This window comes from Phyllobates terribilis, unplaced genomic scaffold (assembly GCF_046119375.1).
Source record: "Phyllobates terribilis strain yellow unplaced genomic scaffold, ASM4611937v1 Scaffold_13__5_contigs__length_258822181, whole genome shotgun sequence".
Taxonomy (NCBI): Eukaryota; Metazoa; Chordata; class Amphibia; order Anura; family Dendrobatidae; genus Phyllobates; species Phyllobates terribilis.
The window spans coordinates 125,479,676-125,551,764 of record NW_027362773.1 but is presented as its reverse complement, the minus strand read 5'-3'; the positions used below and the strand labels follow the sequence as shown (position 1 = coordinate 125,551,764).

The 72,089-nt window shown below is 44.1% G+C and overlaps 1 long non-coding RNA gene across 1 annotated transcript; it reads left to right on the top strand.

The window, feature by feature from the left end:
• Positions 1 to 33,259: 33,259 nt before the first annotated feature.
• Positions 33,260 to 71,005, top strand: LOC141174017 (uncharacterized). Its single transcript, XR_012252743.1, has 2 exons — positions 33,260 to 36,881; positions 37,315 to 71,005. It is a non-coding gene; the product is annotated as an uncharacterized lncRNA (long non-coding RNA).
• Positions 71,006 to 72,089: the final 1,084 nt, after the last annotated feature.

Genomic DNA, 72,089 nt, shown 5'->3' with positions numbered 1-72,089 from the left:
TAAAAATACGGTAATATTTTAATACAACACCACTAAGTGAGAGAATTATAATTAATAACTGAGAAGTGCTCCCATAAAGTGAAGGGAGGGAATATAAGGGTGCTGTCCTGGTCTCCGAAAAATCCCGTTACCGGTAAGTAACTTATGACTTTATCGGTCGACCATGACAGCACCACGAGAGAATTGCAGAGATGAAGAAGTTTAGGGAGGGACCACAGCCTGGAGCACCCTTCTTCCAAATGTGAGATGAGATGAAACACCCAAATCCAGTCTATAGTGCCTATAGAAGGTAGATGGAGAAGACCAGGTAGTAGCCTTACATATGTCTTCCATCGAGACACCCGTCTTCTCCGCCCACGAGGTCGTCACTGCCCGGGTAGAGTGAGCCTTCAACCTCTGTGGCGCTTCCTCCCCGCTGGAGACATAAGCTACAGTAATAGATTCCCTGATCCACCTAGCTATGGTGGACTTAGCAACCTTAAGCCCTTTTGTAGCCCCTTGGTAGGAGATAAACAAGGAACTATCTTTCCTGAAAGCCTGAGTGACCGACAGGTACTTAATCACACATCTTCTAACATCTAAGGTATGGAATTCTGCCTCTTTTTGGTTACTTGGATTAGGACAGAACGAGGTTAGGACTATTTCTTGGAGTCTATGCAAACGGGAAGCTACTTTAGGGAGATATGCTGGGCCAGTTTTAAGAATTATTCTGTCGTCCAGGATCTGAGTGAAAGGTGAAGCTGAAGACAGAGCCTGGATGTCACTAATCCTTCTAGCTGATGTTAGAGCTATTAGAAGCGCTGTTTTAAGGGAGATGGACTTAAGGGATGCTGAATCCATTGGTTCAAAGGGTGAACCAGTTAATGCTTTTAGAACTAAATTTAAATTTAGATCCCAGGGTGCTAAATTGTTTTTGATAACAGGCCTGGATCTAAACGCAGCTTTGATAAAGCGAGAAATCCAATAATTTCCTGCCAGGTCACAGTTATATAGGGCACCTAAGGCAGAGACTTGGACTTTAAGGGTGCTTGTTGCCAACCCCAACTCGAGGCCTTTCTGTAAAAATTCCAACTGTAGAACTAGAGAAAGATAAAAAAAAATTCCAAGTTCTAGCGTAAATCCTGGTAGTGACAGGTTTTCTACTACGCATTAGTGTAGTCACTAGATCTCTGGAGAATCCTTTGCGTTCTAACAGGGACCTCTCAAGTTCCACACCGTCAAGTGGAGGCCGGGAGCTTGAGGATGGACAATTGGACCCTGGCTGAGGATATCCGGAATTTCGGGTAGGACCCAAGGATCGGAGATGGACATGTTCCTCAGGCATGAGAACCAGGGTCTCCTGGGCCAAAAGGGGGTGATCAGGAGGACCCTCGCCTTGTCCTCTCTGATCTTTCTTAGAACCATAGGAAGGAGATTCAATGGTGGGAAGGCATAGGCCAGACTGAAATTCCAAGTTATTTGGAGAGCGTCTACTGCCAGGGGGTGTTCTCTGGGATTTAGGAAGCAAAAGAGCTTTGTCTTTTGATTTAGCCTTGTGGCAAAGAGATCTACCACCGGAAGACCCCATTTTCGGACTGTTTGGGAAAAAATATCCTGCTTTAGTTCCCATTCGCCCTGCCTCAGAGAAAAACGGCTTAAGTAGTCTGCTTTTACGTTTTCTTTTCCTTTGATGTAGAGGGCCGTTAAGGAGATGACATTCCGAAATCTGAAAAAGATGATCCGTCACTTTCATCATTGATTCAGCACGTGTACCCCCCTGATGGTTCACGTAAGCTACAGCTATCCTATTATCTGAAAGGATTTTAACATTCTTATCATGAAGGAAAGGCAAGAAATGATTAATCGCCTTATCCACTGCTAGCAGTTCCTTAGTGTTGGAGGAAAGACTTTTTTCGGCATCTGACCAGGACCCCTGGGCAACCATATCCCCCAGATGAGCCCACCATGCATGGAAGCATCGGTTGTAATTATTTTAGTGACTCTAAACACCCAGGGAACACCTCGTGACAGGTTCGCCATGTTCACCCACCACTGCAAGGACTCAACAGATCGGGGAGACAAGGACATTCGTCCTTCTAAGTGCCCATTTAACAAATCCTCATTATGTAGAACGTCCCATTGTAGAACCCTGGAGTGGTATTGTGCCCACAGAACCCCAGGAAGGCAAGATGACAGGGTACCCAACAAGGACATCGCAGCTCTAACGGACATGACCAGGTTTGATAATGCTTTCTCTACTAGAATTTTAACCTTTTGTTTTTTGGCTTCCGGGAGGAAACATATTTGAAGGTCTGAATCCAGCATGATACCCAAGAACTGTTGTATTTTTGAAGGCACTACCCTGGACTTCTCTAGATTTAGGATCCAACCCAGACTTTCCAAGATGGAGGATACTAATTTAAGATGATTATCACATTGGGAGGCTGAGTCTCCAACTATCAAGAAATCATCCAGGTAAGGGATAATCAAAATATTATGTTCCCCAACATGAGCCATGACTTCCGCTATAACCTTAGTAAATACCCTGGGGGCTATGGCCAGACCGAACGGTAAGGCTCTAAACTGGAAATGTTTAATTTCATCATCTATGATCAAAGCCACCCTAAGGTATTTCTGGAAGTCCATATGTATAGGTACATGGTAATAGGCATCTTTTAGGTCTAACACTACCATGTAACAGCCTGAAAAAGTAACTTTATTGTAGATTTAATGGATTCCATCTTAAAGGTGGGAACTAACAAAAACTTATTAAGGGCTTTAAGGTTAATGATGCACCTAAAAGACCAGTCAGGCTTAAAAACCAAAAAGAGAGGCGAGTAGAATCCTAGTCCCCTTTCTGCTGTAGGTACTTCTACTAGGACTGCTTTATGGACCAAGTTCAGGACTTCCACTTGTAGGGCTGTTCGCTCGAAGGCTGAGGAACGGTTTGGGGTCAAGATGAATCTCCCACGAGGAATCTGCCGAAACTCGAACCTCAGACCGGAACCTACCAGATCAAGGATCCAGTTACTAGAAGCAATTTTTGTCCAGGCAGGTAAGAAGCCCAACAGCCTCCCCCCTACCTGGGCTGCGAGTCATTGACTCGGTTTCCGGGGGCCTTGGTTAGAAGAAGAGCCGAATAGGAGCCCTCTACATTTCGGTCTGCGGTCTTCCCATTTCTCCTGACCCTTCTGTGGTCTTTTTCGTAGAAACCTTCTTCTATGGAAAGGACGTTTATAAGTGGGGATAGACAAGCTAGGGAAACCCTACTTTTTGTCACTAGCTTTATCCAGAAGTTCGTCCAGAACAGGCCCAAAAAGATGCTCTCCTTCACATGGAATAGTACGGAGTCTCGTTCTTGCTTGAATATCACCTGGCCAACATTTCAGCCACAAGGCTCTACGGGCTGAGTTGGACATGGCGGCTGACCTTGCTGCCAATCTGACTGAATCCGCAGAGGCATCTGCCAGGAAGGCTGCTGCTCCCTGTAGGAGTGACATATCTGATAAAATCTCCTTCCTGGGGGTGTTATTTCTCAGATGGGATTCAAGTTGGTCCAGCCATATCATTAGGGACCTGGTGGTACAAGTAGCGGCAACCGCTGGTTTTAAGGCCCCCGCAGATGTTTCGCAGGTCCCTTTGAGAAAAGTGTCAGCTTTCCTATCCAAAGGGTCCTTAAGAGCCCCCATATCGTCAAAGGGGAGAGAGGATCGTTAGATGCCTTAGCTATAGCCACATCTATTCTGGGGGCTTTCTCCCAGGAGGAAGAAGCTGAGTCTTCAAAGGGATATTGTCTTTTAAAGAACGGAGGAAGAATACCCTTTCTCTCTGGCCTTTTCCATTCTCTACGTATCAAGTCCTGAATTTTATCGTTAAAGGGAAAACTTCTTCTTTTCCTTTGTCCCAGCCCCCTGAACATAACATCCTGGACTGATTTTTCTGGTCTGGCATCTGTAATACCCATGGTTGACCGAATTGCTTTAATTACACCTGAGGAAGTGGATGATGAAGAGGCTGCGTCGTCAGAGTCCAACTCATAAGCCGACGACAGGGAGTCATCAGGGGCTGGGGAGATCTCACGGTCTGTATCCACCTTTCCTTTAGTTTTTTTTGGCAAGGATTTTACTGATTTCAGACTTGACCAAGGTTCTTAATCCCGAGGTCATGCTAGGGGTCTCCTCTGCCAGCATTTGATTTATACAGGACTGACACAATTTTTTGGGATATGAGTCGGGAAGGACAGAGTTACACAATGCACACTGAATATGCCTGGTCTTGGAGGTACACTTCTTCCCCTATTAAAATTAGAAGGGGAGAAGGGATACTCCATTACTAAGTGAACTTTCTCGAAGATCACTTACCCAGGTGGCTCGAAAAGGCTGGTACCGATTTGGAGGAAGGACCCTTCTCAGCCGGGGGATCATCCCTGGAGGTTGCAGATTCGTCCATCCTGCTGGAGCCATGATGACTGGACTTAGACGCCGAACCTCGTTTTCCTGAGGACCGGGCATTACCAGAAACACGAGGGCGATGCACTTTTTGGGGCTCCCCAAACAGCCGCTGAGATGGTGGAGATGGCGGCTGCTTAACTTGCTGCTGCAGTAGCTGCTGCTGCTGTTGCTGCTTATTATCGAACTCCATGATTAGGAGAACAAGCTGGGAAGCCCTGAACAGTGGTGCTTGGGCCAGTTAAGTAGCACCTGTTCCACCCCTCAGCCACCTGATTTCAATTGAATAAGTTTCCCCATTTCCTTTTTTTTTTTTTTTTTTTTCACAGGGACACTTGGCGCCCCATCGCTGCGGTTAATACCGCACTTACAATTAGGTGGACGTGACCGGACTTCAGGGTCCCGGTCACGTAATCGCCCCGAGGCGCGGTGATGTCATCGGGCCACGTCTTACAGGAGGAGGCGGGAAGTGCGCGCCTGCACAAGCCTCGCGCCGGGAAGCTCCAGTCGCCGCCGCTCCAGGTAGGCTCTGCCTAGATCCACGGGCCTGCTACCCCGGATCGGGGCGCAGCGTCGCATATCCAGCGTGCCGACCTCCGCTTATCCAGTGCAAAATATGCTGTGCCACTCCCAGATAGGGGTGCACCCACAAAGCAGACGCTGGAGCTGCAGATCCCAGATAGGGGCGCTGCTCGACAGAAGTCGCCATCCGGTTCTTTCCACGAGCCTGAAATAGGTTCCCTCCATCAAGGACAGGAAACCAAACTGAGGCGAGAGAGAGGGCCGCCCATTTTAAGCCTGTAGGTTTCCTGTCCTTGGTGGGCGGATTCTCTCTGGTGGTGCTGTCATGGTCGACCGATAAAATACAGAGATATTTCTTACAGGGGTGTCAGCCAGGAACGATAAGCAGAGCAAAAGAAAACAATATGAAGGTATGTTAAAAAAAGAAAATTATTTTTGGTTTCTTTACAGGGGACAATGACTTCAGAGAATTAGGTATAAAGGTAACAATAATGTGATTTTTATTTTATCCTTACTTTTACACTTGTTGTAGACAGCGGGGGCGGAATACAACTCTCAACATTGTCCTTGCCAAATTTGATGAAAGCTGCCTCCAGCACCCAGCACAGGGGAACAGTGCAAACTGTACCGCTGTTTACAAGGCGCCTGTGCGTGTCACACTGATAACACACAGATGTCATCAATGTGCGCGTGTGTGGAACGTTTTGTGTCCCATGTGTCCATGGGCTAAACATGTTGACATGTCTGATTTTGGCAGGTCCAGAGACCCATTCATTTGAATCAAAGGCATAGATAGGGGTTCAGCTCAGGGGGGAGAACATCTGAATGGGTTCCTAACCGGTAACCCTGATTACAACTATGGTGGTGGACCTTAAAGGGGTTTTCCCTCAAACAAAAGTTGTTTGTAATCAATAGATCTTGGAATAATAATAACTTCCACAATTGGATGTGATTAAATAAAATGTTCCTGTGCTGAGATAATCTTATAAATGTGCCCCTGCTGTGTACTGTGTAATGGCTGTGTCTGACCGTGCAGGAACATGGTCTGATCATACCACATCTCCTGGGCAGGGGTTGAAGCAAAAGAGTATACAGACATTACAGCAGGGGATCACAGCTGATTCTTTTGTGAGGTAAGGCATTTCCCAGCCTGTTCTTAAACAATTTTTTACTTCAAAGAAAGAATCAGCTGTGATCCCCTGCTGTAATGTCTGTATACTCTTTTGCTTTCTCCCCTGCCCAGGAGATGTGGTATGATCAGACCATGTTCCTGTACGGTCAGACACAGCCATTACACAATATACATAAGGGGGCCTTCATTTTAAATGATCGTGGCAAAAACGCCAATTAAAGAATGCATGGCTAGTAGTTACCACAAGTTACCACTCAGCATTAAATATAATAATAGGAGAAACAGAGTACATATGGGCATAAAAACAGTATAGCTTTATTAGATATCAAATATAAAAAGGGCCACGACAAGTGGCGACATGAAGTAGTAATAGATTACAAAATGCAGCACATAGTCATATGAATACAGGATATATATACTTTGAAAAAAAATTTCCTCAGGAAAAAAAGAGGAAAAGGGGGCAAGTACAAAAGGATATAAGACACACCATGCAAGTGCACCGCTCCATACAAGTGTACGGGTAAATATGCAGTGTCAATGTAAATATCAGATGTCGCTTACCAAACGCAATAATAGATAAAAATAAGAGACAGGCCAAGGACCAGGAGAGACAGAGATACCAGGTGGCCCTAATTGGAGCCTCGACGCGCGTTTCGCCCCTGGATAGAGGGCTTTCTCAAGAGGCATAGATGGGTAAAAGATCAGGACCTTTTTAAAGTTTGGTAACAGGTCACGTGACCGCATCGTAGGCCACGTGACCGGAAGTCCAGAAGTGATCAGCGCCGAGCGGCGCATGCGCCGGACGCCAGGCATCGTCGGCGCTGGCAGCGTCCGTCACCAGGCAAAGCCAATAACCTTGGTGACATGTTGACACGGAGTCATTACATTCCCCCACCAACTAATCCATTCGGGTCCCGTGGACCTAGACTTGGTTTTTTTCCCTGCGGCCGCTGTCTGGCCTGCGCCAATGCCGTGCGCTTTGTTTCCTTCTCCTCATCCGATGGCTCCCGTGACTACCAAATCCGTCACTTTATATCTTGTGCTTCAACTAATGTAATCTATTACGCAACTTGTGCTTGCAATTTAATTTATATTGGACTCACTACGAGGGAGCTACGGGTGAGGATACGGGAACATGTGCGCGACATTGGTGCCGCTAAGACGGTGGCCGATCTACGGGAATTAAAAACTATCCCACGTCACTTTCATCAAAAACATAATTGTGACCCTAAATCTTTAAAGGTGCGTGGAATTGATGTTCTACACCTCGGCTCTCGTGGCGGTGATTGGACTAAAATCCTTGGCCAAAAAGAAACTAAATGGATTATACGTCTGAAAACCATGTCTCCTTTAGGTCTTAACGAGACACTCAGTTTCGCTCCTTTTTTGTGATATGAATTTTCTATGGATCGTTCTCCGCCTCAGATGTTATGCTATTATACTTTATTTTATTATTATTTTTGTGGCCCTCCTTTTCTTTGTTTCTAATAATTGTTGTTTTTTGCTTTTAACATCACTTGGTGTGTGCTTTTCACCCTATTTACTTTATTTTCTTCTTTTTTTTTTTTTTTTTATTTTCGCCAAGATACAATCCATAAAAGAAAACAATTTGTGACCCACGTGTTGACCAAGCTGGATCTTATGGGACTGATGTCATGCATCGGAATTTGGATGCCTGCCATATATGTGACAGCACTGTTTGTTCTAATACAACTTCTACATTGGATTGAATCATTTTATGTTGTATTTTGTTGCACTATACTCGTGATGTATGATGCCTCTCCCCTTCTGCTCTGGTCCCTGTTTATTTCCCGTGGTTCGCTTTCTCTTTGCTAGTGGCAATCTCCATTTTTGTGCTCAGTTTGCGGTGCGCATGCGCCGGAGGCACGCCGTTCTCGGCCCGGGCACGGCCGTCTTGCTCCTCGCCACGTACTTCCGGGGCACATACCAGGTGCTTCCGCTATGTGCGTTGCCAGGTGACGGACGCTGCCCGCGCCGACGATGCCTGGCGTCCGGCGCATGCGCCGCTCGGCGCTGATCACTTCCGGACTTCCGGTCACGTGGCCTACGATGCGGTCACGTGACCTGTTACCAACCTTTAAAAAGGTCCTGATCTTTTACCCATCTATGCCTCTTGAGAAAGCCCTCTATCCAGGGGCGAAACGCGCGTCGAGGCTCCAATTAGGGCCACCTGGTATCTCTGTCTCTCCTGGTCCTTGGCCTGTCTCTTATTTTTATCTATTATTGCGTTTGGTAAGCGACATCTGATATTTACATTGACACTGCATATTTACCCGTACACTTGTATGGAGCGGTGCACTTGCATGGTGTGTCTTATATCCTTTTGTACTTGCCCCCTTTTCCTCTTTTTTTCCTGAGGAAATTTTTTTCAAAGTATATATATCCTGTATTCATATGACTATGTGCTGCATTTTGTAATCTATTACTACTTCATGTCGCCACTTGTCGTGGCCCTTTTTATATTTGATATCTAATAAAGCTATACTGTTTTTATGCCCATATGTACTCTGTTTCTCCTATTATTATATTTAATGCTGAGTAGGCTTGTGGTAACTACTAGCCATGCATTCTTTAATTGGCGTTTTTGCCACGATCATTTAAAATGAAGGCCCCCTTATGTATATTGACTTGTCTCTGTTTTATTACAGTCTATTTTTGGCCTATGATGGATTTTAGAGCCCGGGATAATTCGTGGCTCGCACAACTTCATGACATCTCTAGTAGCACTGGTACCATGATACAGGCCAAGGACCCTGGATTACAGGAGAACATTACTAAACTAAAGGCAACTCTGAGGCGGAGAACGAGAATATGGTGGAATCATGCTTTTCTTTCAAAATATATAGAGGGGGAACTAATCCCCAGAGGTCTCAGGGTTCAGATATTCCCGTCCTTTGATGTGGAGGAGGAGGCATTTAAGAGTAATTGGGAAACCCTGGCTAACAATTGTTCCCTTGGTTTTCTCAAACTCCTGAAGGAATATAGTGAAACCTCCCTCAAAGGAATAGAAACTGAATTAGAAAATTTGCAGACCCTGGTGCAAAAGGACCTGACAACAGAGGAACTTAGGCGGCTTAATGAGGACGTAGACTTAGAATTACAGAAATGGGTGAAAGAGATTTGTGCTAATAAATCTAAGAAATTTGCACGTGATGTCAAGGACAAACAACTTGGATATTTATACAAATGGAGACTCCCACCCAATCGGGGCAGACAGGACATGAAGCGCACCCCTTCTCATTCTAGGTCCTCATCGGCCGCCTCCTCTATTACTGTGGATGAGAGAAAACCCAGTGGTAATATATCTGGATCCCTCTCCATCCCCCAGACTTCGTCAGGCATCCAGACGAGACCTAGTCACAGGCGAAGGCGACATGTGCCATTTCAGGTTGGTAATGCCTGGGGGGGGCGCCGCATCATTAATCTTTCCACACACGTACTAACTAGAGCACAGGTGGAGGTCCTCGAGTTGGGTTTGACATTTGCACCCACCAATTCTTTTGACTTCTTTACTGCACTCAAGGACCTCCACCTTTTTGCTCGCAAATTAATTCTGCACAAATTGCATTCTAGGCCCGGTGGTGACGATGACCCGACGACGGTGGCGGAGAGGGAGGCGGTACAGACCTTGGAAACACTTCTACTGGAGCAGGAGAACTCACAAAGAGGTGGGTCTCTAGAAAAAATGAGATCTAGATCTGCAAGGTTCCCCCCCTTGTCGATAAGCCCAGCTGTCGATATTTTTGTGCGGCTTGTGACAGAAGACTTGAAAGGTCTGTCTACTCGCAGAAAATTCGACAACTTGACACATCTACAGCGGCAAGCGATTAGCCAACTTCAGTCTTTAACAGACGTCGTAATAAAACCAGCCGACAAGGGGGGCAACATTGTAATTTGGCCCTGCTCACAGTATGAAAAAGAAGCCCTGAAACAACTACGGGATAGTAATACATACTCCAAATTACCATTTAATCCTACCGCCTCCTTCTCCTCCACCCTCCAAGGCATCCTAGCTCGGGCATGTGAAATGGATATTATTGACAAAAAAACGGTAGAGGCGCTAACAGTACGCTTCCCTCGTACAGCTACATTTTATTTGCTCCCTAAAATCCACAAGGACCCCCTCCACCCACCGGGACGTCCGATTGTGTCTGGTATAGGTGGACTGGTGGGCCCCATTTGTACTTACATTGACAATCACCTTCGCCCACTAGTGGAGACTCTACCCTCCTATGTCAAAGACACATCGGAGGTCCTAAGACGGGTCGACGGGGTCCTTGTGGACGATCAGACCCTATTAGTCACGGCGGATGTGGAAAGCCTCTATACGTGTATCCAACATGAACTGGGTCTGGAGGCTGTGCGCCTCTTCCTCCGGGGTTCCGACCTGGACGGCCCCTCCGGTGACTTTTTGCTCGAGCTCCTGCGTTTTGTCCTGCACCATAATTATTTTTTATTTAAGGACACTGTTTATCTCCAGCGACGTGGCATGGCCATGGGAGCGGCCTGTGCACCCTCATACGCCAATCTCTTCCTGGGTGCTTGGGAAAGAGATATTTTTGGCGATGGGGGTGTCCAGGGTAGCGACCTGGCCGTGACATGGCTGAGATATATAGATGACATTTTTCTTTTGTGGCGGGGCACGGCGCAGGAGCTGGAGGCATTCATGAGCAGGTTAAATAAAAATGAGTGGGGAATTAGGCTTACTTATACCCATCACCAATCCAAAATGTCTTTTTTAGACATTGATCTGGAAGTTGATGAAGGAGGTTTTATACAGACCAATGTCTTTTGTAAATCGACATCCACAAATTCCCTCATCCATGCGTCCTCTGCTCATTCTGCCTCTACCATTGGTGCCGTCCCGGTGGGACAATTCCTGAGGATGAGGCGCATATGCTCGACTGACTCTCAATTTGAGATTCAGTCAGCTGATCTCACTCGACGGTTTCAAGAACGGGGATACAGTAATAGATGCATCCGCCGTGGCTATAGGAGGGCAAGGGTCACCTCTCGCAATCAATTACTGTATTCAGCTTCCCTTGGTAGGAAGAGAGACACGGGGAGGATCCGCTACATTTCCACCTTCAATCATGAGTGGGGGGAGATGCGGTGGATCCTCTCCAAACATTGGGGTGTTCTTGGTGCGGAGCCCTCCCTACGCAATCTTCTGGGGGAATATCCACTCATGACACCCAGGAAAGCCAATAACCTTGGTGACATGTTGACACGGAGTCATTACATTCCCCCACCAACTAATCCATTCGGGTCCCGTGGACCTAGACTTGGTTTTTTTCCCTGCGGCACGCTGTCTGGCCTGCGCCAATGCCGTGCGCTTTGTTTCCTTCTCCTCATCCGATGGCTCCCGTGACTACCAAATCCGTCACTTTATATCTTGTGCTTCAACTAATGTAATCCATTACGCAACTTGTGCTTGCAATTTAATTTATATTGGACTCACTACGAGGGAGCTACGGGTGAGGATACGGGAACATGTGCGCGACATTGGTGCCGCTAAGACGGTGGCCGATCTACGGGAATTAAAAACTATCCCACGTCACTTTCATCAAAAACATAATTGTGACCCTAAATCTTTGAAGGTGCGTGGAATTGATGTTCTACACCTCGGCTCTCGTGGCGGTGATTGGACTAAAATCCTTGGCCAAAAAGAAACTAAATGGATTATACGTCTGAAAACCATGTCTCCTTTAGGTCTTAACGAGGCACTCAGTTTCGCTCCTTTTTTGTGATATGAATTTTCTATGGATCGTTCTCCGCCTCAGATGTTATGCTATTATACTTTATTTTATTATTATTTTTGTGGCCCTCCTTTTCTTTGTTTCTAATAATTGTTGTTTTTTGCTTTTAACATCACTTGGTGTGTGCTTTTCACCCTATTTACTTTATTTTCTTCTTTTTTTTTTTTTTTTTTATTTTCGCCAAGATACAATCCATAAAAGAAAACAATTTGTGACCCACGTGTTGACCAAGCTGGATCTTATGGGACTGATGTCATGCATCGGAATTTGGATGCCTGCCATATATGTGACAGCACTGTTTGTTCTAATACAACTTCTACATTGGATTGAATCATTTTATGTTGTATTTTGTTGCACTATACTCGTGATGTATGATGCCTCTCCCCTTCTGCTCTGGTCCCTGTTTATTTCCCGTGGTTCGCTTTCTCTTTGCTAGTGGCAATCTCCATTTTTGTGCTCAGTTTGCGGTGCGCATGCGCCGGAGGCACGCCGTTCTCGGCCCGGGCACGGCCGTCTTGCTCCTCGCCACGTACTTCCGGGGCACATACCAGGTGCTTCCGCTATGTGCGTTGCCAGGTGATGGACGCTGCCCGCGCCGACGATGCCTGGCGTCCGGCGCATGCGCCGCTCGGCGCTGATCACTTCCGGACTTCCGGTCACGTGGCCTACGATGCGGTCACGTGACCTGTTACCAACCTTTAAAAAGGTCCTGATCTTTTACCCATCTATGCCTCTTGAGAAAGCCCTCTATCCAGGGGCGAAACGCGCGTCGAGGCTCCAATTAGGGCCACCTGGTATCTCTGTCTCTCCTGGTCCTTGGCCTGTCTCTTATTTTTATCTATTATTGCGTTTGGTAAGCGACATCTGATATTTACATTGACACTGCATATTTACCCGTACACTTGTATGGAGCGGTGCACTTGCATGGTGTGTCTTATATCCTTTTGTACTTGCCCCCTTTTCCTCTTTTTTCCTGAGGAAATTTTTTTTCAAAGTATATATATCCTGTATTCATATGACTATGTGCTGCATTTTGTAATCTATTACTACTTCACGTCGCCACTTGTCGTGGCCCTTTTTATATTTGATATCTAATAAAGCTATACTGTTTTTATGCCCATATGTACTCTGTTTCTCCTATTATTACAGCCATTACACAGTACACAGCAGGGGCATATTTATAAGATTATCTCAGCACAGGAACATTTTATTTAATCACATCCAATTGTGGAAATTATTATTATTCCAAGATGTATTTAATAAAATTTACTTTTATTCTAGGGAAAACCCCTTTAATAATACGTATAGGGGAACCTCAGCAGATGACTGCGCTGTTACTAAAAACAAATCTCTATACAAAGACCAACACTGATATTACCGCCATATGGTGACATATAGTGGGAGATATCAGTCCTGCAGAACATGTAGGAGATCAGAGTACAGTTACAGATATTGACTTACAGATGACGTTCTTTCTGATGAAGTCATTCACTTTTCCCATCTTCTCCATCTGTGACAACTTCTCCAACCAAGACTCGGCTGCAGAGATTACAACAAAGACACATTTGACTTCTCACATTTCCAGCACATCTATTTGCAACCTACACAAACTTCTTATCCTGCTGTCATTACAATACTGAGCCGCTGCTGCCGTTACAGTGGGTACGGAAAGTATTCAGACCCCATTAAATGTTTCACTCTTTGTTTCATTGCTGCCATTTGGTAAATTCTAAAAAGTTCATTTTTTTCTCATTAAAGTACATTCTGCACCTCATCTTGACTGAAAAAACAGAAATGTAGAAATTTTTGCAAATTTATAAAAAAGAAAAACTGAAATATCACATGGTCATAAGTATTCAGAACCTTTGCTCAGACCCTCATATTTAAGTCACATGCTGTCCATTTCCTTGTGATCCTCCTTGAGATGGTTCTACTCCTTCATTGAAGTCCAGCTGTGTTTAAGTAATCTGATAGGACTTGATTTGGAAAGGCACACACCTGTCTATATAAGACCTCACAGTGCATGTCAGACTAAATGAGAATCATGAGCTCAAAGGAACTGCCCAAGGAGCTCAGAGACAGAATTGTGGCAAGGCACAGATCTGGCCAAGGTTACAAAAGAATTTCTGCATTACTTAAGGTTCCTAAGAGCACAATGGCCTCCATAATCTTTAAATAGAAGAAGTTTGGGACCACCAGAATTCTTCCTAGACCTGGCCGTCCAGTCAAACTGAGCAATCGTGGGAGAAGAGCCTTGGTGAGAGAGGTAAAGAAGAACCCCAAGATCACTGTGGCTGAGCTCTAGAGATGCAGAAGGGAGATGGGAGAAAGTTCCACAAAGTCAACTATCACTGCAGCCCTCCACCAGTCGGGCCTTCATGGCAGAATGGCCCGACGGAAGACTCTCCTCAGTGCAAGACATATGAAAGCCCTCATAGAGTTTCCTTAAAAACACATGAAGGACTCCCAGACTATGAGAAATAAGATTCTCTGGTCTGATGAGACGAAGATAGAACTTTTTGGTGATAATTCTAAGCGGTATGTGTGGAGAAAACCAGGCACTGCTCGTCACCTGCCCAATACAATCCCAACAGTGAAACATGGTGGTGGCAGCATCATGCTATGGGGGTGTTTTTCAGCTGCAGGGACATGATGACTGGTTGTGTGGCGCCCCTGCTGCGCACTGGTGCCACAGTTCCCAGAGGGGTGCATGGATGGAATTCTCCCCAGTGGCCTCAATACATACAGACACCTCCACCCAAGTCCACTAGATGGAGCCCTGTCAGGTATATAAATACTGGGGGGTGGAGTTCAGGAAGTCAGTCAGTGGGAAGCAGACAGTGTGACACCATGCTGCAGCCCCAGACAAGCTGAAGTCTGTGTGGCTGAGGCCAGGCTAGGCCCAAGCTGCGGGCTAGTCTGGCCAGTGAGAGCCTGGAGCGGGCTAGAAGGCAAGTGAGAGTTCCTATCAGGCACAGACAGGGACAGAACTCAGAGTCTGCTCAGCGAGTCTGCAGACTGAGGAGAAGAAAGAGAAACGCATAGGGGGCAGAGGAGCATAACAGGCTCACCCCGAACCATATACCGGACACCGGTCCGCGCCTACAGGGATCTTTATGACCAGTAGGAACAACCGGAATCCCTGGAGAACTACAAGTCCCAGGTCAACCAACCGCTGACCACAGCAACAGGGTTAGGTACCACTAAGGCTCCAGCGACCAGGAATAGTGGGAACCAGGAGAAAACCCTACCGCCAGGTCAGTAGGTACAAGAAGGAAGCAGTAGGCAAGCCAGGCCTAGCTCCAGGCATGCCCGAAGCTTAAAGAGTAAAAGACACAGATCAGGAGGCCTTACACCCGCTCACTGGGGAGAGTCCAGAAATGTACCCTTCACCCTGAGTGCCCTGGACCGTACCTGCATCACTACCAGTAAAGGTATTGAAGTTTGCCCTTGTGTGTGTGCCTGTACTTCCTCTGGGACCATACTGCCATCTCTCTCCTGCTTCCACCATCTTTCTACACTTCTACACTGCCCTGAGGCCTGCTCCACCTGTGGGGAGCCGTCCCATCATAGCAGCCCCTAACATCAGCCTCAGTGGACTGCCGCAGCGCTGGTAACCTCTTACCAGAATCCACAGGTGGCGTCACGACAAATCCCCTATAAACATTCCCCCCTTTTAAGTGACCACCCTGGGCCACGGACCGGGCCAGCCACCGTGATATCCCCCATCAACCAGAGGCCCGGCTGCCGAGTACCCCACGGCCCTGGGGGCGAGTCAGTTGCAATTGAAGGAAACATGAATGCGGCCAAGTACAGAGATATCCTGGCTGAAAACCTCTTCCAGAGTGCTCTGGACCTCAGACTTGGCCGAAGGTTCACCTTACAACAAGACAATGAGTGGCTTCAGAACAACTCTGACCATTCTTGACTGGCCCAGCCGGAGCCCTGACCTTAACCCAATTGAGCATCTCTGGAGAGACTTGAAAATGGCTGTCCACGAACATTCATCATCCAACCTGACGGAACTGGAGAGGATCCCCGAATCCAGGTGTAAAAAACTTGTTGCATCATTCCCAAGAAGACTCATGGCTGTACTAGCTCAAAAGGGTGCCTCTACTCAATACTGAGCAAAGGGTCTGAATACTTATGACCATGTAATATTTCAGTTTTTCTTTTTTAATAAATTTGCAAAAATTTCTACATTTGTTTTAAAAAATTTAAAGGGGTCTGAATACTTTCCGTACTCACTGTATATATATCTTAATTGTTATCACAATTGGGTACTTTGAACATAAACATTGATGCTATTGGTTACATATTGCATGCACATCTAACATATATGGCTATTACTCTGGCTACTACACAGGGTTTCTTTGTCTTGTCAAACTTAATATATACATATAGGCTTCTTGCTTAAAAAATCTCCCACACTTTTGGAATTTGGAAACTAGCCCGTGACTTGAGATTGTGGAACATAGGATCACAAGTGGCAAAGAATCCAATCATAGAATGTTAGAGTTGGAGGGGACCTCCAGAGTCATCTGGTCGAACCCCCTGCTCAATGCAGGATTCACTAAACCATCTCAGACAGATTTCTGTCCAGCCTCTGAAGACTTCCATTGAAGGAGAACTCACCACCTCTCGTGGCCGCCTATTCTACTCGTTGATCACCCTCACTGTCAAAAAGTTATTTTTAATATCTAATCTGTATCTTCTCCCATTCAGTTTCATCCCATTGCTTCTAGTCTTTCTTTGTCCAAATGAGAATAAAGCTGATCCCTCTACAATATGACAGCCCTTGATATATTTGTAGACAGCTATTAAGTCTCCTACCAGTCTTCTCTTTTGCAAGCTAAACATTCCCAAATCATCTAACCGTTCCTCATAGAACATTGTTTGTAGACCGGTCACCATTTTGGTCGCTCTTCTCTGAACTTGCTTCAGTTTCTTCATGTCTTTTTTAAGATGTGGTGACCAGAACTGGACACAGTATTCCAGATGAGGTCTGACCAAAGAGGAGTAGAGGGGGATAATTACTTCACGTGATCTGGACTCTGCCGCTGCATCACTGTCACGCTGTCTCTGTGTACTGGAGGTAGGGGGCCTAAGCTGACCCTAAGCTGGGGCCCTGACTAATCCCTCAACCTGGAGGTACTGTTAAAGGTACAGAGGTCCAGGCCGCCAGCGTAACCCCTACCTCCTGAGGATCCCTGCACCTAAGTAATCTAGTCCTGAGAAGGACCCCAATCACAACAAAAGGGGACAGGTAATAATATGCCCACACTCAGTACTTAGACGAATGAGACAGTACAAGGGTAAAACCAAAACCACCTTGCATACAAAAACTACACAACTACAACAGAGGGAACACCAACGGGAAAGGAGATAAATGATAAAGCGAGGAAGGGAAAAAAACACTCCAAATACACTTGGCTCTGAAACTCCAAATACCACGATCCGCTCTGTTAGTCTGCATGAAAAGCTTTCACCGACACTTCCCCAACAGACCGGCAGGCATTTGAAGGAGTCCCACTACAGCAGCATTGATTGCAGCTGGGCGAGGCTGGACCTCGTCTAGCACAGAGAGAGAGAGTTAACTCCCTCACTGCCGAAAAACACCAAGCACCAAAAACTCAGCTGCGAGAAGTCAGGCTGTGTAATCGTGACGATCTTCGTGGCGACACACCCGTGACAGTACCCCCCCTTCTACAAGGGGCCTCCGGACCCTCAGGGCCAGGTTTATCCGGGTGAGTCGTGTGGAAGGCCCGAACTAATCGGTCAGCGTTAATATCCGACGCAGGAACCCACATCCTCTCCTCAGGACCATACCCCTTCCAATGAACCAGGTACTGAAGGGACCCGCGATTAAAGCGTGAATCGATGACCCTCGATACCTGGAACTCCAAGTTACCATTGACCACCACTGGAGGGGGAGGTAAAGGTGACGGTACCACCGGCGCCACATACCTCTTAAGTAACGATCTGTGGAACACGTTGTGAATTTTAAACGTAGGGGGGAGGTCAAGACGGAATGCCACCGGATTAATTATAGAACTGATCCTGTACGGCCCGATGAACCTGGGACCCAGTTTCCAGGAGGGAACCTGAAGTTTTATATTCCTGGTAGACAACCATACCCGATCGTTCACACTTAGGTCCGGACCAGACACTCTCCTCCTATCAGCCATACGTTTGTATCGGTTCCCCATAGTATTCAGATTCTTCAGCACCCCTCCCCATACTGAAGCGAGTGATGAGGAAAATCGTTCCTCCTCAGGAACCCCCGAAGAGCCCCCCCTACTGAAAGTACAAAACTGGGGGTGAAAACCATATGCCCCAAAAAATAGGGACTTACCAGTGGACTCGCTCCGCCTATTATTAAGAGCAAACTCTGCCAGAGGTAAGAAAGAAGCCCAGTCCTCCTGGTTCTCTGACACAAAACACCGGAGATATGTCTCCAAGCTCTGGTTCATACGTTCCGTCTGACCATTGGTCTGAGGATGAAAAGCCGATGAGAACGATAAATGCGTCCCCCGCCGTGTACAAAACGCCTTCCAGAATTTGGACACAAACTGAGACCCCCGATCTGACACCACCTCGGAGGGTACCCCGTGAAGCCTCACAATCTCCCCAATGAACACCTGCGCAAGAGTTTTAGCATTAGGAAGAGCAGGAAGAGCGATAAAATGTGCCATCTTGCTGAACCTGTCCACTACAACGAGTATGACCGTTTTACCCGAAGACGGAGGGAGGTCCGTAATAAAGTCCATAGACAGATGAGTCCAAGGACGCTCCGGGATCTTCAAAGGTAAGAGGGCCCCAGACGGACGGGTATGTGAGGTCTTAGAGCGCGCACAAACCCCACAGGACGCGACAAAAGTTACCACCTCCTTATGTAAGTTAGGCCACCAAAACCGACGCGAGAGGAGATCCACAGTTGCTTTACTCCCCGGGTGTCCCGCAAAAACTGAGTTATGGTGTGCCTCAATCACCTTTTGTCGCAACTGATCTGGAACAAACAGTCTCCCTGGAGGTCCAACAGGGGCGTCCCCCTGAGCCTCCAATACCTCCTCCTCAAGCTCAGAGCATACTGCCGAAACCACCACCCCCTCCTGAAGGATAGGAATCGGGTCGTCCGTATTCCCGGCCCCAGGGAAACTACGAGATAAGGCATCCGCCTTTACATTTTTTGACCCAGGACGATATGTAACGACAAAATTAAACCTGGTAAAAAACAATGACCACCTAGCTTGTCTGGGATTCAGACGTTTCGCGGACACCAGATATAGCAAGTTCTTGTGATCGGTGATGACGGTGACCGGATGGACTGCCCCCTCTAAAAAATGGCGCCACTCCTCAAAAGCCAACTTAATGGCCAAGAGTTCCCTATTGCCGACATCGTAATTCCTCTCAGCGGACGACAATTTTTTAGAGAAAAAGGCGCACGGATGCCACTTACCAGGGGACGAACCTTGAGACAATACTGCTCCCACCCCTACCTCGGAAGCGTCTACCTCTACAATGAATGGCTGTGACGCATCAGGTTGAATGAGTATGGGTGCCGAGGCAAAACATTTTTTCAAGGAGGAGAATGCTTGACAAGCCTTGTTAGACCACCTAGAAAAATCCGTCCCCTTTTTAGTCATGTCTGTGAGAGGCTTAACCATGGACGAGAAATTACGAATGAACTTCCGGTAATAATTAGCAAACCCCAGGAAACGTTGTAGTGCCTTAAGATTCTCTGGCCGATCCCACTCAAGAACTGCCCGCACTTTCCCAGGGTCCATACGAAAACCGGACGCTGAAACCAGGAAGCCTAAAAACTGGAGTTCCTGTACGGCGAACACACACTTTTCCCATTTGGCATACAGTTTATTATCCCGCAAGATCTGTAACACCTGCCTAACGTGCTCCTGATGAGACACCAGATCCGGCGAGTAAATTAAGATATCATCCAGATATATGACAACAAACTGTCCCACCAGGCGGCGAAAAATGTCATTAACAAAGTGTTGGGACACCGCCGGGGCATTAGTCAGACCGAATGGCATGACAAGGTTCTCATAATGCCCCTCCGGAGTGTTAAAAGCCGTCTTCCACTCATTCCCCTTCTTCATCCTAATCAGATTGTACGCCCCCCTGAGATCCAACTTAGAGAACCATTTGGCGCCCACGATCTGATTAACGAGATCGGGAATAAGGGGGAGCGGATACGGATCTCGGACCGTAATCCGATTAAGTTCACGGAAATCCAGGCAAGGGCGTAGGCCTCCATCTTTCTTCTTAACAAAGAAGAACCCCGCGGCCACCGGTGAAGATGAAGTTCTAATATGCCCCTTAGCCAGACTTTCTGAAATATAATCCTTCATGGCCTGCCTCTCAGGACCAGAAAGGTTATACAACCTAGCTTTAAGTAACTTGGCCTCAGGGAGCAGTTTTACAGAACAGTCATACTCGCGATGAGGAGGTAGTTCCTGACACCCTTTCTCCGAGAAAACATCTTCAAAGTCCGCCAGAAATGGAGGTAAGACCCTAGGAGTAACCGCACCGATGACCGTATTCATGCAGTTTTTATTACAGAATTTACTCCATTGGCTTATCTCTCTGGGTTGCCAATTAATAACCGGGTTATGCTTAGTTAACCAAGGAAGGCCCAACACTATAGGAGTGGGAAGACCCTCCAACACGTAGCAAGACAACAGTTCTTTATGTATCGCCCCCACTTGAAGTTTTACGTTATGCACAGCTTGCAAAAAACTTCCCTGACCGAGAGGCCTGGCATCGATCGAGAATATGGGGATGGGTTTAGCCAACTCACTCAATCGCATACCTTGAACCCGGGCAAACCGAGCGTCCACCAGATTAGCCCCGGCCCCACTATCCAGAAGAACAGATATCCTCTCAGTTCTCGTACCCACCACCACCTCCGCCGGTACGAGAAACTGAGACGAACCTAGGGACGAAATACCTACTCCCAGATTGCCATCCACCACACAACCTGGGATCAACAGTTTTCCGACGACTCTTCACTCTGCAAGGGACGGGATGGACACCCCCCAATAAAATGTCCCTTTCTCCCGCAGAAGAAACACCTTCCTGTCTTATGGCGCACCACCGGTCCCCTCCCCCGAAATGATGTCCCTCCTAATTGCATAGGCTCCTCTGGACTGACCAGGGGAACCACCATATGAGGGGACCTTGTAGGAGGTGGAGACATCACAGGGGGTGGAGTTATCCCGCACCTCTCCCGAAGCCGTCTGTCAATGCGAATAGCAAGGGCCATAGCGGCTTCCAGTGACGCGGGAGAGTCATACTGTGCCAACACATCCTGTAATTTGTCGGATAAACCTTGACAAAACTGGCTCCTAAGAGCCGGGTCATTCCACTGGGTGTCAGTGGCCCACCTACGGAACTCCGAACAGAATTCCTCCGCCGGACGATCTCCCTGCTGGATCCTACGTAACTTAGATGCAGCAAGGGAGATCCGATCCGGGTCATCATATACAAGACCCAGAGCAGCAAAAAACCTATCCACTGACTGGAGAGCCGGGGAGCCCGGGGGAAGAGAGAACGCCCAAGATTGTGGGTCCCCTTGTAGGAGCGAGATGACAATTCCCACCCTTTGTTCTTCACTCCCCGATGACCGAGGCCGCAGCCGAAAGTACAACTTGCATGCCTTCCGGAAAACAAAAAACTTGTCCCGCCCCCCAGTGAACCTGTCAGGGAGAGCTACTTTAGGTTCTGGTCCGGCTTGCTCCTGAGGATACAAAACCTTGGACCTAACGTCCGCCAGCTCCATGGACAAACCCTGCAACTGCCGAGCTAGACCGGCTACTGGATCCATGGTAGCTGGAGAAAATCTAAGTGGTCGGTGAAAATGTCACGCTGTCTCTGTGTACTGGAGGTAGGGGGCCTAAGCTGACCCTAAGCTGGGGCCCTGACTAATCCCTCAACCTGGAGGTACTGTTAAAGGTACAGAGGTCCAGGCCGCTAGCGTAACCCCTACCTCCTGAGGATCCCTGCACCCAAGTAATCTAGTCCTGAGAAGGACCCCGATCACAACAAAAGGGGACAGGTAATAATATGCCCACACTCAGTACTTAGACGAACGAGACAGTACAAGGGTAAAACCAAAACCACCTTGCATACAAAAACTACACAACTACAACAGAGGGAACACCAACGGGAAAGGAGATAAATGATAAAGCGAGGAAGGGAAAAAACACTCCAAATACACTTAGCTCTGAAACTCCAAATACCACGATCCGCTCTGTTAGTCTGCATGAAAAGCTTTCACCGACACTTCCCCAACAGACCGGCAGGCATTTGAAGGAGTCCCACTACAGCAGCATTGATTGCAGCTGGGCGAGGCTGGACCTCGTCTAGCACAGAGATAGAGCGTTAACTCCCTCACTGCCGAAAAACACCAAGCACCAAAAACTCAGCTGCGAGAAGTCAGGCTGTGTAATCGTGACGATCTTCGTGGCGACACACCCGTGACAATCACACTGTTGACTCATGTTCAGACTGTGATCTATGATTATACCCAAGTCTTTTTCACATGTGCTGTTGCTTATCCCTATGCCTCCCATTCTGTATATGCTTTTTTCATTTTTCTTGCCCAGATGTAGGACTTTGCATTTCTCCTTTTTAAAAACCATTCTGTTAGTTGCTGCCCACAGTTACAGTTTATTTAGTGCTTTTTGAATACTCTCTCTCTTCTCTAGTATTGGCTATCCCTCCTAGCTTACTGTCATCAGCAAATTTAATCAGGTTACCCTCAATTCCTTCATTTAAATTGTTGATAAAGATGTTGAACAACACAGGGACCAGGACAGAGCCTTGTGGTACCCCACTTGAGACATTCTTCCAACTGTGGATGTGTGATAGTGAGGGAGGATATAACCTTCCTTTGGCACTAAAGTAGTTAAAGAAAATGTTCCCGTAGTTAGATCTCTCTGAACTGTTGTTAAGCCAAGCTAAGGGGTTAGCTTCAGTGGTTCAGTCCGTAGCGTAGAGGGGGGAACTTGGTGCCATGGTCAAATATTGAGTATGTCTAGAGCGTAGTTTAACATAATTCCTTGTGTCCTGCAGTACTTGTAACCAGCCACAAGATGCCACTGTCAGGTACAGCTGTTAGTAAGAGTCTGCTAGCAGGGTGATAGTGAGGAGTTAATTGAGTAAAAGGACAGCCCATAGAGGGTGGGCACTCAGGAAAACCTGCAGTGTTTCCAAAGAGAACTCAGTGAGAGTTGGGACAGTGAACTGTATGGGCAGCTTGATTATATGGTGGCTGCTAGGGTAGACGGGAGCTCCGTACCCTCAGACAGTAGGATCACCAGTGTGAAGATCTCCCTACGCAAGAGTCCTGTTAGCCGGCAGGAGAAAATCAACGGAGGTATTGAGGACCCGGGGCACTTTCAGTCTGCAGGCCTCAGAGGAAGATAGGACTCCAGGCTAAGACGTGGGGGAGATATAGGATCTGGATACACTGTTGATAATGAGGAAGATTCTCTTGGGCTAGAGATTAGAGTCACAGAGATGCTTCACGTAAAGAGGGAACAAGGGCTGAAGATGTTGCCTTAAGCTGAAAAAGAGAACGGACAGCACCTCCAAAAAATAGAATTAGTCCTTACCGGTAATTCGGTTTCTAGAAGCCTTCCACAACAGCATTGGAGGATGTTATCCACGCCCTATTGGGGGACAGGAACATAGAGAGATTAAAAACCCCTTCCCACCGTCAATCCCCAGTGTTTACCAAGATCACCTGGAAAAATGGTTACCTGACAGTTATATGGAATCCATAGGGAGGGAAATTCGTGCTGTCGTGGAAGGCTTCTAGAAACCGAATTACCGGTAAGGACTAATTCTATTTTCTCAATACGCCTTCCACGACAGCATTGGAGGAATACCAACGATATTTTATTAGGGAGGGACAATAGCTTGTAGGACTTTCCTACCAAAGGCTAAATCCCTAGTGGATGATAAGTCTAATCTATAATATTTAGAAAACGTATGAAGGGAAGACCATGTAGCTGCCCTGCAAATCTGCTCAGTAGAAGCGCCCGCTCTTTCGGCCCATGAAGTTGATGTGGATCTGGTAGAATGAGCTCTTAAGGCAATCGGTGGATTCATTTGTTGATTGCTATAAGCTTCCCCAATTGCCTTTTTGATCCAGTTTGCTATAGTGGACTTAGCCGCCTTCCTTCCTCTGTTCTGCCCTGAGTGTTGTATAAATAGGTTTCCATCCAATCTCCAAGACTCAGTTTGTTGAAGATAATAAAAGGACAGTTCTGCGGACATCTAGGGAGGTGGAACTCTGCTTCCTTTGGATTGGAAGGATTCTGGCAGAAAGAGGGAAGGATGATTTCCTGGGAACGATGGAAGTCCGTAACTACCTTTGGGAGAAAGGAAGGGTCCAGGCGAAGCGTAATTCTATCTTCGGTCACGTTCATGTAAGATTCTCTGATAGAAAGTGTTATGCACACGCCCGGGCTAAGCGGCGTGTGCGTGTGATTGGTAGTGATTCCACTGGACCGTGCCGGAGAGTGAATGCCTGGAGGGGCGTGACTAAGTATTCACCCGATCCGACCAGGGTCGCACGACGGCATACGACGCCAGTGCACCAAGGAGGAACCGAGCAGAGGGACCAGGTGCTACTCCAGGACAGACCCCGGACACGGCTGTTGACCCACACAGGGAAATACAGGAACAGGCTGGTAGGCTGGCACACAGACTGGAGGGTATAGGCAGGCACGACTGGTATGCAGGCAGGCGGGTATGCAGGCAGGGGGGTAAAGGCAAGCACAGCTAGAGTGCAGACAGGGAGGCACTAGCAGGTAGGAACACAGGCGGGATAGGACCCAGTACACACCGGGACTCAGGAACAATACAGGCAGAGGGTTACAGGCAAGCACAGCTAGAGTGCAGACAAGGCTGAGCAGGGAGGACAGGGCTCTGTTCACACGGAACAGACAGGAAGGGAAAGACAGAGCCAGATACTCACACAGTACTTGCAGAGACAACAAGCAGGAGTTAGGTACGAGTTCAGACTCTGCAGAAAAAGGAAGGGAACGGACATAGAGGCAAAACAGGTAAAGGACAGGAGAGAGTTCAGACTGGAACTGAGTGTACGGAGGAGACCGACACTGCAGAGGGATACAGGAGCGGGTCTGGGAATACGGCCCCCAGAGAGGCGGAACGAACAGGCAAGGAGCGTGTTCAGACAGGACAGACCAGACACAGGAGCGGGTCTAGGAAATCGGCCACTAGAAGGCGAGAGGAACAGGCTAGGAGCGTGTTCAGACAGGACAGACAAGAGAACACAGAAAGGAGTCAGTTCAGACACGGGAGCTGATACCGCAAAGCAGGAGACATACAGGACTCAGTTCAGACACGGGAGCTGATACCGCAAAGCAGGAGACAAGAGACGGGACCTGGCACCTTCAGAGTGCAAGCACACACTGAAGGAAACACTATGCTCAGGCAGGGATAGAAGGGAGCTGCTGAGCTATATACCAAGTGACAGACAGCAATAGGCTGAGGACGCACAAGGGGTGTGACCCACAGCAGGTACAAAAGGCAGGAAGTGATCGGGCGCCGCCCTTAAGCAGCAGAAACAGACACAAACAGACAGCATGGAGGGAAGCCAGAGAGACATTCTGGACAGGAGATCAAGTGCGCCCTCTTGCACAGTGGGAGATGGACCACCATGCAAGGACGCCGCCAGGTATGTTACAGAAAGGACCTGAAGCTCACCTACTCTCCGTGCTGAAGTGATGGCTACTAAGAAGGCAGTCTTATGAGAGAGAGTCTGTATTGAGCTAGAGGATAGAGGCTCAAAGGGAGAGAGGGTTAAACCCTTGAGTACCACATTTAGATACCAGGATGGGACCTGAGACTGAATTTTTGGGTGAAGTCTGAGTGCTGAAGTTATGAATCTCTTGATCCACCTATGAGAGGCTAAATCTTGGTCGAATATGGAACTTAGGGCTGAAATCTGCACCTTAAGAGTGCTAGGTTTGAGACCCAACTCCAATCCACTCTGTAGAAAATCAAGGATCCGAGCAGTGTTGGGATGTGAGGTATCAGGAGTATCCGGAGCGTACCATGATAGGAATTTTTTCCATATATTGCGTTGGTTACTGGCTTCCTACTCTGTTGAAGAGTTTTTATAACTTCTTCCGAGAGACCTTTGGATCTTAAGATCTCAGCTTCAGTAACCAGGCTGCCAGGTTTAGCCACTGAGGATTGGGATGGAACAGGGGCCCTTGAGAGAGAAGATTGTTGACCTGTGGTAGTATTACCGGACCCGCTAGGCAAAGTTCTGTGATGGCCCCGAACCAAGGCCTTTTGGGTCACAGAGGGGCCACCAGAATTGTTGCCACTCTCTCTATCCTGACTTTCTGGATGGTTCTTGCTATCAGCGGTATCGGAGGGAACACATAGACCAGCCTGAAATGCCAGGGATGGGCTAATGCGTCCAAATTCATGGCCTTGTCCCGTCTGTCTAAAGAAAAGAAGAGGGGAAGTTTTGTGTTTGACCGACTGGCAAAGAGATCTACCTCGGGGAGACCCCATTTGGCTACCAGCGACTGGAAAATCTGTGGATTCAGGCTCCATTCTCCTGGCTGGATATCTTCCCTGCTTAGAAAGTCTGCTTGGATGTTGTTTGAGCCTTTCAGGTGGATTGCTGAAAGTGATAGATGATGTTCTGCCCAAAAAAATATTCGGCCTGCAATCTGTTTTAGGCTGTGTACCTTCGTACCTCCTTGTTGACGAAGGAAGGCAACTGTGGTCACGTTGTCCGAAAGAATCTTGATGTGAGAACCCTGGATTAAGTCGACTGCCGCTCTGAGCGTTTTTTCTACCGCCATTAGCTCCCTGAAGTTGGAAGATCTGGCACTGATCTCGGGACTCCATCTGCCATGAAAGGGAATCTGGGCCACCATAGCTCCCCAGCCTCTTAGACTGGCGTCGATAGTCACTGTAATCAGAGGGTCCTGGGTCCAAGAAATCCCCCTCTGAAGATTTCGGGAGCTTAGCCTCCAAAAAAGAGAAGCTTTTATCCGACCGGGGGTCCTGAACCGTTTGTTTAGTGAGTCCCTTTGTCTGTTCCAGGATCTTAGGATATGATCCTGGAGAGGCCTTGAGTGGGCCTGGGGCCACAACACCGACTGGATACAGGCTGTCATAGACCCCAATACAGACATTGTCGCTCTCAACGTTGGATTCTCTTGGCGTCTGAAATTTGAGATTTTGGATCGGAGAGCTGTCTGATGCTCCAATGGTAGAAAGGACATCTGTTTGTTGGAGTCCAGTGATACACCAAAGAATTTCCTCCTTGATAAAGGGAGGAGTTCCGTTTTTTTTAGGTTTGGAATCCAACCTAGAGACCGTAGGGTCCTTAAGGTTATACAGACGTGAAGATTGAGAGCTGCTACTGAGGGAGCGACAATCAACATGTTGTCCAAGTATGGAATTATGCACACGCCCTGTTTCTGGATGAGTGCGATGACTTCTGCCATGATCTTCATAAACACCCGGGGTGCTGAAGAGATGCCGAAGGGCAGTACATTGTACTGGTAGTGAACTGTTATATTGTCCCTGAGGACTGCAAACCGCAGAAACTTTCTGTGGGACTGATGAATCGGCACATGGTAGTACGCATCCTTTAAATCTATAGTTGCCATGACGAAGTCTTTCCCTATTAGGGGAATAGTTGATTTTATAGACTCCATCTTGAAATGTCGGTATTTGATGTGATGGTTTAGGGACTTCAGGTTGATTATGATGCGTGGGGTCCATGATGGCTTCCGTATTAGGAATATTTTTGAGTAATGACAAGTCCCCTCCTGGCCAGGGGGAACTAAAGACACCACTCCCGAATCCAGAAGGTTTTTTAGGGCGACCGATAGGAGATCCTGAGCCCCCCGAGAGGGAAGGGACGTGACCCTCAGGATCTGAGGGGGGGCGACTCTCGAATTCCAATAGAAGACCCTCCTCGATGGTATTGAGGATCCACTGGCAGGAAGATATTGCCTGCCACTGGGGAAAGAAATTCGAAAGCAGCCCCCCTACACGGACCAAGTCATTGCCTGTCCTGTTGCTGGTGTTGCTGCTGGGGTACAAGGATGTTGCGACCCTTGTCGCCTTTGGGATAGCTCCAGCGCCCAGATTTTCCCTTTCCTCTATACTGTGAGGGGTGACTTTGGGAAGGCCGAAAGGAACGTTTCTTAGCCTGTTTCTGTTCAGGAAGTGTTTTCTTCCTGTCCGAGGCCTTTTCCAGGATTTCATCCAGGGCTGGGCCAAATACATATTTTCCTTGGAATGGAATGGAACAGAGCTTGACTTTAGAGGCGACATCCCCACTCCATGTTTTGAGCCATAGTGCACGGCAAGCAGTATTGGACAGGACAGCTGCCCTGGCCGCGATACAGACTGACTCAGCCGAGGCGTCCGCTAAGAAACCTGTGGCTTTTTGAAGGAGAGGGATGGAGTCAAGTAGGTCTGCCCTGGACGTGCCCTGAGACAGGTGTTCCTCCAGTTGGGTCAGCCATTTGAAGAGGGATCTGGCCACACAAGTCGAGGAAATATTGACTTTGAGAGAGGCAGAGGAGGTTTCCCATGATTTTTTAAGAACGCTTTCCATTTTGCGGTCCAAAGGATCCTTTAATTGGGACGAGTCCTCAAAGGGAAGTGAGTTTTTTTCTCACTACCCTAGCCACCTGGATGTCTACTTTAGGGACTTCCCATTCAAAGCCATCACCCTCTAACGGAAACCTATGTTTTAATTCCGAAGGGGTGGTGAGGCGATTTTCCGGGGACTCCCATTCCTGTCGGATGAGATCCCTAATTACCTCATGGACTGGAAATCCAGTCTGTTTTTTGGTTTTAAGACCCCTAAACATCTCGTCCTGAACAGAACAGGGAACTTCCACTTCTTCCAGCCCCATAGTGCCTCTAACAGCGTCCAGTAGTTCCTCTAAGTTGTCCGAGGAAAAATAATATCTACCGGTTTCGACTGCTTTGGCAGGCCCTACGGATGCCAATTCCTCAAAATCATCAGAGGCTGAGCTACTAGCCTCCATAGAGACCACATCTGAGTCTAACTCTTGGATCTTCCTCTTCTTAGGGGGAGAGGGCCTGGAGGAGGAATAGACAGGCAGGGCAGCAAAGGAAGCCTGGACCTCCTGTCTAACCACCTGGACCTCCTGTTTAACGAGTGATCTAAGCTCCTCGATCAGTGAGGGGTTTTCTTCTCTAATTATTTTATCCTTACAGGGCTGACACTTCTTCTTATAGGATGAGGACAGCTTTTTTGTACAGATGCCACATCTACGGGGCTGGTCTTTATCCTTCTTAGAAGCGGGGGCCTTGTCCTCCTAAGAAAGGGGAAGAGAAGGGGACCCATGTGAAATAGAAGGAGGGGAGATCTAGTGTCATCTTAAAAGGAGGCTGAGATAACCCCATAGTGACCACCCAAGTACTACTCACTGTAGCTGAGGGCATGCTGGGCTCTGCAGATGCAGGGGTACAGGACCTATTACCTTCCATAGTGGGAATATGGTGGAAATAGTCTTACCTTTTGTTGTCTTCAGGCGAGTTTTAAATAAAACCGTGCCTCCCAGCAAGGGACCTCAGTCCCCTCCCCTTTCCGGTCACTTTAAAGGGCCAATCCAGGTTTGGTATGGGCCTTTGGTCCTGTCATTCAGCCGTGGAACGGCCCGACTGGAGCGATGGCCGCAGTGACGTCACCCGGGGCGCGCGCGCCCAACCGCCCGCCGGTTCAGGAGCGTGGAATCCACATGCAGCGTGGAATGCTCAGGCCAGAGCGGCAGGGCCCGCGGCGACGCCACTTCCAGTGCGCCCGGCGACGCCACTTCTGGTGTGCGCGCCGACGCCATATCCGGCGCACGTGCGGGGATGCCCGTGCGCGCTGCAACCGCGCTCCAGGAAAGAGGAGATGCTGGAGGGTGGGAGCGGCCTCCGGCATGAACGGTCCCCTGGCTTGCTTTACCCTCAGTGGGGCGCAGGAAGCCAGGGTGGTCCCCCAAAGGGGAGCAGCAAAAAGGGAGGAGGGAGCACCCCGACTGACCACTGCCCGGCACACAGGTAAAGGAAATATAGCGCTGCCCTGCCGGCCCGACAGCACTACAGGATCTCTCCATGCCCCAAGGGGGACAGGAAAACACTGGGGATTGACGGTGGGGAGGGGCTTTTAATCTCTCTATGTTCCTGTCCCCCAATAGGGCGTGGACAACATCCTCCAATGCTGTCGTGGAAGGCGTATTGAGAAACATACGTTGATCTAATGCCTCTCGGCAAAAATATATAAAACTGAACATGAGGTTCTTAGTTTAACATTCTGATCAGACTGTATGAAGCCCACTGCCACATCACGGCAAACCTCGTAGTGGGTCCTAACATTTCCTGTCTGAACGGAAGCGGAGCCGTGCGCCAACCACCACCGCAGCGACAATGCACCAGCAGGGCGGGCGGCCTGGTGCCTCACAGCACCCATGCTGCAAGGCCGAGTCCCCATGACTCCAGGCCGCGCCGCCCCACAAGCACAAAACCACAGCAGCAATGGCCGACACACTGCGCCAACACCACATGAAATGAGCACTGTGACTCACCTTCCTCAAGCTCCCAAGTGAGAGCAAAAATAGGCTGGACCCTCTTTGCAGTCTCCTGCTAATTAAAATCGCCTGTGCCAAATGGGAGGAGTGCACATCCGGAAAAAAAAGGACAGATCATGCATTAAGCTGAAAAAGAGAATGGACAGGATCAACAAAAACATACGTTGATCTAATGCCTCTTGGCAAAAATATATAGAACTGAACATGAGGTTCTTAGTTTAACATTCTGATCAGACTGTATGAAACCCACTGCCATGTCACGGCAAACCTCGTAGTGGGTCCTAACATTTCCTGCCTGAAAGGGAGCGGAGCCGTGCGCCAACCACCACCGCAGCGACAATGCACCAGCATTGCATATTCTTTCCCCTTTCTTGTACCAGCACTCCTCCCATTTGGCACAGGTGATTTTAATTAGCAGGAGACTGCAAAGAGGGTCTAGTCTATTTTTGCTCTCATTTGAGAGCTTGAGGAAGATGAGTCACAATGCTCCTTTCTTGTGGTGTTGGTGCAGTGTGTCTGCCATTGTTGCTGTGGTTTTGTGCTTGTGGGGCGGCGAGGCCTGGAGTCATGGGGACTCGGTCTTGCAGCATGGGTGCTGTGAGGCACCAAGCCGCCAGCCCTGCTGGTGCATTGTCGCTGTGGCGGTGGTTGGCGCACGGCTCCGCTCCCGTTCAGGTAGGAAATGTTAGGATCCACTACGAGGTTTGCCGTGACGTGGCAGTGGGCTTCATACAGTCTGATCAGAATGTTAAACTAAGAACCTCATGTTCAGTTATATATATTTTTGCCGAGAGGCATTAGATCAAATGTATGATTTTTGAAGGTGCGGTCCATGCTCCTTTTTTCTGAAGATGTTGCCAGCGCCTGTGAGGGAGATGATAACCCGTCGGGCCTTATCCATTATATCTGCCTGTAAATATTGTACATATTCCTCTTCCCCAAGTAAAGTCCCAGTTATGGTTAAGAACCTCGTGTCCTCTGAATTTATTGTTGCCCGGGTCCCAGAAGAGAAATGCCTGGAGACAGCCGCGATCGGATGGTCTGAAGTAAGTGGAGAGCACCACATACACAGCCACACATCAGAGGGAGGACACGTATTGTCTGTAGGGTGACAGAGCGAGCAGGGGCTACAGCTTGCCCACGACTACCTCGCTGAGGCACCATACAGATGTGCAACCATTTATGACCACTCTTTTTGTCTTACCACTAAGCCAGTTCTGAATCCACCTAAGGCCATGGCCCCACTATCAGTATTTGGTCAGTATTCGGTCAGTATTTTTTCTCAGGAGTGGGAGCCAAAACTAGGAGTGGGTGATAAATGCAGAATTGGTGACTTGTTTCTATTATACCTTTTCTCTGATTTATCTTCACCTGGTTTTGGCTCCCACTCCTGAGAAAAAATACTGACTGAATACTGACCAAATACTGATAGTGAGGCCATGGCCTTAGGTTAACAATTCAAAATAAGGTCTGCACAAATATATAGAGGTGTGACTACCTAAAATATTTATAAGGCTGGGCTCAGACGGGTGTATCTCACTGTTCATGTATGGACTGCAATGGAAACAAACTGCGCCTGAAAACGGTTTGCAGTAAAACGCATGCAGCGCCATTTTGTCATCCAAGAAGGGTTATTCCAGCTCTGCTTCCACATTGGAAAGTGAATGGGCCCATTGACAACAATTCCACTGATATTTGCCGATGTCCCGTTCGCAACCAACAAGTATCTGACCCCTTTTGTGGGGTAAAAATGGCGCTGAACGCACATTACTGCAAATTGATGCTGTTTTTGGATGCAGTTACCGGCTACGTGATTATTACAGGTGGAGAACACCATTTTTAGACATTATAGCAGGAAATATCAAGCCAATTAGGCCACATTCACACATTCAGTATTTGGTCAGTTTTTTACCTCAGTATTTGTAAGTCAAAACCAGGAGTGAAACAATCAGAGGAAAAGTATAATAGAAACACGTCACCACTTCTGTATTTATCACCCACTCCTGGTTTTGGCTTACAAATACTGAGGTAAAAAACTCACCAAATACTGAATGTGTGAACGTGGCCTTATTCACAATACAGTGGCAATTTGTGGTATAAAGTTGAATACAATGTGTGGCCAGCGCCTGAGGACCGAGTGCGGGTGGTTTTCATCAAGAAACATGGCTTGCAGATGCACTTTTCCTCACAAAAGTAAGTTTTGGTGTTTTATATCGGGGTGCTGCTGGCTTGTACAGTGTTATAGAGAGCTTATTTATTGGAAGTTTTAATATACAGCCGCCTGTTTTCCTCATTCTGTTATACAACCCCAGTGTACAGGGCGCCATACACACTGCTTACAGGCAGTGCGTCACTACAACTACAAAACATAATAAACAGTCACGTATCAACTGGATTCAGCCGGTCTGAACTGGTTTTCTAACGGGACTACATACATACACTGCTCACCGGGACTTCGGTATCCCTACGCCCAAACAATCCGCCATTTTATACTGAGTCATTTGCTTGCCAGATTTTAGTTTATAGTGATTATTAAGGAGCTTAATTCAGCAGTAATTGTTAGGTTATTGAAAAAAGTTTAATAATTCGTTTTAATATGAATCCTCCAAGGTTACCGTGTCCTCTGTGTGGTAAAATAAACAGGGACTACATGAAGTTCTCCACACGTAGCACTCGCGGAAGGATACAACATTGGAGCTGGTATATGTGACGTAACAAGAGCCTATAAAAACCTTCCCCCAGATGCCGTCTCTCATTGCTGCGGAGACGTCTGCGAGAGGAAGTCTTGTTGTGATGAAGCTGCTGTCTTAAGCTACAGAAAACCCTTTGTTTCCTTCCCTGGCATTTCTCGGCTATTATATAGGCTTCTGTGTAAGGTATTTTGTTCCCATTGACTTTATTAGAACGTAAAATACCATTTTACCAGATTATTGGGCGGGTGATAGCGCGGGTTAGCTGCGGGCAGAGTTTACTGTGTGAAGGTGTATCATGTGACACTTGAGCTGATTTTTTTTTATTAATCCGTCCATATAGGAAGACTTGCCTCGTATTTTATTCCGCTTGATGTGCGGGGTCTACTGGCTATAGACTTAAATGGGAGGTGGGTTAAACTGTGTTCATTATGTACATGGACGCCGGTGCTTTTTCAGCGTGTAGAAGGTTAGTTAGGCATGAATATGTTCTGTACTCGGTGGGGCGGTTCACTACTCCTTTTCTCAAATATGGCCGCTGGTAGCCTGAGGGAGGGCGGAGTTAAGGGATGACGCATATTACGTCATCCTTTTGCTAGCTGTGGGCGGGGCTGACGGTCATGCGTAACATGAGCTGTTGCTAGCTAGTCTCTAGTGGGTGGAGCTATTGTTTGTGTCGGGTGGGTGACTGCTGCTTTAGTCACTATGGCCGGGTGTCTCCTATTACGTCAGCATGAAGCTGATATCCTTATGGGTTCTTGCTAGGGGGCGGAACTAATGGGCATACGTGTCCTGCCCTTTAGTGGTAGGCTTATCCTTTTTGCCAAATAAGCTGATATTTTAGTGGGTGGAGTTAAGTGGTGACTCATTAACCTGCCCCTTGTATTCCTGATGCCATATATGGTTGGTAGTGAGGCTCTTCACCGCCCCCTCTTGTTCCTGCTCAGTAATGGCATTTCAATGACTGCTCTTCTGGCAGTCTCTGGATTTGACTTGTTCTTAAGCAATGAAGATTTTAGTGGATACAATTTTTTTTTTCTCTTAAATCTTGGTAAAATGGTATTTTTAACAGTTTTAATATTTAAACATTCACTTGTGGTTTGTAACGGGAGCTTTGTAATAGCCAAGAAATATATATCCCATGTGCATTCTCTGAAGAGCCGTTGCATTTTTCCACGGACGAACAGCGATGGAGCCACGCAACAGAATTAAAGACTATTGATGGGTCGGTCCCATACCAGAAACCGGACGAAAGACTGAATCTGCCCGAAATGAACTTAGTGCTTGAAATAAGCAACCCAAATAGACTGTCCCGGGAAAACAGATGTTTGCACTTTCCTTGCCGGCCAACCGAGGCCACCCAGTTAGTGGGCTAAGTATCACATTGACCACCAGTATACATTTATTTTGAGATTTTACAGGGCAACTTGGTAAAGATAACTAGGTGATATCTGGTTTCTGTCACAATGAGATTGTAAACTGTAAGAAGTAACAAAACATGTTTGATATGTAATTTAATGACAATAGTAGCAATCTGTTATGTTGCTGATCTTATTATTTGCAATAATACAACTGTAATGTTACAGCTGCTTGTTATAGGACGATAAACACCACATTGAACCACTTTCCATGACCCCATGTTAACTTAAATTCTTTTTCCTTAGGATGCAGTCATAGAACCTCATTTTCGTGATCCTTGGCCACTAGCACCTCTAAACTTCAGGCACCAGCAATGGGGGTTGTCTGCGCAGGTGTCTGGTCACCAAACAGATCTTTTTGTTTATTTTCTACTAGTCTTAATCTTCATAAACATGAATTCACATCTGGGAGGAAACCTCACCCATTTGTGGCCACTTCATAGATAATGGGTAAGCAGGAGAACCTTCCAAGCTTTTAGGCTATCGAAATAATCAAGCACCCGCTACCTGGTAAGCAAACATTAGTATGAAGTATTTCCCTTCCCCCTAATACGTGTCCTGGAGGATAGCTGTATGCCATATTTAAAGGGTTATTATCAAGTTGGAAATGTATCTCCTATCCTGTGATAACTTCCGTTCACTGGGGTTCCAACCGCTGTGGTCCCCAGCGATCCTAAGAACCAGAGCTCTGCACCCCAACTGAATGGGAGTGTTGTCGCTGCTCCATTAAGTGTTAATTCATTAAGCATGAATGGAGCGTTAGTGTGTGATTGACCACCTCTCCATTCAGACTAGGTTTCTTCAGAGCTCTGGTTCTTGGGATTGCTAGGTGCCACAGCAGTCAGACCCCAGCAATCAAACAGGTCCTATCCTGTGAAAAGGAGAAGTATTTGAACTGAATGCCCCTTTAAGGCAAGTGAAATACCCCACAGATTCCTGTTTTCATGGCGACTTAATCTGGTTGCTGTGTTAAATTTTATTCTCCCCAAGCTAGCAAATGCTGAAGTGAATTAATAATTTTAAAAATTGAGCATCTCCAAATGGCTACTATGTAGTATAATAGTACATTGTGCTAGGTTATCTTTCTCCCTGCCCAAACTACACTCTGGTGCATATTGCCAAACTTCAGCAAACTTTACCAGTACATTTAGACTCCCATGAGATAATGCATGAATTGACAATCCTTAGGACTAGACATGCATGAATACTGTAACACGTGTGGATGTATTTTTTTTACATTTTTTCCTAGGATGTTCTATTTTTGGTGTTACTGTTGACTGACAATCAGAAACATGCTTTCATAAACCTGTATAAACAAGTAAGGTCTTTCCTTGGTTCTTGTTGCTGTAAGTTGCTTATGCATTTGCTGTGTCTTGTACATTATTTATTAAATTAAAAAAATAAATGTATTGTTTCAATGTCTTTCTTAAAGGATTTGGTGCAAATTCCCAATGGTAATTATCAGGCAGGAGAGAAGTGATCAAGGTCTAGGTCATTCTGGTACCACCCAATCCTGCTGTCGTCTTTCTGCTGATCTGAGTACTCTACATCTTGGTTACACTTGGTAAAGCCACTAAAACATAAAGGTCTTGGATTTCTATAGCGCATGGACCTTATGGTTCAAGGTTAAGTGACACGTGTACACATGAGACTTGTTAGTTGTCTGAAAGATTTTTGATTTCGTTTCCTTGGACAGGTTACTCATCCTGAATGAGTCAGGTTACATGCCCTCAATGAAGATGTCAAGTGATGCTAAGTCTGCAGCGTCTCTTATCAGTTAAGTGTAATAAAAGGTCAACAAGTCTGCATGATTTACACACATTTCATTTGACACCGCTTTGGTGCCTACATTATCATATTTTGCTAATTGTGCTTCATATAGTTTCCATGTAGATATGTATGTGCATACATTGCCACAAGCAATGCTTTAAAAGTTGCTTATAGCAACCACAAAAAAGTCTGTAATGGCTAAATATGTAGCTTTACAGTGACACTGCCATAAAGGCTGATATACAGCAAGGTGAATGACCATATTCCCTTTGTCAAACAAAATACTTTTGTCTTTGTTTTTACTAATTTGGCAGTGTGGGATGTAACTCAAATAAATTTCAACTTGTTCTACACAACTACCGACAACTTTTACACAAAACTGCTTTCAGTTGCCATACAATTCATGCACTTCTTGTTTTTTTTTGTGATCTCTCCATCCTCGGAAATGGAGTTCAGAGACACAGCCAAGTTTCCTTCTCTGCCAATCAGGAACTTTTACAAGTAAGATGGTTATGATGTCTGGGCAATTTGGTATCGTGTCTTAGCAGCACTGAAAAGGTATGCTCATGTGCTTTTTCCCTGGAGTACAAGGGGTACTGGCGGTTTATTTGTCCTTGCGCAGGCCCTTAACATTCCTAAAGATCAAAATAGAAAACCATGTTGGGGGCATGTTTATTCACTCTGCCCAGTTACTACCCCTATGCTTTTTATCATGCTGTTCAAATGGGGGTTACATGATCTACAATTAAAAAAAAAAAAGCTGCTCTCTAATGGTGTACTACAGTGAGGAGAGCATTTATAACCTATCCTATATTAAAAAGGGGAGCTAGATTAACACGTGTTCAGAAAAAAGATTGTATTTTGGAATTGGTCCTTTGATCAGAATAAATGACCACTATCCTTACCACTTTGTGTTCTGTCCCTATGACCACAGGAGAATGGCTGCTTTCTAACTATCCAGCTTCTAAACACGGCATACAATGTATTTGTATGTCTACAGAGCCTTTTTGCAGCATGCTCAAGAACCTTGATGCAGGTTTCAGAGGCAGCTCATCATTTTGCATATATTTTAACTGGCACAGCTGTCAGCAGAAGGTAAACCATGTGTATGTCTACAGTGCTGGATGGGTAAGGCTAACTTAAAGGGGTTGTCTGGCCTTGGTGTATTCATTATGGGACTGCAGACTTGTGCAGCCTCACAACGGACACTTAAGATTGGATATGAGTGGGTGGTCACATGACTACAAGTATGTGATTTGCATACTTCTGGTCACATTATGACTAGATGTAAGCCTAAAGGTAGACTGTCTAGTCCAGGGTATTCAATCCTGTAATAAGGTTTTATTCTGCCTTATTGATTGAACACCCTGAACTGGATGCTGTCTAACTTTTTATGATTGAAGATTTCCAAGTTAGTTCCTTGGAATGTTTGGATGTGCATCCCAATTTGTGTGCGGTCAGCAATGTTTATTTAAACTTTCCGGTGACTTGTCCAGCATCACTCAATTCACTCCTATTGAGTGAGGCCAAGCATTTCTAGTTGGCATGTGACCACATGTATGCAAATGTATACTTGTGGTCAAGCTCCTGGCACTTGAGACTCCTGATGGTGTGTATGCTATGAAGGTCCACAAATCTGTAGACAGTAAATGGAACCCCAACCCTTGACAAGTATTTACAATCACTGCAACTTCTACATTTAGTGGGGAGAACTTGGTGATTTCTCTGAAGGTTATACAACAAGTCTTTAATTTTAGTCGTGTGCCGCAAGCCAGAATATCAACAATTTTATCTAGATTATAGGGACTGTCCCTCTGACATCCCCAGCTCAATCACCATTTCATAACATTGCAAATGTTGGCCTGCAAAGAAAAATAATTTTGTCTAAACAGAGCGTATGACCATGTATCAATCCAATATCTTTTATACTGAATTAAGTTTTTTTTATTAAATAAGATATTTGGTGGGGAATCTTAATGGGAGGTATCTGCAACATGGACAGGTTCTATAATATTGGATAAAAAGACCTTGAACTGGAGTCTAATGGCTGCAATATTCCAGACAACCCATGGACAAGTGTGGGGCTGTTTCTGGAAGTTATCGGTCCATTCTTTGCAAATGTATTCCCGTTCCCAAGCCAATGCAAAACTCAACAATTGTGTTCACTAAGCGGCAATATTCAGATTAGTGTGGTTAAATAGGGTTACAATTGATAGAAAAAGACATTATTTTGGTCTTGAAGGTTAGAAATTTCTTTCACAATAAAATGTAAACCTTGTTTATTACAAAACAATAAGCCGCTTTGCAGTTAAACTCTGGAGTATGCTGGCATCGAACTATTAATTTCCTGTGACGTCTCATGAAGAGGACACATTCCAAAATGAAGATTTCAAGCAGCCTGGTGTATGTAGGATAACGTAATACTGGTTGTGTTTTGTTTTATTCTGTGATGTCTTTCCTGTAATAATAGAAGGGTATATGGGTATTTCTTGCATATTATACATGGCTACCATCTCTACTAGCTTAGCAGGAATTGAAAATACATAGGCAGTTGTGAAATGTTTGGTAAACTGTCAAGTCACTTGTACTATGTGATTTTTATGTATTATAGTGATGTGGGAGCAACTAGTTTCCCACATAATCTATCAATATAATAGATTTATCAGTAAAATCCTTATGAGAATAAGGTTTGTTAGTGGTTGTGGAGTATAGTGAAGGCTCTACTATACCCCCCCCCCCCCCCCCCGCTCCCAACGCATGTGACCTGCACTATACACCTGTACTCAATAGAGATTCACAAGAACCTGCTAACGTCGCAACAGAAGCACAGTGCAGCTTCTACTGAAATAAATGCAACAGGAGTGGTTTATCCTCTTGGTATTTTTCAGATCAGATTTTGGTCAGTGGATTTCCAGTAAAACTGAAGGGTGTGCAGCTCCCACAGAATCCGGAGTACATGATCAAACTGTTTTTGGGCTATTGTCTTCTATGATTCGATAGTGCCATTTGAGCATTGATTACCTTGTATAATTTCACTGATTGCTAGAAACCTTACTGTGGTAAATATACACAGCTCTGTGAAGATATTAGTGTAAAAGTAAAGTGGAGATTTCTCGCTTCACTTTTTTCGTCACTTTTATGCTCTAACCAGAGACATGAAAGCATCCTTGTCTTCTGCTTTGTCCCTAAACTTATGACAGATTCATCTTGATGTGTGACAATGGTACAGAGATGTCGATGGAGACTGCCCTTAACATCTATGACAGGGTAATGCCAGGAGCAGTGATGGAGCAGAAGTGAATCGCCGTTTACCTTTGGATTTGGTGAAGGCAGGAAAGGCTTTTCTTTCTTGATATTTTTCAGATCTGTCCTTCGTCTCCATTGAAACACTGGTTGAGGAATGCTGCCTCCACAAAATGCAAGTTCACCATCAATCATGAGCAACCATGTGTCCACGTTAGCTTTCGCTCTAAATCAAAATTCATCTCAGAAGTGCAGTTAAGGGACGAGCCCTGTATGCTTTCACTGAAGATTGGTAGAAATTTGTGATGATATAAAAAAAAATTACGGGTGGGGTATTTTGCTTTTACTGTTTTTGTATTTTGTAACAGACTGAAAGAGGCAACTGGTCTTGGCGCGAGTCCCTCACCACCAAACCAGAACCATAAGAACACTGGTGTGCGTTACTTATCCCATAGTATGGGGAAAAGATCCTAACTTGGGAATTGTAGTGCTGCAGCCGTTTACAAATCTACGACAGGATGATGCCTGGAGCAGAGGTGAAATTCTGATTATTATTAGGGTGAGGTGGGTGCAGGAAAAGCTTTTCTCCTGGTATCTTCCAGACCTGTTCTTCAGCAGAAAAATATGTTTTAATAATAACATATTCCAGAAAATGAGCATGCCATCTTGAGCAGCCATGTGCCCAAATTGCCAGTCTACTTCGAGTAGGTTTGGGGACATTTCATAATCTCAGCAGTTCGGTTTTCAAACGGTCAAAGTGCAGTTTACAGATGGAGGTGAGTACAGGAAGGGCTTTTCTCACTTTTTAGTATTTTTCAGACTAGGGGTGTGTGATATATATTATATTATATATTTTTTTTTGTGCAGCTATAGACTACTACCCATAATACTTAAGTGCCTTAGTAAAATTACTTTGTGCCTGATTAATCTGGATCCTATTGAGATGACCTCGCCTTTTTATAGTTTTTCTTATGTTTTTAAATAAATAATTGCATTTTGCTTAAGTGTGGCTTCATTGCACTTTTCCTTCTGGGTTACCCCCATGGGATTATGGGTTGCTTAATCTATAGGGTGCATCCCTACTGTATTTATAGTTCAGTGTAAGAATTGTTAGTATTTTTCCCAATATGTATTTATATAAAATTCTTGTGCTTAAAGGGGAAAGGATTTTTTTTTTTCTTTTTTAAAATTCTCCGGAAAGCTATCTAGATTGTACCAAGAACTTCATCCAGAAAAAATGAGACCACACCAACTTGGCATACCTTATGGATCCTGTAGTACGGTGAAAGGACTTAACTTTGGGAAATATTAGTGGTTAAAGTTTTTGCAATTTAGTTGGTGAGTGCAGAACAGGCCTTTCTCCTTGGTCAATGTGTAATCTGAGGCTCTAATAGAGCAAGGTGACTGAGAAACACAAAATACAAGAAGGACATCAGACTGGAGCGGCATGGTTAAATTGTCACATAAATTGGGGGTGGGTTTGGGGCAATTTTCCAATTGAAGAGCCCAGTATGATTTGACTGAAGATTCATTAGGATGAGGTGAGTGCAGAATTTTTTTTCTCCCTTATTATTTTTCAGATTAGTTGCCCTCCATTAGAACAAAGTGAGTAGTGCAGCCCCACAAAGGGCAAGTACACAATTGTGTGTCCCAAGTTGTCAGATAAGTTGGAGCAGTTTGGGGCAATCGTCTGCTAATTGATCTTGGCAGCGCAATTCAAGTGTGACGACCCCTGTGTGATGGCACTGAAGATTGCTAGGAAGCTGCTTATTGTGGTAAATGTACAGATTATTGATATGGTGTATACCAGTATGTATTGTAAAAGATAAATCTTAAAGGGCAAGTGGTTGGCTTACTGTTCTTCTATCATCAGAGTTAAAGACGGCAACTGAACTTGATCCTGAACGCCCATCCAGATGCGTGCAAGCACAATCTTTTAGCTTTTTTTTTTTTTTTTTTAGAAAAGATCTTGACTTGAAAATTAGTGACATAATTTGGAATTGTGATGACGATGGACAGTGTCCTATGCTGAGATTCATTACAGATCTATGCCCGGATAATGCCGAGGGCAGCGATAGAGGAGAGGTGTAGTCTATCAGACGAGTGGGTTTGGGGTGAATTTTTTCTTATTAATCTCATCAGGGCAGATCATGTGTGAAGACCCCTGTATGATGGCACAGAAGATTACTAGGAACCTGCTTACTGTGGTAAATATATATATATACGCACACACACACACATTACCATAGATGCTGTACCCTGCTGTAAATGATTGTTCTTGAAGGGGGGATTGTTCTGCTTTCCTGTTTTTTTATCATCAGAGTTAAGGAAGGCATCAGAATTTGGTGATTGACCCCATCTAGAAACGTGAGATCAACTTATCGCACTTGATTGATCTTATACTTTACAGAAAACAATATTTTTATATAATTGGTGATATGGATGATGGATCTGTGACGATGGAGATTGTCTGATGGTGGAATTCTTTACAATCTGAGCGTATAATGCAGAGAGCAGAGAATTGTAAAATAACCATTTACTATTAGGATGATGGGAGTGAAGGAAAGGCCATTTTGTGTCGTAATTGTCAGATGTCTCGGAGTTGCTTTGGAAGTGATTGTCTTATTGATCTCAGCGGGGGCAGGTGAAGTGTCAGTATCGGTGACGGAGCCGCTGTGCTCTGCAGTTTCCCATATAGATGAGGTGAGTGCAGGGAAATATTTTTCCTTGATATTTTTCAGATCCGTTTGTTATCAGCAGCTCTACAGTAATACAGTGGATGAGGAATACAACCCCACAGTATACAGACAATCAGACATGATCAGACAATGCGTTAGAGAGTGTTTGGGGGGCGATTTGCTTTCTTCTTTTCCAACAATGAAGTTCATGTGTTTCGATAGTCCTGTGTGATTGCATTGGAGATTGCTGGGAACCGGCTTACTGTGATAAATCTATAATATTGTTGTAAATTATTCTTGTAGGGGGGGGTTTGCTTCACTGTTTTTTTTTCATCATCAGAGCTAAAGAAGATAACGGGACCACCACCCAGAAATGGGAGACCACCATGTTATTGTAGTTTATTCATCCTGTAATGTAGAGAAAAGATGCTGACATGGAAATATTAGTGACATAAGTTGGAGTTGTGGTGTGAATGGAGATTGTCCAATGTTGGAAATCGTTACAGATCTATGACCGGATAATGCCGGGAGCGGAGGAGGATTGTAGGTTACTACTAGGAGGAGGTGAGTGCAGGAAGGATTTTCTCTCTTGATTTCTTTCAGATTATTGGCACAAGCGGTTGAGGAATGCAGCCCCCACAAAGTGCAAGTACACTTTTGTATTGTGTGTCCAAACTATCAGACAAGTGGGGAGCGGGTTTGGAGCCATTGTCTTTTTATTGATCTCAGCAGGGCAGTGCAAGTGTGAGGACCCCTGTATGATGGCACTGAGGATTACTAGGAACCTACTTACTGTGGTAAATATATATATACACACACACACACATTACCATAGATGCTGTGTCCTGCTGTAAATGATTGTTCTTGAAGGGGGGATTGTTTTGCTTTCCTGTTTTTTATCATCAGAGTTAAAGAAGGCATCAGAATTTGGTGATTGACCCCATCTAGAAACGGGAGATCAACTTATCGCACTTGATTGATCTTATACTTCACAGAAAATAATATTTTTATATAATTGGTGATATGGATGATGGATCTGTGACGATGGAGATTGTCTGATGGTGGAATTCTTTACAATCTATGAGCGGATAATGCAGAGAACAGGGAATTGTAAAATAACCATTTACTATTAGGATGATGGGAGTGAAGGAAAGGCCATTTTGTGTCCAAATTGTCAGATGTCTCGGAGTTGCTTTGGAAGCGATTGTCTTATTGATCTCAGCAGGGGCAGATGAAGTGTCAGTATCGGTGACGGAGCCGCTGTGCTCTGCAGTTTCCCATATAGATGAGGTGAGTGTCACGCTGTCTCTGTATACTGGAGGTAGGGGGCCTAAGCTGACCCTAAGCTGGGGCCCTGACTAGTCCCTCAACCTGGAGGTACTGTTAAAGGTACAGAGGTCCAGGCCGCCAGCGTAACCCCTACCCCCTGAGGATCCCTGCACCTAAGTAATCTAGTCCTGAGAAGGACCCCGATCACAACAAAAGGGGACAAGTAATAATATGCCCACACACAGTACTTAGATGAACGAGACAGTACAAGGGAAAAACCAAAACCACCTTGCATACAACAATTACACAACTACAACAGAGGGAACACCAACGGGAAAGGAGATAAATGATAAAGCGAGGAAGGGAAAAAAACACTCCAAATACACTTATCTCAGAAACTCCAAACACCACGATCCGCTCTGTTAGTCTGAATGAAATGCTTTCACCGACACTTCCCAAACAGACCAGCAGGCATTTGAAGGAGTCTCGCTACAGCAGTATTGGTTGCAGCTGGGCGAGGCTGGACCTCGTCTAGCACAGAGAGAGAGAGAATTAACTCCCTCACTGCCGAAAAACACAAAGCACCAACAAGTCAGCTGCGAGAAATCAGGCTGTGTACTCGTGACGATCTTCGTGGCGACACACCCGTGACAGTGAGTGCTGGGAAATATTTTCTTCCATGATATTTTTCAGATCCGTTTGTTATCAGCGGCTCTACAGTAATACAGTGGATGAGAAATACAACCCCACAGTATACAGACAATCAGACATAAGCAGCGATGTGTCTAAACTTTAGGATGAGTTGGAGAATATTTGGGGGCGATTTGTTTTCTTCTTATTCCCAGCAGTGAAGTTGATGTTTCGATAGCCCTGTGTGATTGCACTGGAGATTGCCGGGAACCGGCTTACTGTGGTAAATCTATATACACATTGTACTGGAGTTGTTTCCCAGTATATATTGTTGGAAGAATGGTCTTGAGGGAGGGAGATTTTTTTTTTTTTTTTGCTTCACTGTTCTTACCCATCAGAGCTAAAGAAGGCAATGGGACCCCCATCCAGGAATGTGAGACCACCACCTTACCGTACATTATTGATCCTATTGTATGGAGGAAAGATCTTGATCTGTAAGCAGCCGTGTCTCCAATGTGGCATTTCACTTTTACTTGGTTTGGAGCGATTGTGTTCTGGATCTCAGCAGTGCGGCTCCTGTGTGAAGAGCGGAGGAGGATTGTAGGTTACTACTAGGAGGAGGTGAGTGCAGGAAGGATTTTATTCCTTGATATTTTTCAGATTAGTGGTCCTCCAGAAGATACAAATGATTAAGGAATGCAGCCCCTCAAAGAGCAAGAACGCGATTGTGTGACCAAATTGTCAGATAAGTTGGAGCAGGTTTGGGGTGATTGTCTTCTTATTGATCTCAGCAGGACAGATCAAGTGTGAAGACCCCTGTATGATGGCACTGAAGATTACTAGACACCTGCTTACTGTGGTGAATATACAAATATATATATACAGACATATTGTATAGCTGCTGAATATTGCTGTGAAGTAGTTTTCTTGAAGGGGGGGTGGATGTTTTGCTTTTCTGTTCTTCATCATCAGAGTTAAAGAAGTCACCGGGACCACCATCCAGAAACATGAGACCACCATCTTATTGCACTTTATTGAGCCTATATTATAGAGAAAAGAGTATTGTTAATGAAATGGTGGCATAGATGATGGAGCTGTGGTGACGATGGAGATTGTCCTGTGTTGGAATTCTTTACAGATCTGTGACAGGATAATGTCAGGAGCGGAGATGGGGCAGAGAGGAATTACAGTGACTATTGGGAGGAGGTGAGTGCAGGGAAGGGTTTTTTCTCCTGATATTTTACAGATGATTTGTTATCGGTGGCTCTACAGTACAACAATGTGGATGAGGAATAATGGCCCCCACAATATGCAGACTATCAGACATGAGCAGCGCGGTCGTCATAGTTTTAGATGAGTGGGAGCGTGTTGTTTGGGGACGATTTCCTTTCTTGCCCCCAGCAGTGGAGTTCCATAGCCCTGTATGATGGCACTGAGGATCGCTGGGAGCCGCTTACTGTGGTAAATCTATAATATATATACAGATTGTACTGGAGGAGTTTGATATATATTGTTGTAAATGATTGTTCTTGTAGGGGGAGGTTGTTTTTCTTTACTGTTTTTTATCAACAGCTAAACAAGGTAACGGGACCGCCATCCAGAAATGTGAGACCACCATCTTATTGTAGTTTATTCATCCTGTAGTCTAGACAAAAGATGTTGACATGGAAATATTAGTGACATAAGTTGGAGTTGTGGTGTGAATGGAGATTGTCCAATGTTGGAATTCGTTACAGATCTATGACCGGATAATGCCGGGAGCGGAGGAGGATTGTAGGTTACTACTAGGAGGAGGTGAGGGCAGGAATGATTTTCTTGCTTGATATTTTTCAGATTAGTGGCACAAGCGGTTGAGGAATGCAGCCCCCACAAAGTGCAAGAACGCGATTGTGTCCAAATTGTCAGATAAGTTGGAGCGGGTTTGGGGCGATTGTCTTCTTATTGATCTCAGCAGGACAGATCAAGTGTGAAGACCCCTGTATGATGGCACTGAGGATTACTAGACACCTGGTTACTGTGGTGAATATACAAATAGATATATATATTACAGACCTATTGTATAGATGCTGAGTATTACTGTAAAGTAGTTTTCTTGAATGGGGGGTAGGTGTTTTGCTTTTCTGTTCTTTACCATCTTTGATGGAGCCGCTGTGCTCTGCAGTTTCCCATACAGATGAGGTGAGTGCAGGAAATATTTTGTGCCTTGATATTTTTCAGACGTTTATCAGCGGCTCTACAGTAATACAGTGGATGTGGAATACACCCCCCATAATATGTTCACCATAAAACATGAGCAGTGATGTGTCCAATTTTTTAGATGAATTGGAGAATGTTTGGGGGGTGATTTGTTTTCTTCTTATTTCCATCAGTGAAGCTCATGTTTCGATAGCCCTGTGTGATTGCACTGGAGATCGCTGGAAGCCGCTTACTGTGGTAAATCTAAAATATATGATATAATGCAATAGATGCAATTAGATATTGTTGTAAATGCTTGTTCTTGAGGTGGAGGTGGGGGTTTCTTTTGCTTTACTGTTCTTTCACAGCTAAAAAGACAACTAAACTTCGCACTGGACCCCCATTAGTAAACGTGAGACCACCATCTTTTTGAGGTTTTATTGATCCTATAGTATAAAGAAAAGATCTTGATATGGGAACATTAGTGATATAAGTTGTGGTGTGAATGGAGATTGTCCAATCTTGGAATTTGTTGTAGGTCTATGGCCGGATAATGCCGGGAGCGGAGAATTGTATAATAGCAGGAGGTGAGCGCAGGAAAGGATTTTCTCGCTTAATATTTTTTAGATTGTCAGCTCTTCTTGAGTCGTAAAAAAAATGATGTATGAATGCAGCACCCGCATAATGCAAGTACGCGACTATTCTTGTCTGATAAGCTGGAGTGGATTTGGGAGATTTTCTTCTTTCTTATGCCAACAGTGCAATTAAAGTGTTACCAGCCCTGTATGATCTCACCAGAGATCGATAGGAACCTGATTCCTGGGGTAAATATACATATATATATATGTGCAATTTGTATTCTAGCTTGCTGGTATATATCTTTGAATATGTTTGCTGGAAGGAGGGATTTGCATTTTATTTATTTTTTTATCAGAGGCAACTAAATTAAGCAACGGACTCGTATTTGGAGACATTTGAGCACCATCTTTCATACTTTATTGATCCTATAATATGGTGAAAAAAACCTTAGCTTGGTGGCAAAACTTTGAATTAGTGGGACATTCTCATAGGATAATGCCAATATCGTAATGGAGAAGGGGGAATTGCAGTTTAAAAAGATTTTTCTTCAGATGTTTTTCAGTGACTGTCGTACAAAATACTTGAGAAATAACGGCCCCCATAATATGCAAGTGAATCAAACGTAAGCAATAGTGTGCCAAAATGTATAGATGTGTGTGCTGGTAAAAGTTTGTTCTTGAATGGTGGAAGGGATTTGTTTCGTTTTTCTTTCTCATTAGAGTAATGAAGGCATCTGAATTTGGCATTAGACCCCCATCCAAAAATGTGAGACCACCATTTTAATGTACTTAATCGATTCTTTGGTACAGTAAAAAGAACATGATATGTAAATGATAGTGGCATCATTCCGCTTTGTTGGATTACGATGGAGATTGTCCTATGTTGGAATTCTTTACAGATCTGTGACAGGATAATGTCAGGAGCGGAGATGGGGCAGAGAGGAATTACAGTGACTATTGGGAGGAGGTGAGTGCAGGGAAGGGTTTTCTCTCTTGCTGTTTTTCAGATCCATTTGTTATCGGTGGCTCTACAGTAACACAGTGGAAGAGGAATAATGGCCCTGACAATATGCAGACAATCAGACATGAGCAGCGGTGCGTCTATTATAGATGAGTGGGAGCGTGTTGTTTGGGGGACAATTTGTTTTCTTTGCCCCCAGCAGTGGAGTTCCTAAGCCCTGTATGATGGCACTGAGGATCGCTGGGAGCCGCTTACTGTGGTAAATGTATAATATATATACAGATTGTACTGGAGGAGTTTTCCACTATATAGTGTTGTACATGATTGTTCTTGTAGGTGTGTGTTTTTCTTTACTGTTTTTTATCATCAGAGCTAAAGAAGGTAATGGGACCACCATCCAGAAATGTGAGTCCACCATTTTATTGTACATTATTGTTCTTTATAGTATCTTTTATATGAAAATATTTTGGCATAAGTTATAATAAGAATGATGATTAAGAGTTTGTTACAAATGTCGAGAGCAGAGATGGAAAAAAGGGTGAATTGCAGTTTACTTATTAGGATGAGGTGAGTGCAGAGAAGGATTTTCAGATGTAAATGAAGTGGTTGAGAAATGCAGCCCCCTGAAAAAGCAAGTACACTATGAAACTATAGCCATTTTGTGTCCAAATTGTCAGATGTCTCGGAGTTGCTTTGGAGGCGATTGTCTTCTTATTGATCTCAGCAGGGGCAGGTGAAGTGTCAGTATCGGTGACGGAGCCGCTGTGCTCTGCAGTTTCCCATATAGATGAGGTGAGTGCAGGGAAATATTTTCTTCCTTGATATTTTTCAGACGTTTATCAGCGGCTCTACAGTAATACAGTGGATGAGGAATACAACCCCACAGTATACAGACAATCAGACATGAGCAGCGATGTGTCCAATTTTTTAGATGAATTGGAGAATGTTTGGGGGGTGATTTGTTTTCTTCTTATTTCCATCAGTGAAGCTCATGTTTCGATAGCCCTGTGTGATTGCACTGGTTTCGATACCCCTGTGTGATTGCACTGGAGATTGCCGGGAATCGGCTTACTGTGGTAAATCTATATACACATTGTACTGGAGTTGTTTCCCAGTATATATTGCTGGAAGAATGGTCTTGATGGAGGGAGATTTTTTTTTGCTTTTACGGTTCTTACCCTTCAGAGCTAAAGAAGGCAACGGGACCCCCATCCAGGAATGTGAGACCTCCACCTTACCGTACATTATTGATCCTATTGTATGGAGGAAAGATCTTGATCTGTAAGCAGCCGTGTCTCCAATGTGACATTTCACTTTTACTTGGTTTGGAGCGATTGTGTTCTGGATCTCAGCAGTGCGGCTCCTGCGTGAAGAGCGGAGGAGGATTGTAGGTTACTACTAGGAGGAGGTGAGTGCAGGGAAGGATTTTATTCGTTGATATTTTTCAGATTAGTGGTCCTCCAGCAGGTACAAGTGGTTGAGGAATGCAGCCCCTCAAAGAGCAAGAACGCGATTGTGTGACCAAATTGTCAGATAAGTTGGAGCAGGTTTGGGGCGATTGTCTTATAGATCTCAGCAGGACAGATCAAGTGTGAAGACCCCTGTATGATGGCACTGAAGATTACTAGACCCCTGGTTAATGTGGTGAATATACAAATATATATACAGACATGTTGTATAGCTGCTGAATATTGCTGTGAAGTAGTTTTCTTGAATGGGGGGTAGGTGTTTTGCTTTTCTGTTCTTCATCATCAGAGTTAAAGAAGTCACCGGGACCACCATCCAGAAACATGAGACCACTATCTTATTGCACTGTATTAACCCCATACTATAGAGAAAAGATAATTTGCTATTGAACTGGTGGCATAGATGATGGAGCTGTGGTGACGATGGAGATTGTCCTATGTTGGAATTCTTTACAGATCTGTGACAGGATAATGTCAGGAGCGGAGATGGGGCAGAGAGGAATTACAGTGACTATTGGGAGGAGGTGAGTGCAGGGAAGGGTTTTCTCTCCTCATATTTTTCAGATCCATTTGTTATCAGTGGCTCTAAGAAAAATTTGGTGGTTGGGAAATACGGCCCCAACAAAATGCAAGTACACTACAAAGATTGAGCAATGGGGTGTCCAGTTGTCAAAACTGTAGGAGCGGGTTTGGGGAGATTTTTTTTTCTTGTAGATCTCAACAGAGCAGTACAAGTATGAAGACCCCTGTCTGAAGATTTCCAGTAAGCAGCTTACTGTTGTGATTATATATACATGCACTGTGATTATATATACATGCACTGGGCTATAGATTTTGCCGGTATATTTTGTTGTAAAAGTTTGTGTTAAGGAGGGGTCAATTTTTGTTGCCTTTAATGTAATTGTTGGGCGGGGGACTTGTTTTGCTTTACTGTTCTTTGTCATCAGAGTTGAAACTGAATTTGACCCAGGACCCCCATCCAGAAATGTGAGACCACAATCTTGGTGAACGTTATTGATCCTGTATAGTTCTGAAAAGATCATTAAGTGGAAATATTAGTGGCATAAGGTGGAGTTGTGGTGACGATGGAGATGGTCCTATACTGGATCTCTTTACAGACAGGGTAATGCCGGGAGCGGTGATGGCGCAGAGGGGAATCGCAGGAGGTGAGTGCAGGGAAGGATTTTCTCTCTTGATATTTTTCAGATTAGTGTCCCTCCAGTAAAACAAAGTGATTGAAAAATGCAGTTGCATTGGACTATATTTATTTTGCCAGTATATATTGTTATAAATTGTCAGATGTCTCGGAGTTGCTTTGGAAGCGATTGTCTTATTGATCTCAGCAGGGGCAGGTAAAGTGTCAGTATCGGTGACGGAGCCGCTGTGCTCTGCAGTTTCCCATATAGATGAGGTGAGTGCAGGAAATATTTTTTCCTTGATATTTTTCAGATCCGTTTGTTATCAGCGGCTCTACAGTAATACAGTGGATGAGGAATACAACCCCACAGTATACAGACAATCAGACATGAGCAGCGATGTGTCTAAACTTCAGGATGAATTGGAGAATGTTTGGGGGGTGATTTGTTTTCTTCTTATTCCCATCAGTGAAGCTCATGTTTCGATAGCCCTGTGTGATTGCACTGGAGATCGCTGGAAGCCGCTTACTGTGGTAAATCTAAAATATATGATATAATGCAATAGATGCCATTAGATATTGTTGTAAATGGTTGTTCTTGAGGTGGAGGTGGGGGTTTCTTTTGCTTTACTGTTCTTTCAGAGCTAAAAAAGACAACTAAACTTCGCACTGGACCCCCATTAGTAAACGTGAGACCACCATCTTTTTGAGGTTTTATTGATCCTATAGTATAAAGAAAAGATCTTGATATGGGAACATTAGTGATATAAGTTGTGGTGTGAATGGAGATTGTCCAATCTTGGAATTTGTTGTAGGTCTATGGCCGGATAATGCCGGGAGCGGAGAATTGTATAATAGCAGGAGGTGAGCGCAGGAAAGGATTTTCTCGCTTAATATTTTTTAGATTGTCGGCTCTTCTTGAGTCGTAAAAAAAATGATGTATGAATGCAGCACCCGCATAATGCAAGTACGCGAATATTCTTGTCTGATAAGCTGGAGTGGATTTGGGAGATTTTCTTCTTTCTTATGCCAACAGTGCAATTAAAGTGTTACCAGCCCTGTATGATCTCACCAGAGATCGATAGGAACCTGATTCCTGGGGTAAATATACATATATATATGTGTAATTTGTATTCTAGCTTGCTGGTATATATCTTTGAATATGTTTGCTGGAAGGAGGGATTTGCATTTTATTTATTTTTTTATCAGAGGCAACTAAATTAAGCAACGGACTCGTATTTGGAGACATTTGAGCACCATCTTTCATACTTTATTGATCCTATAATATGGTGAAAAAACCTTAGCTTGGTGGCAAAACTTTGAATTAGTGGGACATTCTCATAGGATAATGCCAATATCGTAATGGAGAAGGGGGAATTGCAGTTTACGGTTAGGATGAGGTGAGTGCAAGAAAAGATTTTTTTTCAGATGTTTTTCAGTGACTCTCGTACAAAATACTTGAGAAATAACGGCCCCCATAATATGCAAGTGAATCAAACATAAGCAATAGTGTGCCAAAATGTATAGATGTGTGTGCTGGTAAAAGTTTGTTCTTGAATGGTGGAAGGGATTTGTTTCGTTTTTCTTTCTCATTAGAGTAATGAAGGCATCTGAATTTGGCATTCGACCCCCATCCAGAAATGTGAGACCACCATTTTAATGTACTTAATCGATTCTTTGGTACAGTAAAAAGATCATGATCTGTAAATGATAGTGGCATCATTCCGCTTTGTTGGATTACGATGGAGATTGTCCTATGTTGGAATTCTTTACAGATCTGTGACAGGATAATGTCAGGAGCGGAGATGGGGCAGAGAGGAATTACAGTGACTATTGGGAGGAGGTGAGTGCAGGGAAGGGTTTTCTCTCCTCATATTTTTCAGATCCATTTGTTATCGGTGGCTCTTACAGTAACACAGTGGATGAGGAATAATGGCCCCGACAATATGCAGACAATCAGACATGAGCAGCGCGGTCGTCATAGTTTTAGATGAGTGGGAGCGCGTTGTTTAGGGGCGATTTGTTTTCTTGCTCCCAGCAGTGGAGTTCCATAGCCCTGTATGATGGCCCTGAGGATCGCTGGGAGCCGCTTACTGTGGTAAATCTATAATATATATACAGATTGTACTGGAGGAGTTTACTATATATTTGTTGTAAATGATTGTCCTTGTAGGGGGAGGTTGTTTTTCTTTACTGTTTTTTATCATCAGAGCTGAAGAAGGTAACGGGACCGCCATCCAGAAATGTGAGACCACTATGTTATTGTAGTTTATTCATCCTGTAGTCTAGAGAAAAGATGTTGACATGGAAATATTAGTGACATAAGTTGGAGTTGTGTGAATGGAGATTGTCCAATGTTGGAATTCGTTACAGATCTATGACCGGATAATGCCGGGAGCGGAGGAGGATTGTAGGTTACTACTAGGAGGAGGTGAGTGCAGGAAGGATTTTCTCTCTTGATTTCTTTCAGATTAGTGGCACAAGCGGTTGAGGAATGCAGCCCCCACAAAGTGCAAGTACACTTTTGTATTGTGTGTCCAAACTATCAGACAAGTGGGGAGCTGGTTTGGAGCCATTGTCTTCTTATTGATCTCAGCAGGGCAGTGCAAGTGTGAGGACCCCTGTATGATGGCACTGAGGATTGTTAGGAACCTACTTACTGTGGTAAATATATATATACACACACACACATTACCATAGATGCTGTGTCCTGCTGTAAATGATTGTTCTTGAAGGGGGGATTGTTTTGCTTTCCTGTTTTTTATCATCCAGAGTTAAAGAAGGCATCAGAATTTGGTGATTGACCCCATCTAGAAACGTGAGATCAACTTATCGCACTTGATTGATCTTATACTTCACAGAAAATAATATTTTTTATAATTGGTGATAAGGATGATGGATCTGTGACGATGGAGATTGTCTGATATTGGAATTCTTTACAATCTATGAGCGGATAATGCAGAGAGCAGAGAATTGTAAAATAACCATTTACTATTAGGATGAGGGGAGTGAAGGAAAGGCCATTTTGTGTCCAAATTGTCAGATGTCTCGGAGTTGCTTTGGAAGCGATTGTCTTATTGATCTCAGCAGGGGCAGGTGAAGTGTCAGTATCGGTGACGGAGCCGCTGTGCTCTGCAGTTTCCCATATAGATGAGGTGAGTGCAGGAAATATTTTCTTCCTTGATATTTTTCAGATCCGTTTGTTATCAGTGGCTCTACAGTAATACAGTGGATGAGGAATACAACCCCACAGTATACAGACAATCAGACATGAGCAGCGATGTGTCTAAACTTTAGGATGAGTTGGAGAATGTTTGGGGGCGATTTGTTTTCTTCTTATTCCCATCAGTGAAGCTCATGTTTCGATAGCCCTGTGTGATTGCACTGGAGATCGCTGAAAGCCGCTTACTGTGGTAAATCTAAAATATATGATATAATGCAATAGATGCAATTCAATATTGTTGTAAATGGTTGTTCTTGAGGTGGAGGTGGGGGGCTCGTTTTGCTTTACTGTTCTTTCAGAGCTAAAAAAGACAACTAAACTTCGCACTGGACCCCCATTAGTAAACGTGAGACCACCATCTTTTTGAGGTATTATTGATCCTATAGTATAAAGAAAAGATCTTGATATGGGAACATTAGTGATATAAGTTGTGGTGTGAATGGAGATTGTCCAATCTTGGAATTTGTTGTAGGTCTATGGCCGGATAATGCCGGGAGCGGAGAATTGTATAATAGCAGGAGGTGAGCGCAGGAAAGGATTTTCTCGCTTAATATTTTTTAGATTGTCCGCTCTTCTTGAGTCGTAAAAAAAATGATGTATGAATGCAGCACCCGCATAATGCAAGTACGCGACTATTCTTGTCTGATAAGCTGGAGTGGATTTGGGAGATTTTCTTCTTTCTTATGCCAACAGTGCAATTAAAGTGTTACCAGCCCTGTATGATCTCACCAGAGATCGATAGGAACCTGATTCCTGGGGTAAATATACATATATATATGTGCAATTTGTATTCTAGCTTGCTGGTATATATCTTTGAATATGTTTGCTGGAAGGAGGGATTTGCATTTTATTTATTTTTTTATCAGAGGCAACTAAATTAAGCAACGGACTCGTATTTGGAGACATTTGAGCACCATCTTTCATACTTTATTGATCCTATAATATGGTGAAAAAAACCTTAGCTTGGTGGCAAAACTTTGAATTAGTGGGACATTCTCATAGGATAATGCCAATATCGTAATGGAGAAGGGGGAATTGCAGTTTACGGTTAGGATGAGGTGAGTGCAAGAAAAGATTTTTTTTCAGATGTTTTTCAGTGACTCTCGTACAAAATACTTGAGAAATAACGGCCCCCATAATATGCAAGTGAATCAAACGTAAGCAATAGTGTGCCAAAATGTATAGATGTGTGTGCTGGTAAAAGTTTGTTCTTGAATGGTGGAAGGGATTTGTTTCGTTTTTCTTTCTCATTAGAGTAATGAAGGCATCTGAATTTGGCATTCGACCCCCATCCAAAAATGTGAGACCACCATTTTAATGTACTTAATCGATTCTTTGGTACAGTAAAAAGATCATGATATGTAAATGATAGTGGCATCATTCCGCTTTGTTGGATTACGATGGAGATTGTCCTATGTTGGAATTCTTTACAGATCTGTGACAGGATAATGTCAGGAGCGGAGATGGGGCAGAGAGGAATTACAGTGACTATTGGGAGGAGGTGAGTGCAGGGAAGGGTTTTCTCTCCTCATATTTTTCAGATCCATTTGTTATCGGTGGCTCTTACAGTAACACAGTGGATGAGGAATAATGGCCCTGACAATATGCAGACAATCAAACATGAGCAGCGCGGTCGTCATAGTTTTAGATGAGTGGGAGCGCGTTGTTTAGGGGCGTTTTGTTTTCTTGCTCCCAGCAGTGGAGTTCCATAGCCCTGTATGATGGCCCTGAGGATCGCTGGGAGCCGCTTACTGTGGTAAATCTATAATATATATACAGATTGTACTGGAGGAGTTTACTATATATTTGTTGTAAATGATTGTCCTTGTAGGGGGAGGTTGTTTTTCTTTCCTGTTTTTTATCATCAGAGCTGAAGAAGGTAACGGGACCGCCATCCAGAAATGTGAGACCACTATGTTATTGTAGTTTATTCATCCTGTAGTCTAGAGAAAAGATGTTGACATGGAAATATTAGTGACATAAGTTGGAGTTGTGTGAATGGAGATTGTCCAATGTTGGAATTCGTTACAGATCTATGACCGGATAATGCCGGGAGCGGAGGAGGATTGTAGGTTACTACTAGGAGGAGGTGAGTGCAGGAAGGATTTTCTCTCTTGATTTCTTTCAGATTAGTGGCACAAGCGGTTGAGGAATGCAGCCCCCACAAAGTGCAAGTACACTTTTGTATTGTGTGTCCAAACTATCAGACAAGTGGGGAGCGGGTTTGGAGCCATTGTCTTCTTATTGATCTCAGCAGGGCAGTGCAAGTGTGAGGACCCCTGTATGATGGCACTGAGGATTGCTAGGAACCTACTTACTGTGGTAAATATATATATATACACACACACATTACCATAGATGCTGTGTCCTGCTGTAAATGATTGTTCTTGAAGGGGTGAGGATTGTTTTGCTTTCCTGTTTTTTATCATCCAGAGTTAAAGAAGGCATCAGAATTTGGTGATTGACCCCATCTAGAAACGTGATATCAACTTATCGCACTTGATTGATCTTATACTTCACAGAAAATAATATTTTTTATAATTGGTGATATGGATGATGGATCTGTGACGATGGAGATTGTCTGATATTGGAATTCTTTACAATCTATGAGCGGATAATGCAGAGAGCAGAGAATTGTAAAATAACCATTTACTATTAGGATGAGGGGAGTGAAGGAAAGGCCATTTTGTGTCCAAATTGTCAGATGTCTCGGAGTTGCTTTGGAAGCGATTGTCTTATTGATCTCAGCAGGGGCAGGTGAAGTGTCAGTATCGGTGACGGAGCCGCTGTGCTCTGCAGTTTCCCATATAGATGAGGTGAGTGCAGGAAATATTTTCTTCCTTGATATTTTTCAGATCCGTTTGTTATCAGCGGCTCTACAGTAATACAGTGGATGAGGAATACAACCCCACAGTATACAGACAATCAGACATGAGCAGCGATGTGTCCAAACTTTAGGATGAGTTGGAGAATGTTTGGGGGCGATTTGTTTTCTTCTTATTCCCAGCAGTGAAGTTGATGTTTCGATAGCCCTGTGTGATTGCACTGGAGATTGCCGGGAACCGGCTTACTGTGGTAAATCTATATACACATTGTACTGGAGTTGTTTCCCAGTATATATTGTTGGAAGAATGGTCTTGAGGGAGGGAGATTTTTTTTTTGCTTTTACGGTTCTTTCCCTTCAGAGCTAAAGAAGGCAACGGGGCCCCCATCCAGGAATGTGAGACCACCACCTTACCGTACATTATTGATCCTATTGTATGGAGGAAAGATCTTGATCTGTAAGCAGCCGTGTCTCCAATGTGGCATTTCACTTTTACTTGGTTTGGAGCGATTGTGTTCTGGATCTCAGCAGTGCGGCTCCTGTGTGAAGAGCGGAGGAGGATTGTAGGTTACTACTAGGAGGAGGTGAGTGCAGGAAGGATTTTATTCCTTGATATTTTTCAGATTAGTGGTCCTCCAGCAGATAGAAGTGGTTGAGGAATGCAGCCCCTCAAAGAGCAAGAACGCGATTGTGTCCAAATTGTCAGATAAAGTTGGAGCAGGTTTGGGGCGATTGTCTTCTTATTGATCTCAGCAGGACAGATCATGTGTGAAGACCCCTGTATGATGGCACTGAAGATTACTAGACACCTGCTAATTACTGTGGTGAATATACAAATAGATATATATATTACAGACCTATTGTATAGATGCTGAGTATTACTGTAAAGTAGTTTTCTTGAATGGTGGGTAGGTGTTTTGCTTTTCTGTTCTTCATCATCAGAGTTAAAGAAGTCACCGGGACCACCATCCAGAAACATGAGACCACCATCTTATTGCACTTTATTGAGCCTATATTATAGAGAAAAGAGTATTGTTAATGAAATGGTGGCATAGATGATGGAGCTGTGGTGACGATGGAGATTGTCCTATGTTGGAATTCTTTACAGATCTGTGACAGGATAATGTCAGGAGCGGAGATGGGGCAGAGAGGAATTACAGTGACTATTGGGAGGAGGTGAGTGCAGGGAAGGGTTTTCTCTCCTCATATTTTTCAGATCCATTTGTTATCAGTGGCTCTAAGAAAAATTTGGTGGTTGGGAAATACGGCCCCAACAAAATGCAAGTACACTACAAAGATTGAGCAATGGGGTGTCCAGTTGTCAAAACTGTAGGAGCGGGTTTGGGGAGATTTTTTTTTCTTGTAGATCTCAACAGAGCAGTACAAGTATGAAGACCCCTGTCTGAAGATTTCCAGTAAGCAGCTTACTGTTGTGATTATATATACATGCACTGTGATTATATATACATGCACTGGGCTATAGATTTTGCCGGTATATTTTGTTGTAAAATTTGTGTTAAGGAGGGGTCAATTTTTGTTGCCTTTTAATGTAATTGTTGGGCGGGGGACTTGTTTTGCTTTACTGTTCTTTGTCATCAGAGTTGAAACTGAATTTGACCCAGGACCCCCATCCAGAAATGTGAGACCACAATCTTGGTGTACGTTATTGATCCTGTATAGTTCTGAAAAGATCATTAAGTGGAAATATTAGTGGCATAAGGTGGAGTTGTGGTGACGATGGAGATGGTCCTATACTGGATCTCTTTACAGACAGGGTAATGCCGGGAGCGGTGATGGCACAGAGGGGAATCGCAGGAGGTGAGTGCAGGGAAGGATTTTCTCTCTTGATATTTTTCAGATTAGTGTCCCTCCAGTAAAACAAAGTGATTGAAAAATGCAGTCGCATTGGACTATATTTATTTTGCCAGTATATATTGTTGTAAATTGTCAGATGTCTCGGAGTTGCTTTGGAAGCGATTGTCTTATTGATCTCAGCAGGGGCAGGTGAAGTGTCAGTATCGGTGACGGAGCCGCTGTGCTCTGCAGTTTCCCATATAGATGAGGTGAGTGCAGGAAATATTTTCTTCCTTGATATTTTTCAGATCCGTTTGTTATCAGCGGCTCTACAGTAATACAGTGGATGAGGAATACAACCCCACAGTATACAGACAATCAGACATGAGCAGCGATGTGTCCAAACTTTAGGATGAGTTGGAGAATGTTTGGGGGCGATTTGTTTTCTTCTTATTCCCAGCAGTGAAGTTGATGTTTCGATAGCCCTGTGTGATTGCACTGGAGATTGCCGGGAACCGGCTTACTGTGGTAAATCTATATACACATTGTACTGGAGTTGTTTCCCAGTATATATTGTTGGAAGAATGGTCTTGAGGGAGGGAGATTTTTTTTTTGCTTTTACGGTTCTTTCCCTTCAGAGCTAAAGAAGGCAACGGGGCCCCCATCCAGGAATGTGAGACCACCACCTTACCGTACATTATTGATCCTATTGTATGGAGGAAAGATCTTGATCTGTAAGCAGCCGTGTCTCCAATGTGGCATTTCACTTTTACTTGGTTTGGAGCGATTGTGTTCTGGATCTCAGCAGTGCGGCTCCTGTGTGAAGAGCGGAGGAGGATTGTAGGTTACTACTAGGAGGAGGTGAGTGCAGGAAGGATTTTATTCCTTGATATTTTTCAGATTAGTGGTCCTCCAGCAGATAGAAGTGGTTGAGGAATGCAGCCCCTCAAAGAGCAAGAACGCGATTGTGTCCAAATTGTCAGATAAAGTTGGAGCAGGTTTGGGGCGATTGTCTTCTTATTGATCTCAGCAGGACAGATCATGTGTGAAGACCCCTGTATGATGGCACTGAAGATTACTAGACACCTGCTAATTACTGTGGTGAATATACAAATAGATATATATATTACAGACCTATTGTATAGATGCTGAGTATTACTGTAAAGTAGTTTTCTTGAATGGTGGGTAGGTGTTTTGCTTTTCTGTTCTTCATCATCAGAGTTAAAGAAGTCACCGGGACCACCATCCAGAAACATGAGACCACCATCTTATTGCACTTTATTGAGCCTATATTATAGAGAAATGAGTATTGTTAATGAAATGGTGGCATAGATGATGGAGCTGTGGTGACGATGGAGATTGTCCTATGTTGGAATTCTTTACAGATCTGTGACAGGATAATGTCAGGAGCGGAGATGGGGCAGAGAGGAATTACAGTGACTATTGGGAGGAGGTGAGTGCAGGGAAGGGTTTTCTCTCCTCATATTTTTCAGATCCATTTGTTATCAGTGGCTCTAAGAAAAATTTGGTGGTTGGGAAATACGGCCCCAACAAAATGCAAGTACACTACAAAGATTGAGCAATGGGGTGTCCAGTTGTCAAAACTGTAGGAGCGGGTTTGGGGAGATTTTTTTTTCTTGTAGATCTCAACAGAGCAGTACAAGTATGAAGACCCCTGTCTGAAGATTTCCAGTAAGCAGCTTACTGTTGTGATTATATATACATGCACTGTGATTATATATACATGCACTGGGCTATAGATTTTGCCGGTATATTTTGTTGTAAAATTTGTGTTAAGGAGGGGTCAATTTTTGTTGCCTTTTAATGTAATTGTTGGGCGGGGGACTTGTTTTGCTTTACTGTTCTTTGTCATCAGAGTTGAAACTGAATTTGACCCAGGACCCCCATCCAGAAATGTGAGACCACAATCTTGGTGTACGTTATTGATCCTGTATAGTTCTGAAAAGATCATTAAGTGGAAATATTAGTGGCATAAGGTGGAGTTGTGGTGACGATGGAGATGGTCCTATACTGGATCTCTTTACAGACAGGGTAATGCCGGGAGCGGTGATGGCACAGAGGGGAATCGCAGGAGGTGAGTGCAGGGAAGGATTTTCTCTCTTGATATTTTTCAGATTAGTGTCCCTCCAGTAAAACAAAGTGATTGAAAAATGCAGTCGCATTGGACTATATTTATTTTGCCAGTATATATTGTTGTAAATTGTCAGATGTCTCGGAGTTGCTTTGGAAGCGATTGTCTTATTGATCTCAGCAGGGGCAGGTGAAGTGTCAGTATCGGTGACGGAGCCGCTGTGCTCTGCAGTTTCCCATATAGATGAGGTGAGTGCAGGAAATATTTTCTTCCTTGATATTTTTCAGATCTGTTTGTTATCAGCGGCTCTACAGTAATACAGTGGATGAGGAATACAACCCCACAGTATACAGACAATCAGACATGAGCAGCGATGTGTCTAAACTTCAGGATGAATTGGAGAATGTTTGGGGGGCGATTTGTTTTCTTCTTATTCCCATCAGTGAAGCTCATGTTTCGATAGCCCTGTGTGATTGCACTGGAGATCGCTGGAAGCCGCTTACTGTGGTAAATCTAAAATATATGATATAATGCAATAGATGCAATTCAATATTGTTGTAAATGGTTGTTCTTGAGGTGGAGGTGGGGGGGCTCGTTTTGCTTTACTGTTCTTTCAGAGCTAAAAAAGACAACTAAATTTCGCACTGGACCCCCATTAGTAAACGTGAGACCACCATCTTTTTGAGGTTTTATTGATCCTATAGTATAAAGAAAAAATCTTGATATGGGAACATTAGTGATATAAGTTGTGGTGTGAATGGAGATTGTCCAATCTTGGAATTTGTTGTAGGTCTATGGCCGGATAATGCCGGGAGCGGAGAATTGTATAATAGCAGGAGGTGAGCGCAGGAAAGGATTTTCTCGCTTAATATTTTTTAGATTGTCAGCTCTTCTTGAGTCGTAAAAAAAATGATGTATGAATGCAGCACCCGCATAATGCAAGTACGCGACTATTCTTGTCTGATAAGCTGGAGTGGATTTGGGAGATTTTCTTCTTTCTTATGCCAACAGTGCAATTAAAGTGTTACCAGCCCTGTATGATCTCACCAGAGATCGATAGGAACCTGATTCCTGGGGTAAATATACATATATATATGTGCAATTTGTATTCTAGCTTGCTGGTATATATCTTTGAATATGTTTGCTGGAAGGAGGGATTTGCATTTTATTTATTTTTTTATCAGAGGCAACTAAATTAAGCAACGGACTCGTATTTGGAGACATTTGAGCACCATCTTTCATACTTTATTGATCCTATAATATGGTGAAAAAAACCTTAGCTTGGTGGCAAAACTTTGAATTAGTGGGACATTCTCATAGGATAATGCCAATATCGTAATGGAGAAGGGGGAATTGCAGTTTACGGTTAGGATGAGGTGAGTGCAAGAAAAGATTTTTTTTCAGATGTTTTTCAGTGACTCTCGTACAAAATACTTGAGAAATAACGGCCCCCATAATATGCAAGTGAATCAAACGTAAGCAATAGTGTGCCAAAATGTATAGATGTGTGTGCTGGTAAAAGTTTGTTCTTGAATGGTGGAAGGGATTTGTTTCGTTTTTCTTTCTCATTAGAGTAATGAAGGCATCTGAATTTGGCATTCGACCCCCATCCAAAAATGTGAGACCACCATTTTAATGTACTTAATCGATTCTTTGGTACAGTAAAAAGATCATGATATGTAAATGATAGTGGCATCATTCCGCTTTGTTGGATTACGATGGAGATTGTCCTATGTTGGAATTCTTTACAGATCTGTGACAGGATAATGTCAGGAGCGGAGATGGGGCAGAGAGGAATTACAGTGACTATTGGGAGGAGGTGAGTGCAGGGAAGGGTTTTCTCTCCTCATATTTTTCAGATCCATTTGTTATCGGTGGCTCTTACAGTAACACAGTGGATGAGGAATAATGGCCCCCACAATATGCAGACAATCAGACATGAGCAGCGCGGTCGTCATAGTTTTAGATGAGTGGGAGCGTGTTGTTTGGGGGCGATTTCTTTTCTTCTTGCTCCCAGCAGTGGAGTTCCATAGCCCTGTATGATGGCCCTGAGGATCGCTGGGAGCCGCTTACTGTGGTAAATCTATAATATATATACAGATTGTACTGGAGGAGTTTACTATATATTGTTGTAAATGATTGTTCTTGTAGGGGGAGGTTGTTTTTCTTTCCTGTTTTTTATCATCAGAGCTGAAGAAGGTAACGGGACCGCCATCCAGAAATGTGAGACCACCATGTTATTGTAGTTTATTCATCCTGTAATGTAGAGAAAAGATGCTGACATGGAAATATTAGTGACATAAGTTGGAGTTGTGTGAATGGAGATTGTCCAATGTTGGAATTCGTTACAGATCTATGACCGGATAATGCCGGGAGCGGAGGAGGATTGTAGGTTACTACTAGGAGGAGGTGAGGGCAGGAAGGATTTTCTTGCTTGATATTTTTCAGATTATTGGCACAAGCGGTTGAGGAATGCAGCCCCCACAAAGTGCAAGTACCCTTCTGTAATGTGTGTCCAAACTATCAGACAAGTGGAGAGCTGGTTTGGAGCCATTGTCTTTTTATTGATCTCAGCAGGGCAGTGCAAGTGTGAGGACCCCTGTATGATGGCACTGAGGATTACTAGGAACCTACTTACTGTGGTAAATCTATATATACATGCACACATTACCATAGATGCTGTGTCCTGCTGTAAATGATTGTTCTTGAAGGGGGGATTGTTCTGCTTTCCTGTTTTTTATCATCAGAGTTAAAGAAGGCATCAGAATTTGGTGATTGACCCCATCTAGAAACGTGAGATCAACTTATCACACTTGACTGATCTTATACTTCACAGAAAATAATATTTTTTATAATTGGTGATATGGATGATGGATCTGTGACGATGGAGATTGTCTGATGGTGGAATTCTTTACAATCTATGAGCGGATAATGCAGAGAACAGAGAATTGTAAAATAACCATTTACTATTAGGATGATGGGAGTGAAGGAAAGGCCATTTTGTGTCCAAATTGTCAGATGTCTCGGAGTTGCTTTGGAAGCGATTGTCTTATTGATCTCAGCAGGGGCAGGTGAAGTGTCAGTATCTGTGACGGAGCCGCTGTGCTCTGCAGTTTCCCATATAGATGAGGTGAGTGCAGGGAAATATTTTTTCCTTGATATTTTTCAGATCCGTTTGTTATCAGCGGCTCTACAGTAATACAGTGGATGAGGAATACAACCCCACAGTATACAGACAATCAGACATGAGCAGCGATGTGTCTGAACTTTAGGATGAGTTGGAGAATGTTTGGGGGCGATTTGTTTTCTTCTTATTCCCAGCAGTGAAGTTGATGTTTCGATAGCCCTGTGTGATTGCACTGGAGATTGCCGGGAACCGGCTTACTGTGGTAAATCTATATACACATTGTACTCTAGATGTTTCCCAGTATATATTGTTGGAAGAATGGTCTTGAACAAGGGAGGTTTTTTTTTTGCTTTTACGGTTCTTTCCCTTCAGAGCTAAAGAAGGCAACGGGGCCCCCATCCAGAAATGTGAGACCACCACCTTACCGTACATTATTGATCCTATTGTATGGAGGAAAGATCTTGATCTGTAAGCAGCCGTGTCTCCAATGTGGCATTTCACTTTTACTTGGTTTGGAGCGATTGTGTTCTGGATCTCAGCAGTGCGGCTCCTGTGTGAAGAGCGGAGGAGGATTGTAGGTTACTACTAGGAGGAGGTGAGTGCAGGAAGGATTTTATTCCTTGATATTTTTCAGATTAGTGGTCCTCCAGCAGGTACAAGTGGTTGAGGAATGCAGCCCCTCAAAGAGCAAGAACGCGATTGTGTGACCAAATTGTCAGATAAGTTGCAGTTGTATTGGGGCGATTGTCTTCTTATTGATCTCAGCAGGACAGATCATGTGTGAAGACCCCTGTATGATGGCACTGAAGATTACTAGACACCTGGTTACTGTGATGAATATACAAATATATATATATACAGACATGTTGTATAGCTGCTGAATATTGCTGTAAAGTAGTTTTCTTGAATGGGGGGTGGATGTTTTGCTTTTCTGTTCTTCATCATCAGAGTTAAAGAAGTCACCGGGACCACCATCCAGAAACATGAGACCACCATCTTATTGCACTTTATTGAGCCTATATTATAGAGAAAAGAGTATTGTTAATGAAATGGTGGCATAGATGATGGAGCTGTGGTGACGATGGAGATTGTCCTATGTTGGAATTCTTTACAGATCTGTGACAGGATAATGTCAGGAGCGGAGATGGGGCAGAGAGGAATTACAGTGACTATTGGGAGGAGGTGAGTGCAGGGAAGGGTTTTCTCTCTTCATATTTTTCAGATCCATTTGTTATCAGTGGCTCTATGAAAAATTTGGTGGTTGGGAAATACGGCCCCAACAAAATGCAAGTACACTACAAAGATTGAGCAATGGGGTGTCCAGTTGTCAAAACTGTAGGAGCGGGTTTGGGGAGATTTTGTTTTCTTGTAGATCTCAACAGAGCAGTACAAGTATGAAGACCCCTGTCTGAAGATTTCCAGTAAGCAGCTTACTGTTGTGATTATATATACATGCACTGTGATTATATATACATGCACTGGGCTATAGATTTTGCCGGTATATTTTGTTGTAAAAGTTTGTGTTAAGGAGGGGTCAATTTTTGTTGCCTTTAATGTAATTGTTGGGCGGGGGACTTGTTTTGCTTTACTGTTCTTTGTCATCAGAGTTGAAACTGAATTTGACCCAGGACCCCCATCCAGAAATGTGAGACCACAATCTTGGTGAACGTTATTGATCCTGTATAGTTCTGAAAAGATCATTAAGTGGAAATATTAGTGGCATAAGGTGGAGTTGTGGTGACGATGGAGATGGTCCTATACTGGATCTCTTTACAGACAGGGTAATGCCGGGAGCGGTGATGGCGCAGAGGGGAATCGCAGGAGGTGAGTGCAGGGAAGGATTTTCTCTCTTGATATTTTTCAGATTAGTGTCCCTCCAGTAAAACAAAGTGATTGAAAAATGCAGTCGCATTGGACTATATTTATTTTGCCAGTATATATTGTTGTAAATTGTCAGATGTCTCGGAGTTACTTTGGAGGCGATTGTCTTATTGATCTCAGCAGGGGCAGGTGAAGTGTCAGTATCTGTGACGGAGCCGCTGTGCTCTGCAGTTTCCCATATAGATGAGGTGAGTGCAGGAAATATTTTCTTCCTTGATATTTTTCAGATCCGTTTGTTATCAGCGGCTCTACAGTAATACAGTGGATGAGGAATACAACCCCACAGTATACAGACAATCAGACATGAGCAGCGATGTGTCTAAACTTTAGGATGAGTTGGAGAATATTTGGGGGCGATTTGTTTTCTTCTTATTCCCAGCAGTGAAGTTGATGTTTCGATAGCCCTGTGTGATTGCACTGGAGATTGCCGGGAACCGGCTTACTGTGGTAAATCTATATACACATTGTACTCTAGATGTTTCCCAGTATATATTGTTGGAAGAATGGTCTTGAGGGAGGGAGATTTTTTTTTGCTTCACTGTTCTTACCCATCAGAGCTAAAGAAGGCAATGGGACCCCCATCCAGAAATGTGAGACCTCCACCTTACCGTACATTATTGATCCTATTGTATGGAGGAAAGATCTTGATCTGTAAGCAGCCGTGTCTCCAATGTGACATTTCACTTTTACTTGGTTTGGAGCGATTGTGTTCTGGATCTCAGCAGTGCGGCTCCTGCGTGAAGAGCGGAGGAGGATTGTAGGTTACTACTAGGAGGAGGTGAGTGCAGGAAGGATTTTCTCTCTTGATATTTTTCAGATTAGTGGTCCTCCAGCAGATACAAGTGGTTGAGGAATGCAGCCCCTCAAAGTGCAGGAACGCGATTGTGTGACCAAATTGTCAGATAAGTTGGAACGGTTTTGGGGCGATTGTCTTCTTATTGATATCAGCAGGACAGATCAAGTGTGAAGACCCCTGTATGATGGCACTGAGGATTACTAGACACCTGGTTACTGTGGTGAATATACAAATATATATATACAGACATATTGTATAGATGCTGAGTATTGCTGTAAAGTAATTTTCTTGAATGGGGGGTGGATGTTTTGTTTTCCTGTTCTTTGTCATCAGAGTTAAAGAAGTCAACGGGACCACCACCCAGAAACATGAGACCTCCATCTTATTGCACTGTATTGACCCTATACTATAGAGAAAAGATAATTTGCTATTGAACTGGTGGCATAGATGATGGAGTTGTGGTGACGATGGAGATTGTCCTATGTTGGAATTCTTTACAGATCTGTGACAGGATAATGTCAGGAGCGGAGATGGGGCAGAGAGGAATTACAGTGACTATTGGGAGGAGGTGAGTGCAGGGAAGGGTTTTCTCTCTTGCTATGTTTCAGATCCGTTGTAAGTGGATGAGGAATAATGGCCGCCACAATATGCAGACAATCAGACATGAGCAGCGGTGCGTCCAGTATTTTAGATGAGTGGGAGCGTGTTGTTTGGGGGCGATTTGTTTTCTTCTTGCCCCCAGCAGTGAAGTTCCATAGCCCTGTATGATGGCCCTGAGGATCGCTGGGAGCCGCTTACTGTGGTAAATCTATAATATATATACAGATTGCACTGGAGGAGTTTGCTATATATTGTTGTAAATGATTGTTCTTCTAGGGGGGGGTTGTTTTTCTTTACTGTTTTTTATCATCAGAGGTAAAGAAGGTAACGGGACCGCCATCGAGAAATGTGAGACCTCCACCCTATTGTAGTTTATTCATCCTGTAATGTAGAGAAAAGATGCTGACATGGAAATATTAGTGACATAAGTTGGAGTTGTGTGAATGGAGATTGTCCAATGTTGGAATTCGTTACAGATCTATGACCGGATAATGCCGGGAGCGGAGGAGGATTGTAGGTTACTGCTAGGAGGAGGTGAGGGCAGGAAGGATTTTCTCTCTCTGTATTTTTTAGATCCTTTGGATATCGTCAGTTCTTGAGTAGTAAAAAAAATGGTGGAGGATTGCAGCACCCACATAATATAAGTATGTGACTATTCTTGTCTGATAAGCTGGAGTGGATTTGGGGGAGATTTTCTTCTTTCTTATGCCAACAGTGCAGTGTTACAACCCCTGTATGATCTCACCAGAGATTGCTGGGGTAAATATACTAATATATATGTGCAACTTGCATTCTAGTTTGCTGGTATATATTGTTGGATATTTCTGCTTGAAGGAGGTATTTGCTATGCTTTATGATTTTTTAGCAGAGGCAACTGAATTTAGCAATGGACTCGTATTTGGAAACATAAGAGCACCATCTTTCATACTTTATTAATCCTATAGTGCGGTGAAAAATCTTAGCTTTGTGGCAAAAGTGGGAGACGTAGTTGTCATTTTTACAGACAAGGTAATGCCGGGAGCGGTGATGGCGCAGAGGAGTATTACAGTTTACTATTGGGATGAGGTGAGTGCTATGAAGGATTTTCTCTCTTGGTATTTTTCAGACTTGTTTGTTATCCATGGATCTCCAGGAGAAAAAATATAATTGAGGAATGCAGCCCACCAAAAAATGAAAGTAGGCTATTATCCTGAGTGTGTTTGGGGTGATTGTCTTGTCCTTGATCTCAATGCTGCAGTTAAAGTGGGAAGATCTCTGCATGAAAATGTTATTGGCATAGTTGTAATTAAGGTGACAGTGAAGAGTTTGCAATGTTGTTTATAGGTTTATGACCGGATTCAGTTTCCTATTAGGAGGAGGTGAGTGCAGGAAAGGATTTCCTGGTTTATGTTTTTCAGATCCGGTCACTAGTGGCTCGACAATATAATAAAGTGGTGGAGGAATAATGGCCCCCACATAATGCAAGTAAGCGATCAAATTTAAGCAATGGTGTCCAAATTGTCAGTCTACTTGAAGTGGATATGGGGCGATTTGTCTATTAATTTCAACAGTGCAGATCAAGTGTGAAGACCCCCCTGTATGATGGCACTGAAGATTACTAGGAGCAGCTTATTGTGGTAAATGTACAGATATCTATCAACAGTATATATTTGTTGTAAATTATCTTGAAAGGGGGATTTGTTTTGCGTCACTGTTCTTTATTATCAGAGTTAAAGAAGGCAACTGAATTTTAGGCTGGACCCCCTATCCAAATACATAAAACCACCGTATTATTTTCATTTATTTTTGCTATAATATTGAGAAAAGGATTTGATATGGAAATGGTGGCAAAGATGATGGGCGTTGTGGTGAAGACAGAGATTGTCCTATGTTGGATATTTACAGATCTGTAACCAAATAACACCGAGGTGGAGACGAGGTGAATTGTAGGTTACTATTAGGATGAGGTGAGAGCACGGAAGGGTTTTCTCACTTTGTTTTTTCATATTCCGTTTTTATCAGCGTCTCTTCAATAGAAAAAAACATGTTGGAGGAATGTAGCCCCTACAATATTAAAGTATCACTCCGAAACCTGAGCAGCAGTGTCCACATTGTCAGATAGGTTGGAGCGGGTTTGGGGCGATTTGTCTTATTGATCTCATAGTGCAGTTCTGGTATGGAGACCTCTGTATGACAGCACTGAAGATTACGAAGGACCTGCTTACTGTGGTGAATATATACACCTATATTATATATGGAGGGGGGTTGTTTTGCTTTCCTGTTCTTTATCTTTAGAATTGAAGAAGGCAACTTAATTTGGCAGAGGACCACCATCTTATTCATTAATCCTATAGCCCGAAGAAAAGTTCTTTGTGAAGATGTTATTGGCATAGTTGTAATTAGGGTGATGGTGGAGACTTTCCAATGTCCTGTATAGTTCTGTGACCGGATTCGGTTTCCTATTCAGAGGAGGTGAGTGCAGGGTCGGGTTTCCCCACTCCATGTTTTTCAGATCCGTTTGTTATCAGCGCATCTTCTTCAGGAGAACAAAGTGGTTGGGGAATACGACCCCAGCAAAATCTATTATCTTCTCTGAATGGAGTGTTTGGGCTCATTTGTCTTCTAATAACATTACCTCATTGTACTAACATCTTATACATGGAATAACTCTTCACATATGGAATAATCTATACCATTAAATGTTTAGTTCGTCAGATTTTATTGTTTAATTTTGATGTTGATATTTGTTATAATTTTAAAATTCAATAAAAACATTGTGAAAGAAAATGTTATTGGGATAAGTTGTAATCAGGGTGACGATGGAGACTTTCCAATGTTACGGGATTCTATTTCCTATCGGGGGCACGTGAGTGCAGGAAACAATTTCCATTTGATGTTTTTCAGATCCGTTTCTCTGGCTCCTCAAGATTAACGTGGCGGAGTAATAATGGCCCCCACTAAATGCAACTATGGGATCAAATTTAAGCAATAGTGCCCAATTTGTCAGTCCACTTACAGTGGGTTTGGGGCTTTTTGTCTTATTAATTTCAGTTCAAGTATCGAGACCCCCGTATGATTTCACTAAAGATTACTAGGAACCTGCAAAAATATATTACATTATACATGTCGGTATATATTGTTGTAAATGATTGTTCTTGAGGGGGGAGGCTGTTTTGCTTTATTGTTTTTATTATCAGGGTTAAAGAAGACAATGGGACCACCATCTTATCACACTTTATTGATGAGAAAACCCAAGTATGATGTGACCTCAACCTGCTCTCTATGGTAAATACATACAAATATGTATACAAGTTTTGCATTCTTGAAAAATTTTGTAAAAATGTTGCTCTTAAAGGAGGAGGGTTATTGTTTTACTGCTTTTTTTTTAATCATGAAATTAATGAAAGGCAACTGAATTTGGCACAGGACCCCCATCTAGCAAACTTAATTGTTCTCCTATTTTATGGTGAAGATCTTGCCTTGGAAATAGCATGAGCTGAAGTTGAGGTGACCGGATAATGCTGAAAGCAGTGATGGCGCACAGTTTCAGTGTAGTTTACTATTAGAATGAAGGGGAGTGCAGGGAAGGATTGTGTTTTAGTAACTTTTCAATCTGTTAGTTATCCGCGGCTCTTCCGGTAGAACATAGTTGTTGAGGAATGCAGTCCCCATGAAATGAAAGTACACTATGAAACCTAACCAATTTCCTTTTCTTCCACAGAGCTTCACAGACCCCTTGTTTTGTGCTCACCGGTTTTAGTAAAACCCTTCATCTTCATCCAGACCCGGATCATCCTTCTCAGTATTCCACTCTTCATGTCTCATCGCCGCGGTTTGAAATAGTCCACTTGTTGGCCAGAGTTCTGCCGGTTTTCCACTGTAGGATAAAAGGATCCTTCTGATATGCTTCTGGAGACGAACTACTGGTGTTCCTTGAAATATTGACTTGTACCAAGTGATGGAAGAACCATGAGCCCATATTTTCTTGACCTACACAACTTTCTAAAGGACGTTTTGGCTGGGACTTTTCATGAAAGAACTGTTAGATTCTTTTTGGAATGTAGAGTAAACCGCTGTTATGTTCTGTGATTATTATCTTTCTCATTCACATCCTAAGATAAATGCTGTTTGTCAAAAGCGTACAAAGTGGTAATAAAAATTTGATGTACTTTTATTCGGAGAGCTGTGGTGTTATTCCTACATTTAATAATCATCTATCTAGAAATGATTGTCATACTGTCGTACTGTATATTGATAGTTTATGTACAGGAGATGGTAATTTTTCCAGTGATAAATGATCCAAACACATTATTTGATTTACAGAAAGGTAGACTTAGCTGTTTTTTGTGAGCAATCCCAATCTCATCATTTCTAGTTTAGAACATCGTTCTCTTTTAACAAAACAAAAAGCTAAACCATGAGGTTCTTACGAGCCTCCCCCCTCCTTCATTAACAGCAAATTTAAAGGGTAGGTCCAGCACCTACAATGTATTTTCTGACCATCTATCCTTATACCTTAACCATTTTTGTAATTTTATTTATTACACAACACCCTTCACATCTCCCTATCTACCTAATCTCTAAAGGTGTTTTTTTTACTGTACTTCTCGTGATGTTTCGTTTGAGAGGAGTCTCAAACGTGACATCACAGGAGGCTGGAGCTGCATTCACTTTCCTGGAACAGGACGTGACAGGCAGCGTTGCAGTTACTCACTAGTTTCTTGCATCGCTGCCCCCTTTGAAGACGCGGTGGCTGATGCGAGTGCAGCGCCACCTCCCTGCTTCAGTCTCCGCCACAGAAAATACATTTTAGGTGCCGGACAACACCTTTAAACTTCATTCCTACTTTGAATAGGATCTATCAGTTTTGACAGACAAAGTCTGGAGACGGCCATGGCGAACATTATGCTGCCTGCAGAATCATCCTTGTGACCCGTTTGGCTGTGTGTCAGTGATGGGCTGGGGAGTCATATCCTAGGAGGGTCCCACAAAACTCTGTGTTATGGTTAATGGTATCCTGACTGCTGTTAGAGCTAATGTCCTTACATTGGTGAGGTGGGTTGGTTTCTAGTGCAGGGCAATGCCTGAATTCCTGGATAACAAAGGCATCAATGCAAATGACTGAATCTTGCGTTCCCCAAAGCAGAATGCAATTAAGAACCTCTGGCACATAATGTATCAGTGCCGCCGATGCTGCAAAGTAGAGCAGTAGACTGTCCAAAGCTCGCTGATGTCCTGATCGAGGTCTGAAAGGAGAC